The sequence below is a fragment of the Clarias gariepinus genome, chromosome 1 (genome assembly GCF_024256425.1).
Source record: "Clarias gariepinus isolate MV-2021 ecotype Netherlands chromosome 1, CGAR_prim_01v2, whole genome shotgun sequence".
NCBI classification, from domain to species: Eukaryota; Metazoa; Chordata; class Actinopteri; order Siluriformes; family Clariidae; genus Clarias; species Clarias gariepinus.
This window is the reverse complement of record NC_071100.1, coordinates 49,917,658-49,989,746: the sequence shown is the minus strand read 5'-3', so window position 1 is coordinate 49,989,746 and position 72,089 is coordinate 49,917,658. Positions and strand designations below refer to the sequence as shown.

Sequence of the window (72,089 nt, the reverse complement as noted above, 5' to 3'; positions counted from 1 at the left end):
ACAGCTCAGAAAGGGCCAGTCTGGAGCCTACATGAGACCGGATTTACGTTTATTATAAAAGCATTTTGTTTTCTAATGTTAGTTATTCTGTTTTTTTTTGTTTTGTTTTTTAAAAAGCATTCTCAGTTTCTATGGAGTCACTACGTCACTGCTGGTTAAATCAGAAAGGACTTGTCAAATATTGAGCACTAATCCGAATTGGGCGTCGGGCTGACACTCTTTTCCCCAGAATTTTCCCATCTTGATAATCGCCAAACTCTATATTGCGGTTTACAATAATACCATATATCTGTACGCTATCTGTATGAGCACGTAGGAAACTCTCCGCCGTGCAAAGGTAGTAACCATGTTGTGCATGCTGAATGTAACAATGTCTGGGGATTCCCACATGCCTGAATTGTGTCAGTTCGTGGGCGGAGTTTCAGTTCTTACACAATGAAGCTTTAAAATCTGGCTGTAGAGAGTCACAGACATCTTAGAGTTGACGTCACCACAATCCAGAGAAAATCAGATACAGGATTTTTTTACTTTTTTTTTTTTATTTAAGAAAATTTTTGTTAGCTTTTTGCATCGCGGTAACATTTTTTTCCTTATCCTTCAGCGAGAGCCTTCTCAGTGGACGATTTATCGCCCCTTTTCTTCTTTGCGCCCTAGTCGACTTCGCCTTTGGGATTGTGTAACATCAATATTGCACGGCTAGCTCTAACTACATCACGTTGTGGCGATTTGTTTAAACAATAGCTAGCAAGAACGATCCCATGACTATAAAAAAAAAAGTTAAATAAATTACCCTGTTGGTTACAATAACGACTTGTAAGGGGCAATGCAAGCAAAGAAAAAAAACATAACATGGTCGGTTTCCATGGCAATTGGTACCAGCTGTCACTGACGAACGGTTGCTATGGTTTTTGTGAAGATTTCGTTTAGTACTACGTCGACCTTGCTAATTTACTTGCTGTCTTAATCGCTGCCTATCATGCTAGTTAGCTGCTTTGTCCAAGTAGCATGCTAATTTGTGAACGTTTTTGAAAGTTAGCAATTACTGTCAGGACATTGCATCACACCAGCCTGATTTCCAGGTCGTCTTTGTTTGTTTTTTGTTTATTTTTATTCTCATGAAGCATACGTTAACATGATCCCTCAGGACTTCTGAGAAAACAAACACAAGCTGATTAAAAGTAATGACACCCAAGATGTTAACTCAATTGCAGTACACTTTCATCTTTTTTTGTTAATTATGCTAGCTAATTGTTGTGCTATGTGTGCTAGCTGAGTAAAGTTGCAAAGTTGTCTTGTACAGATCAGTTAGAGCTCAGCTACTTAAGGTAGATTTTGCGTAGTCTGAAAAGGAGCACCGGTTACGATGAAACATGACCGGAAACTACAAAGGGGAGTCGACAAGGGAGTGTGGGTGGGCAAAAACCTGGTGAAGGTCACGTGACTGGGAGACATTCTATAAAGGAAAAAAACATGACATTATTATTACACAATTGGGAATCTTTAAGTCGTATATATAGATATAAATATATTGTATCTTTTACTTCTTTTTTTTCTCGAATGGAAAGATGTTATTTTTTTGGCCAACAGTTATAGGATGTGACGTCATCTTGCTGCGATGAACTTGTGCCTTCGATACCTTTTACTCTTTTTCTTTATATTTAAAACAAAACAAAAAAACCCACTTTTTTGTGTGTAAATCATAAATGTTGTTAAACATTTATGCACGGCAAAAAAAAAATTGTATTTGCACATTTTTCACTTTACATCCTTTTTCCCTGTCTGATCGTATACAGCTGCTCCTGCACACTTAAGGTGTTGGGTTCTCTATAGAACAGTCTTTACATTTTATCCTGCATAGTATTTTTTTTTTTCCTTTTTTTTCTTGTTTATGTTTAAACATGACTGTTTAGAACATTTTTGATTTCTGAGCTTCTCATAAGGTTTTGGTGTTTGCTCTTGTACCTCTTTTATCATATACGTGTAAATAAAAGCTGAGATTGAAAAAGAATTTTGGGGAAAACCCTCGTTCATTACGCAATCGGAAGGATTGTCTGGAAAGAGCCGCCACACCGAAAGGAGTCTCCGCTTTGGAGCAAAAGTGGTAATGTGTGAAAGTGAGGAGTTTACGTTTTATTATTTCTTGGTAAAATAAGCTGTCTGGGTTGTTATCATTATTATTATTTTTAACCTTCAAGAGAAAAAAGAAAGGTTGGTGAGGTGAAAGTTTCTTAAGGAGAATCATGACATGGATTCATCACTACAAGCCTGTTGGTAAACAGCAGAGTCTGGAACAGAAACACCCAGACAGAGGAAAAGTTCAAAAGTCAACCATCAGCTAAAAAATTCATCAATGCTTACGGTTTTCTGAGATTCTCAAGAGCCAGAAGTATTGGAACATCATCAGGAAAAAGGTTCAACAATTAACAGTGCAGTGCCCGTTACAGTGAGACGCTTATTAAAGAGCTAAAGACTAAACTTCAGGAATCCGAGGGCCCATGACAGTTCTCCCCACACTCTATACGCATTTTAAGGTGCTAAAGCATCCTCCCTATAATATAATCCATATAATAATCTCTATAAACATTTTAATGGGGGAATAGGAAAGCTTGTCGACAGACAGTGTTTTAAAAAGCAAAAAAAGTGTTTTCATGTCAAAAAATTATGTATTTGTCTAGTCTAAGTTAGTTAAATTCTACAGCCAGAGTGTGGATAATTTTGACTCCCCGTTATTTAATGTTCAGTGGAACCTTGGATTACGAGCATAATTCATTCCGGAAGCGGGCGAGTATTCCAAAACACTCGTAAATCAAAGTGAAATTTCCTACAAAAAATAATGGAAACTTAAATTATTCGATCCACAGCCCAAAAAGGTAAATACATAAAAATAATGAATACAGAGTATAAAGTAAAAATAAATCAAATTAACCTGCACTTTACCTTTAAAAAAAGTAAAAATGAATCCCGACAGATAAGTGTCTCCGTTTATGCGCGCAGGTGCTGTGTATGTGTTTGTGTATGTGTGTGAAGTAAGAGGAAGAGCCAGTCTTCCCCTTCTCATCCTACAGAGTAAACTTTTCTCCTCTCTTATTTGAATTTCACACAAACACACATCAACGGAAAGACTATTTTGTTGGAAAAATTTGCAAGGAACATCACTAATGACACTCGCGAGTGCATACTAACGAAATCACTCCTGTAAAGTCAAACAAACAAATGAACCTGCACTTTACCTTTGAAAAGAATTGCGACAGAGCAGTGTTTCTGTGTAGAGCAGAGTGTGTGTCTGAAGCCGAGAGGCGGTGGTGGGGGGGGGTGCTACAAGTTCTGACGCGTATCTTTCTTATTAAACTCGTTTACTCACGACTCGGACGTCCGTGAATTCCCTTTGTTGCTTCGTTTATTTTTAACATCAAAAGCTTAACACTTCTTACAGTTTTCCTGCATAAATCCAATATGCAAATATTAACAACTTATTTGCTGTATCTTGATGAATTGTACTTCCAATTTGTGTTAGATTACGTGGAACACACGCATACAGACACAAAATATAATGTTTTACACGCACATGTGGTCATAGTGTTATAGTAAACAGTACACGCGTGCACGGATGTTGATTATACCAGTAAGAGACGCACACTAAGACCCAGCAAGGGTGACGATTACCCACAATTCCACAGCGCAAGAGAGAGAAAAACGGTTAGCTTATTTGTGATCACATGACGTGAAACAAGAAGCGCATGCATGATACTCGGTACTCGTAAACCAAGAATTGCTTGTTTTTCAAGTCAAAAGTTGTTAAAAATCTTTGCTTGTCTTGCGGAACACTCGCAAACCACGTTACTCGTGTTTTAAAAATTAATTGCTGTTGTATCAGATAGATGAAACATAGAGGGGTAATCGTGACGTAATGTGCAGAACTAAGTAGTCCTTTAGTCATCATGCACTTCTTTTATGAAACGTCTCGATTTTGGATCGCTAGCTAGGAGCTGCGATACTAATCTAGCTAGCGTCTATCTCACACGCTATTGTATATATTAGCCTTAAAATCAGTTTGAGTTTTTCTGGTTTATGTGATTTAATATACATTTTATTTACTTTTTAGTTTGAAATATTAGATTAAATTATTATTTTTTTTTTTTTTACTGTCAGGCTATTTTTTAACATTCCACATCATGACATATAACATGTTGTGGTTTTATTACATTTTAGTGATTAATTTTTTTGTTTTATTTATTTTTTAAATGTATGTATGTATATATGTATGTATTTATTTATTTAGTTATTTAGCTGTCACAGTTAGCTCAATACCATTAGCGCTACTGAAACCCCTTTCTTTTCCCTCACGAAAAGCCACAGTTGAACAGGTCATGCGCGAGTCACGTAAAAGACTACAAATCCTAGGAGCGATTTGTTCGTTTCTGGGATTTGTAGTCTTTCACGTGACCCGCGCATGTACTCTTCACTTGTTAATGAACTACAAATCCCAGAAATCACCTGACAGCAGGCGTCGGTTCAGCGACGCCGCTTGTGTTTTGATTTGTGTTCGTTAGCTAACTAGCTGGAAACAATCAGTGACCGAAATGCGCGTACCTTTATATCGGTACGCTTTTATAACATTGTAACTTGTGAGTAATTAATACACTTGCTCTCTGACGTTGGAGTGTAATCATATTTTTTCCCCCGACTATGTATTAAAAAGTGTTAGCTTTGTATCAGCTAGCGCGGCCGTGTCCTAAATATCTCCTCTACTTGGTTGAAGTGCACTAGGTGGTCTGTACGCTGCAGTTACTGCGAGTGGACGTGTACCGGGAGCACGCAGTGATTTGGGATTCGGCCCTAAGGCTCACCCATGCCCACCGGAGCAGCGTTCCTGAGCTCAGTGCTACCGGATTGGCTTCTCTCACACTCGGGCTGGTCTGTCCTTCCGTTCATTATGATGATGATATTAGTCTTTGCTGCTTTTATGGTAGCTTTCGTGCTGTTTCTCTACATGATCTCGCCTTTAATCAGCCCCAAACCGCTGAAACTCCACGGAGCCCATGTCGTGGTGAGTGCTCGAGCTTCCAGCGGATTTCTCTGCACTTTCCTACAGTCTTTAAAACCTAACTTACTTAAAGTCAAAACATGCAAAGAGTTGCTTTTAAATAATTTGTCGTTCTTTATGTCTTTTATGTGTCGTTTTATTCGAAGATTTGTTTTAAAATCGCATTTAATCCTGAGAATACGGCCTGACAACAAGCACGCATTTCAAACTTATGAATATTAATCAGCACGCAAATACAGCAACAAAACGGCAACGCCCAGCCCCGCCCCGCCCTCTGGCCTAGCCCCGCCCCACCCTCTGGCCTAGCTAACTCTGTCGCGTGAACTAGCTAGCCGTTTCAGATGACGTATTTTCTCATTTAATTACTTTAAGGTAAATTAATTCTACAGAAACGTAATGTCACCATGACAACCACTGTTTTTCATCCCTAATATATAATCGTAATATTTAATCTAAGTTGTCCTTTTTTGGTGCTCAGACAAATACACTCCCTGTTCGGTAATCGGAGAGTGAATCACAGATGAGAAATGGAAAAAGTAGATCAAAGGATAAAGATGAAGTTTTGTCTTAAAACCACTCCAGCGTGTTAAAATTCACTTATACCACTTCAGCGCTGTTATTTCAGCCAAAGTGAAAATATGAACTAATCCCAGTCAAAATATTCACTTTATCTTTTCTAACTACAGTGAAACCTCAGATTGCGAGTAACGCGGTTTGCGAGCGTTCCGCAAGACGAGCAAAGATTTTTAATAGATTTTGACTTGAAAAACGAACAAGTCTTGGTTTACGAGTACTGAGTATCAAGTATCACGCATGCACTTCCTGTTTTGACGTGCAGCGTCACGTGATCACTACTGAGCCAACGTTTTTTTTTTTCTCTCTCTTGCGCTGCGGAATTGTGGGTAATCGTCTCCCCTGCTGGGTCTTAGTGCTCATCTCTTACTGGTATAATCAACATCTGTGCACGCGTGTACTGTTTACTACAACACTGTGACCACGTGTGTGTGCGTAAAACATTTCATTTTGTGTTTGTATGCGTGTGTGTATAACACGCGTTTAAAGCAAAAGAAAGTTTCATTAGAGAGGTTAAAGATCCATTTTCTTCCTCTTTGTCATTGTGCGCACGCGTAATTTAACCCTGTGCCCCTTCACACACACACACACACACACACACACACTCTCGTCTGATTCATCCTCTAACTACACACACACAGCGCCTGTGCCCATAAACAGAAACACTTATCTGTCAGGACTTATTTTTACTTTTTTTTTTTTTTAAGTAAAGTGAAGGTTAATTCATTTTATGTTTACTTTAGATTTTTTATCCAGATAATTTTATTATTTTTATGTATTTATTTTTTTTTGCCTGTGGAACGAATAATTAGAGTTTCCATAATTTCTTATAAGAAAATTTGCTTTGATTTACGGGTGTTTTGGGATACAAGCCTGCTTCTGGAACGAATTATGCTCGTAATCCAGGGTTCCACTGTAGTATCTATTGGTGCAGGTGTTTGTTTACATTGAGACAGTAGCGCATTAGTAGATTATTTTAAACTAGATTATTAAATCCCATAACTGCTCATGACATCACTTTTACTTAACATTTAGATTTCACTTATGGTGTAGATTAAACTTGAGGCAGAGATCTGAGGACTGCAGAAGGTTCATTAAGTTCTGTACAGACAGTTTTGTGTGATGCTGCTACAAAATCACACCGACAAAGAGAGACAGAAAGGCCTGTTTAAAAGTTTCTGCCCCCTAATTGAGGAGCCGATGCGTGCTCTGTAATGATCTGTGTGTTTATTTGCGATGCTCAGGTGACGGGGGGCAGCAGCGGGATCGGGAAGTGCATCGCCATGGAGTGCTACAGACAAGGAGCATTTATCACTCTGGTGGCGCGAGATGAGGTGAGACGACGCCTAACGGGGGGGGGAAGCATGCGAATCTCACACACTCAGACAGACGTCCCGAACTCACATGAGGTCGAGCTGAGTCACTTTCAACCTCATGACCTCACAGAGAGGAGGGGTGTGGCCTAAACTGAGGTGTGAAGGTGGAGCTCTTTATTAGATTAAAGTTCAGAAAATTAAAATAGGGCAGGAAAGAAAAAGTAAAGATAGAAGGAAATATGCAAAAGGGAAAAACCAGGCAAGCAAGAAAAAACAGACAAAGATAACTATTGATTTAGGAAAAATAAAGCAGCACACATAGAGGAGAGAGACTAAAGTTAAATAAAAAACACAGAAAAAGAAAGGAGAAAATAAGAAGTAAAATCTAAACAAAAGGAATTAAAACTAAGGGGAAAAGTACAGAAATTATAGATGGAATTAGTTGAAGAAAAGTGAAGAAGAACAGACAAAGTAAGAGAGGGAGAAATGTTCGGATTAAAGGAAGAAAGTAGAAGCAGTGTGCAGAGAGAGAGAAATGATGAGATGAGGAAAAAAGAAAGATGACTGGACTGAGGAGGAAGCTGGAGAAAGAAATAAAAGAATAAACTCTTTAACTCTGTCACTGACTGATCATTTGTTCGGGGTTGTGTGTGTGTTTGATGTTTCTCCAGGGAAAACTGGTGCAGGCGAAGAAGGAGGTGGAGAAGTGCGCAGTGAACGACAAACAGGTCAGTAAATCAAGCACGCGCTCCATCAGGGGGTGCTAGCGTGTAGAGAAGAGACGTACTGAGGGGTGCAGTAGTGCAGATGGGCAGCAGGTGGCAGCGTCGGGCTGATGGTTACACCGCAACTCCAGCAATGACAGGATTGAAAGAAGAAGACAGGAAGAGCAGAAGGACTTAAGGCTGAGAGAGAGGAGCGCCCCCTGCTGGACCGATGTTACAGAATGCACTTCTAAACAATAAGGACATGGTGGAGAGAGAGAGAGTGTGATACTTGTCCTTTAGCTCATTAATGTGATTTGTATTCATGTTGTGTGTGTGTGTGTGTGTAAGGTGGTGCTCTGCATCTCAGTGGACGTGTCGAAGGACTACAGCCAGGTGGAGAGCGTGCTGAAACAGGTCAGTCTGGAGGAGAAAGAGAGAGAGTGTGTGTGTGTTTCATGCATGTTTATGTACATATATATTTGTGTGTGTGTGTGTGTGTGTGTGTTAGGCTCAGGAGAAGCTCGGACCGGTGGACATGCTGGTGAACTGCGCAGGGATGTCGATCTCTGGGAAGTTTGAGGAGCTCGGGGTCAAATACTTCCAGGTCAGTTTAGTTTCTTTTTTATTCTCGAAGGAGCGTCTCTGACCCCATAAGCTCCGCCTCTTCCTCTGGTACAGCACTGCCCTCATTTGCATATCTTAATCTGTCTATGCCTCTTTATTATTTAATCCTGCACTCTAAAGGTTGTGTGTGTGTGTGTTTCAGTCTCTGATGGAGGTGAACTACCTGGGCAGTGTTTACGCCACACGCGCTGTCATCGGCACCATGAAGGAGCGGCGGATGGGCCGCGTGGTGTTCGTGTGCTCCCAGGCCGGCCAGCTCGGGCTGTTCGGCTTCACCGCGTACTCCGCCTCCAAGTTCGCCTTGCGCGGCCTCGCCGAAGCACTGCAGATGGAGGTGTGGCGATGTTGTAGTTAAAAAAAAAAATTGCTGGTGTGTTGCCACAGAAACGCTAAGGAAAGCAGAACCTGACCGCGTTTACTCTGTGCAGGTGAAGCCATATAACGTCTATGTGACGGTGTCGTACCCTCCTGACACGGACACGCCGGCGCTCGCGGAGGAGAACAAGACAAAGGTGAGTTGTGGGTAAAACATGAAACGCCGGGTGTTACAGCAGGAAGTGAAGTGAAGAACCTCATCTGTCTTTCACAGCCTTTAGAGACGAAGCTGATCTCCGAGACCTCTGGAGTCTATCAGCCTGAGCAGGTGGCTAAAGTCATCGTTAAAGACGCCGTGGTGAGGCTTAACGCACACACACACACTCTCTTTTCCATCAGATTAGAATCCAGGACTGGTTAAAGCAGGTGTCAGCCGTAATGTCTGTGTGTCTGTCTGTCGTGTTGAGCAGCAGGGAAACTTCAGCAGTTCGGTCGGTCCGGACGGCTACATGCTGTCTGCGCTGACCTGCGGCATGTCTCCCGTCACGTCCATCACTGAGGGGCTGCAGCAGGTACGCTCCATTATACGCACATACATACACACTAGGGCTGTGCGATTAATTGAAATCGCGACGTGAATATGCGCGATTTCTAAATCTTTTTCAGCGCTCCTGACTTTTCCCGCGGTATGCTATTTGTACCAATCACAATGTAGCCTGCCTAAACAGAGCGTGAGAACAGCAGACTGAGCCTAACGACAGATAGGCTGCAGAACCAGGGACACACACAAACACACAAGGACTGAAACGATTCCTCGAGTAACTCGATTACAAAAAAGATGAAGGCAAAGCTGCCTCGAATCTTCCTTTTAATTAATTTTAAAAGCTTGCGTTATGTTTTTGCGCAATTATTTGTTTGGCGTGACACACCACGCTTCCGGATGCAGGCCGCCACTAAACACAGACGAAGAAGAAGCGCTTACGTCACCCACAAAAAAAAAAAAACAGTTAGCTGTGTATTGATTTGATGAAGCGTTCTGTTGCGGGCTGCAAAATGGAAAGGAGCGATAAAAATATCAGTGAACCAAGAGAAGAAATTGTCAGTAAAGGCTTTTGTTATGCTGAGCTGTAAATTTTGAAACTTTTAGTCCTGAAAGTTAAGTTGCACAACGTAGTGTTTTTGTATAATTATTTATTTTAATGTGTGTGTTATGCGATTCACATTCACAAAAATTCACATTATTATTAGCAAATATATTATTAATATTATAATTTGCCCTAGGCACGTGACAAATTAATACAAAATGAATTAATAAAAAATAAAGACACGTAATACAAATTCTCATATCATGTTTATTTTGTGGCACATTTATTTTGCAGGGGTTTGTCATGTAATACAAAAATGTTTACACTAAATGAATATTGTTTATGATGAAAAATTACATGAAACTATTTTTATTATAAAATAAGCAATATAAACATATACATGTTGTATATGAAAAACATTATTTATATTTGTTTTCTATACAACATGTCTTTTTTATATTGCTTATTTGATAATCAAATTTGTTTGGTGCAATTTGTAAATCATAAACCTATGAATTTATGTTTTAATATAATATTTAATAGAGATTATGTGGGGGGCCAATCCAGGCAATTCCTTTGAAAAAAAAAAACGTTTCATATTCATACTGTAAAACATGTCTGTGTGTGTCGAAATCGTGATTAAAATCGAAATCGCAATTTTGTTCAAGAAAATCGTGATGGGTTTCTTTTGTCCATATCGCACAGCCTTAATACACACAAACACACACACGCACCCACACACCTTAGCTCTCACAGATCAGATTAACGTACGCATTGTGTCCCGCTCAGATCGTGACCATGGGTCTGTTCCGCACCATCGCGCTCTTCTACCTGAGCAGCTTCGACAGCATCGTCCGCCGCTGCATGATCCAGAGGGAGCAGAGCAAAGTGTCCGAGAAGACCGAGTGACACCTAGACATCACGCCGCCGGACACACACACACACACAGGACATGCAGACCGAGCTGATTATCCATCAGGTGTCATCATTATGTTGTGCTCGTGAACATGCAAGACATGAGCAGGCGGTATAAAACAAACCCTCTGGTGTGTGTGTGTGTGTGTGTGTGTGTGTGTCTCATAACGCCCACATCTCAGTTTTGTCTTGGTCAAAAAGGGGGCGGAGCTTAAGTTGTGTTCGATCGGCCAGCAAGCATTTACTTCACCCTCGTTAGCCTAGCTGCAATGAGCAGCTAACTTTCCAGCGCTAGCTATGAAACGTTAAATAACTAGTTAAATCTAATTACTTAGTTGGGTATTAAATCTCGGATTGCCACTCGAGTACTCGATGTACAGGATCTCTTAGCACTGTTTAGCACTATTGTGTAGTTAAGCTAGACATCATCTGCTAACATTAGCATGGCTAAGTTTGTGGTATCATGTTAAACAATAACAAAACAATCTAGCCAGACAATAGAGAACGCAAGTTCAGCGAGAGTTAGAGAAGAGAGGAGAGATCAATGACACAGTGTACAAAATTACACGATTTAAATAAGTTTTGCTAACGTAATCAATGAAATCTGCAGATATGGTTAATAGCTAGGGAAGTCTAGCTCGCTAATACCTGGCCACTTCTTGTTTTTAATTACATGATAAATGAATTAGCTGAACTTGTGCTCCGCCCTCAAAGCGCTTAATTTTTATCTTACGATCTTTGTTATCTTTGCAGGCAAAGATAAACGATTGTTGTTGTTTCTCTCTTTAACGACTTTTCAGACAAATGAACTCATGTTTCACATCAGTGTAGTGTCTTCGTTAAAAATATGAACAAACTAACAGCTTCCTGAACTTCGTCCACCGTTTCTGCCTTATCCTCGACTCTCTGTGCAGGTGTCCTGATGGAGATGTTTGACGTTTGTGGAACTCGCGGGTCCGAGTGATTCTAGCCAGCGGGATGAGCTAGCATGATTAGCCCTGACCTTACAGGGTGGAAGGGGGGAGCAAAGTTGTGTTTAGTGTATGTGTTAGCATGCGTGCTAGCTGTTGAATAGCAGGACTGTGAGAATCCCTGTGTTTCTGTCTTTATAGTGTTCCCTTTGTTTGTTAGCGGTTAGCAAGAAAGAGCTCAGCGTTGAAGTGACTCCTTGGAGAATTTTTTTTAAATTACTATCAACTTCTGTTGACTTCCTGTTAGAATGATAAAGCTTCTAGCGATTAGCAGGAACACACTTGGCATTGAAGAGTTCAGGTTTTCAGTCATCCCCAACCCTCTGGCCAACTAGCTTACTAGCTAGAATTACTTTCTTCCTTTCGAACTAGGCTTCTAGGTTTTAGCTTAGCTAGGATGCTATCAGATTACATTGCTAGCATCTCGCTAAGATGTTGATTTTAGCAAACAGGAGTTAAAAGTTTAACTCTTTAAGCTGTGTGAAAGAAACTGTGTGTAAATTTCTAATCGGTTGCTCCTGTTGCTCTTCACACTCGACGCCGTGACCGTATTGGCTTACTAGCCGATGTTGCTAACAACCTACCATGAAAAAAAAGCTGTGTTTCAGCACTTGTACTAACAGAAGAGTTGTTTTGTTAAAGAGAACATACTAATAGTCCGAGTTCATTGGAAACAGTTTAATGTTCAGGATGCGCTAGTTTAATAATGCTGCTGCTTTGTTTAGCGACTCAGCTCTAGCCAATCGAGTGCTCCAGTCGCGTGAAGCACCATTTTAAAAGCCTTAAAACATTAAAGGTTATTTATTCACAGTTTTTTCCGAAGTATGAAAGTGAGGACGCATGAGTCGCAGCGACGATGTTCTCATTTGACGTCGGCTCGACGCTTGGTTAAGGTTAATTAGTGCTTCTCCATTCAACAATAACGCAAAGTAGCTAACACGAGTTTTACATTTTAGATAATAACGATTATTCAGCATCCGCAGTACGACCAGCACACACGTCCGAGTTCCTGACGGGAGGCTGCTGAGGTCGTGTCTCTAATGAAACTCATAACATCGCAGCGTAAAACACAGCAGGCTTTTAAGGATTTACTTCAGAAATTTTTTTAACGGTGCAATATCGCGTCGTTATCGCATCGATTAGCTCACGTACAAGCAATCTTTACACTTTTCTCTTTAAAGCTATGCAAACGAAGTACACACGTTTCAACACAGTTTCCACCTTCATGCTAGACTTTGCTCTTTTCTTCTTGTTTGATGTTAAGGTTTAAATGTTTCAGTAAATATAATTTAACTGTAATTTAATTAACGTAAAACCAGCTCCCACACATTCCATTTGTCTTTTTTTTTTTTCCTCTTTCTTTTCGTTTTGGACAAACTTGTTAAAGAAAAAAAAATACTCACCTTGTGTGCCATAAACAAAAATGAAGATGATGTTGATTTGTGTTTATTTCTTACATAATCAAATAAAACATTTGGAAAAGTTGGTACCCTGGCGTATTATAATTTCTTATCATACTAGTATTAGAAGTATTAGTAATATTAGTCGTAATTGTAGTATTAGTATTATTGTTATTTACCCTTTGTGTAGTGAACATGTCAGAAAACCAACACTTTACTTCTGACGCTGGAGACTCCTACATCGCACAAACGTCAACAATTATACATTTACATAAACACCATAGAAATCAGCACAGCCGTGGTTAAGTAATGAAAAAATACATGACTTTCATCTTTAATAAATGTCAGTGAGCCTTAGTGTCCACTAGGGGTCGCATATCAAACATCAGCATCTACTCATGTATCAAAGAGTTCGCGCTAAAATACTGTAGATTTAATGAATAAATAAGGTCAGAAATGGAACCAAATCTAAACTGTATTTTTGCCACTTGGTTTCTCTCTGGTTTGGAATTATACACGATATATAACATTGTTGGAAAATCAAAAGTAAAAAAAAAACACAATATTGCCAAAAGTATTCACTCCCCCAACTAAATCACTGAATTCAGGGGTTCCAATCACTTCCATGGTTACAGGTATATAAAAACAAGCACCTCAGCATGCAGATCACTTCTACAAACATGTGTGAAAGAATCGGTCGCTCTCAGGATCTCAGTGAATTCCAGCGTAGTACCATGATAGAACGCTCCCTGTGCAATAAGTCTAGTCCTGAAATTTCCTCGCTGCTAAATATCCCACAGTCAACTGTTAGTGGGATTTTAATAAAGTGGTAGCGATTGGGAACGGTAGCAACTCAACCACAGAGTGTTAGGCCACATAAAATCACAGGGCGGTGTCAGTGGATGCTGAGACACAGAGATCAGCAACTTTCTGAAGAGTCAATAGCTGCAGACCTGCAAACTTCAGGTGGCCTTCAGATTAGCTCAAGAACAATGCGTAAAGAGCTTCATGGAATGGGTTTCCATGGCCAAGCAGCTGCATCCAAACCTTATGTCATCAAAAGCAATGCGACGCATTAAATGCAGTGGTGTAAAGCATACCAACACTGGACTCTAGAGCAGTGGAGACATCTTCTCCTGAGTGAGGAATCACGGTTCTCTGTCTGACATTCCGATGGACGAGTCTGGGTTTGCATAAGGTTGTGCCAAGTGTAAAGTTTGGTGTAGGATGAGGGATTATGCTCTTGGGTTGTTGTTAAGAAGTTGAGTTTGGCCTCTTAGTTCCAGTGAAAGAAATTCTTAATGCTTCAGCATACCAAGACATTTTGGACAGTTTCATGCTCCCAACTTTGTGGGAACAGTTTGGGGACGGCCCGTTCCAGTTCCAACATGACTGTGCACCAGTGCACAAAGCGAGGTCCTTAAAGACATGGATGACCGAATTTGGTGTGGAAGAACTTGACCGTCCTGACCTCAACCGGATAGAACACCTTTGGGATGAATTAGAGTGGAGACTGAGAGCCAGGCCTTCTCGTCCAACATAAGTGTCTGACCTCACATATGCGCTTCTAGAAAAACGGTCAAAAATTCTCTTCCAAACCTTGAGGAAAGCCTTCACAGAACAGTTAAAGCTGTTATAGCTGCACGGGGCCGACATCATATTAAACTTAATTTTAAGAATTATTAAAGGATTAAGAATTAGATGTTGCTCAAGATCATGTGCATGTAAAGGCGGAGGAGCCAATACTTTTCCGCACTATAGAGTATATATCCAAACTAGCTCATTAAGACTATCCATACATGTGTCTGTATATATGTTTATAATTTATTTGACGTTGATGTCCAGCGTTACTAGTAAGGTTTATTTATTTTTTTATTATTAAAGACGAGAATAACAATTACAAAATTAAAAGAATAAAAGTATAAAATACAAGATTTAGGTGTAAGCATTTTATTATACAATTAACTAACCACGGTTTATGGAACAATTTAAAAATCTATAGAAGATATACACTCTCACTCATTGTCTTTGCAGCTTTATCCTGTGTACAGAGTCACAGGGGGGCCCGGAGCCTATCCCAGGATTTGGGGTACACCCTGGACGGGGTACTAATCCATTGCAGGGCGCGCGCACACACAGCACGGGCAATTTGGAACCGCCAATTAGCCCAATTTGTGTCAGAACATACGAAGCCACAGAGCTAACCACCATGCCGGCAGAAGATATACAGTATAAACCAAATAAATAACATGAAATTCAGAAAATAAAGTAACCAAATGGAAAAAAAAACATTTAGTTTTACTGATTAAATCTGAATGTTGAGTTGTGGTTTTCTGTGTTTTCTAGAGACACACCAAACAATGCAACAAATGGAGTTGGCTCTACTATCTCTCCAAATATTCCAGAAAAAGTCTCAAAAATATTGGTCCAGAACATGTAGAGTCTTGGACGAGTCCAGAACATATGCAGCAGAGTTGCAGGAGCCTGCCTGCATCCGTCACACGTGGTGTCTATATCAGTCTTAATCTTAGAAAGTCTGACTTTTGACCAATGTAGACGATGCACAATCTTAAATTGTATTACAGCATGTCTAAGGCAAATGGATGATGAGAAGATTCCCTGTATTATTTTGTGCCAGATTTCCTCTGAAATTGGTTCATCTCTATTCATCATTATTTCTAAGTAAGTCTAAGGGTGTTAAATCATACATATTAAGTATTTCATAAATCCTGTGTATAGTTTGTTTTTGGACTGATTTACATTCAAATATTGAATCTAATAAAGAAAGTGGAGGGCATGATGGGAAATTATTAGAATTCAATGCCACAAAGTTCCGAAGCTGCAAGTACCTATAAAAATGTGATTTGGGAATGTCGTATTTCTGCACCAACTGTTCGAAGGATGCAAAATTTCCATCAATATAGAGTTCAGACAATGAGACCAAACCCTTTCTAGCCCAAACTTTAAAGGCATCATCCATCATAGACGGAACAAACATGTAATGTTTAGCATTGGGGCAGCCTGTGGTAACTCCTTAAGGGAAAACGATAGTCTGAATTGATTCCAAATTTTAACTGAATGTATAACAACTGGATTAGAGGTCAAACCAGAGATTGGTTGAATAAATGGTATTTTAGAACATAATAATGCTATTAGAGAAGTGGACCTAACTGAAGCCCCCTCCAGAATTGTCCAAACAGGGGGATTAATGTCATTATTTAACCAGAACAACAGCGCTCTTATATTGGCTGCCCAGTAATAATACATGAAATTTAGAAGTGCCATCCCTCCTTTTGCACGAGGTCTCTGCAGTATAATTCCATATGTTCCAAATAAAGGTTGAAATCTGATTATTTAATTTGGAGAAAAAAGATTTTGTTAAGAATAACGGAAGGCACTGAAAAATATACAAAAACTTGGGCAATACGTTCATTTTTATTATTTTAATTCTTCCACCCAATGAAAGATGAAGGTGGTCCCAACGTTTAAGATCTTGTTTCAGATTGGATAAGAGAGGTGGATTATTGGCTCCGAACAAGTCTTTATGATCATGCGTAACCCAAATCCCAAGGTATTTAAATTTTTTAGGGCTAATTTTAAAGGGAATTGAGCTTAAAGATGACAGACTGACCCCATCACCAACAGGCATTAGTTCACTTTTCTGGATATTAACTTTATAGCCAGATATTTTGCCAAACTCTGTAAGTAGAGTCACTAACTTAGGTAAGTTTGTCAGGGGTTGTGACAGGTATAATAACATGTCGTCTGCATAAAGCGAAACCTTATGTTCTAATCCTGCCCGTTGAATACCCTGGATATCGGCTCTTTGTCTCAAAGTTAAAGCAGAGGGCATCCCTGCCTCGTGCCACGTTGAAGCTCAAAATAAGCAGATATGCTGTTATTAGTACGCACAGCAGCTAATGGAGATGTGTATAAAAGTTTTATCCATGATATAAGCTTACGACCAAATCCAAACCTCTTCAGTGTATTAAAAAGATAACCCCATTCCACACGGTCAAATGCCTTTTCTGCATCCAATGAGAGAACTACCTCCGGTGTGCCAGGTGGGGAGGGGCCATAAAGAATATTCAAAAGTCGTCTGATGTTAAAAAAAGAATAACGGTTCTTAATAAACCCCGTTTGGTCAGGTGATATGATGGAGGGCAACACCCCCTCTAAACGTTGCGCAAGGACTTTAGCAAGCACTTTGGCATCGGTATTAAGAAGGGAGATTGGACGGAATGAGCTACACTTGAGGGGGTTCTTGTCTTTTTTAAGGATTAATGAGATAACTGCCTGACGCATGGTTGGTGGTAGGGATTTTACTGAAAGTGACTCTTCAAAAACTGATAACAGTAAAGGAGAAAACTTTTCTTTCAATTCAGCAACATTCACTGGATCTATAGAAAGGATTTGTATATTATTGAAAAATTCCTCCAGGGAAAGAGGATCGACACATGAATCGGAAGTATATAGTGACTGATAATAATTTCGGAAACATGCATTAATTTTAAGGCTATCAGTATTTTTTAAGCCTTGCTCATTGTTAATTACAGGGATAGACTGATTGGCAGTCCTTTGTCTTAGCTGATGAGCAAGTGTTCGCCCAGCCTTGTCCCCATGATCATAGGACATATGTCTTAATTTAGAAATAAGATATTCAGCCTGCCTTCTTGACAGGAGATCAAACTCAGTCTGCAAAAGTATACGCTTTTTCATTATATCTGCAGAGGGTACATAACTATATAGTCTATCTAGCTCCAGTATCTCATCAGCCAGTTCTTTAAAGCGTGCAGAGTCATTTTTATTTTTCCTTGCGCAATATGAAATTATCTGGCCTCGTAAATATGACTTAAGTGACTCCCATATAGTTGAAGAGGACATCCCTGGTGTTTGATTGATCTCAAGAAATAATGTCATCTCAGAGGAAATGAATTTAGTAAAAGCTTCCTCTGATAGAAGCAAGGAGTTTAACCTCCAGGGACGGTAGCTAGATTGTGTATTGGGGAAACGCATTTTCATAATTAGGGGACCATGATCAGATATAACTATAGCTCCATAATGACATTTGGTAATAAAAGGAAGAAGTCTCTTGTCTAGAAAAAAAGTATCTATACAGGAAAAGGTCTTATGAACAGAAGAAAAGACGGAATATTCTCTGGAAGTAGGGTTACGAAACCGCCAAACGTCAGCTATACCATATGATTTAAGAAAAAGTTTAATTGAACGTGCTGATTTAGAAAGGGGAGCTTTTTTGGATGAGCTACGGTCTAAAACGGGGGAGAGTACACAATTTGTGTCGCCACCAAGAATAAGGTGGTGTGATGATATATCTGGTAACCAAAAGAAAATATTTGAGAAGAATGCAGGGTTATCCCAGTTTGGTGCATAAAGCTGGCCCACCACAATAACATATCGCCCCAAGGACTCAGCCTCTACACTAGTCATAGTGAATGGTGTATTTTTCTTGATGAGTATGGCCACACCTCTAGCTTTTGAATGGAAATTGGAGTGATATATCTGTTCCGCCCAAATCCCTCTGAGCCGGAAATGATCTGTTGTACGTAAATGAGTCTCCTAAAGAAATGCGATGTCCGCATCAAGTTGTTTTAAATGTGCAAATACCTTTTTACGTTTCACTGGATGGTTAAGTGACAGCTCACGAAATTAACTGAACAGCCATCCAGCCCTTTGGAAGTTTGGATAGCTGTCATCTTAAGGGGAAGTATTTATATATATGAAATCCATAAAAGCAACTTGAAAGTGAGTGAAAATTAACATGGACATCTGACAGAATAAGTCTGGTAGAAAAAAAACCCCGGATAACCCCTAGGTAGGGAAGGAAACCTTAACGATATATCAATAGTAAAATTAATGATGTTTCCATCAGCAGCGAGACTATTAAGTAAATATTGTCATGTCAGAATTATCCGTGGAAAGTCTCCTTCTCATGACTGAACAGTACCCTGTACGCCCTCTGGGAGGAGCTAAAAACAACACGAACAAAAGGTCACTGCTCCACTGAAACGCGGTCCAGGCTGGAAAACGGTTTAGACGGATAGAAGTAAAGTGTTTTCATAGTTTTCAAGCCTCTGTGGAAATAATGTTCTTCTTGATATACCTCATGGCTTTCTCTGCATCTGTGAACACCTTTTCTCTCCCGTCGTGTGAAACACGTAAACGGGCTGGGTATAGGATGCCGTACCGGACGCCCTGACGATTACGCAGTAGTTTCCGAGCCTCGGTAAACGCAGCCCTGGCCTTGGAAACACTCGCAGTATAATCCGGAAAGATGGCGACTGATTCTCCGTTAAATCTCAGCGGAGCCCGAGCGCGTGCACGGCTCAACACCTCGACACAGTTTTGGTGATAATGAAGTTTAGCCATGATGACACGTGGTTTTCCATCCGATCTTCTCGGGGCCTAAATTCTATGCAAGTGGTCGAAGAATCTCGGATTTCAAGGCCTCAGGATCCATTTTCTCCGGACTGCCCGGAGTGGGTGGTGTTGCTCGGGACCGGGTGACGGTGAAGCACGAAGAAGAGGCGACGTTGGGCCTAGTATTGGATGATGCGTCGTATTTATATTTGCGCAGTTTTTCCGCCATTGACCCGCCTGTTAATTTTCCCCTTATTTTAAAGGGAAAATCGTATAAAATAAAAAATTTTATATAGTGTTTCCGTAAAATAAAGCGCTTATTTATATGACAAAAAACAAGAGTCCGGCGAGAGCACAAGCCAAACACGTCCTACCCCATTACCACGCAAGAGCGCCCGGTTTTCTGTAAACGAGTGCAAGAGGTTTTGGATTTCACTGAGAAGAGGTGATGGTTAGAAAGTGATTACAACTTATTTGCAACTATAATTTACAATAATTTACAACTTAAGTGAAAATTTACACTGATGAATGTGAAATTTGGACATTATTTAAAAAATTGACAATGTATTCTAATGATTTGTTACTGTGGCAAAAAATATACATCGTTATATCCTTTAAACTGAAAATATAGGATACATGAATAAAATTTAAAATAGTTTTCAGCTAATAGTAAGGCTTGTTATCTGAAGGAAAAACCTAATTAAGCAACATTTTTATAGTAATATTAGTGTTGAGTAAGTAAACGCTGGCAAAACACATCACCGCTGAGATGATAATGTGACCCGCGGAAATGGGAAATGAAATATAATGGTCAGAAGCATTAACATTTACCTCTGATGTGTTGGAAAAGAATGAAATGTAAAAGCCTCTTTTACACTCTTATGACACTAAGCTAGACAAACCTCCATCATAGCTTCTGCTATAATGGTCGCACTTGTTCATAATAATGTCATATAATAATTAGTTAGTAACATAAGTTGTGATATAATAATGTCAGTGTCTCGATACGCCGAAATCAAAGGACTAGATGGAATTAGGATAATTTCAGCCATAGAATCTGACAGAGTGATCAAAAGTTGACATTTACTTCAGATGTGTTTAAATACTAAAACAAAGGCTTAGCTTAAGTAGTTAGTTCAACTTAGCATAGTTAGTTTTAATTGTGTCAGAGCGAAAGCACATTTAGATTATTGGTCGACGCTATGCTAAGTTAACTAAATCAGCATTTTAGTAATGATAAGGACAACTTTTGGAATTGCAATTTGCAAATTTTGGAATTTTATTTGTATCAATAAAGTATCTATCTATCTAAACTAGCTAAATCAGTCATAAACTAATTGGTGTTAACTGAAAGCATAAACCCTGAGCGTTTTTGCCTTTGATCTGATGTACGGCGTTGACTTCTGTGACACGACGAAATACACGTAACTAGTTATGTCATATGTCTTAATTTAGAAATAAGATATTCAGCCTGCCTTCTTGACAGGAGATCAAACTCAGTCTGCAAAAGTATACGCTTTTTCATTATATCTGCAGAGGGTACATAACTATATAGTCTATCTAGCTCCAGTATCTCATCAGCCAGTTCTTTAAAGCGTGCAGAGTCATTTTTATTTTTCCTTGCGCAATATGAAATTATCTGGCCTCGTAAATATGACTTAAGTGACTCCCATATAGTTGAAGAGGACATCCCTGGTGTTTGATTGATCTCAAGAAATAATGTCATCTCAGAGGAAATGAATTTAGTAAAAGCTTCCTCTGATAGAAGCAAGGAGTTTAACCTCCAGGGACGGTAGCTAGATTGTGTATTGGGGAAACGCATTTTCATAATTAGGGGACCATGATCAGATATAACTATAGCTCCATAATGACATTTGGTAATAAAAGGAAGAAGTCTCTTGTCTAGAAAAAAAGTATCTATACAGGAAAAGGTCTTATGAACAGAAGAAAAGACGGAATATTCTCTGGAAGTAGGGTTACGAAACCGCCAAACGTCAGCTATACCATATGATTTAAGAAAAAGTTTAATTGAACGTGCTGATTTAGAAAGGGGAGCTTTTTTGGATGAGCTACGGTCTAAAACGGGGGAGAGTACACAATTTGTGTCGCCACCAAGAATAAGGTGGTGTGATGATATATCTGGTAACCAAAAGAAAATATTTGAGAAGAATGCAGGGTTATCCCAGTTTGGTGCATAAAGCTGGCCCACCACAATAACATATCGCCCCAAGGACTCAGCCTCTACACTAGTCATAGTGAATGGTGTATTTTTCTTGATGAGTATGGCCACACCTCTAGCTTTTGAATGGAAATTGGAGTGATATATCTGTTCCGCCCAAATCCCTCTGAGCCGGAAATGATCTGTTGTACGTAAATGAGTCTCCTAAAGAAATGCGATGTCCGCATCAAGTTGTTTTAAATGTGCAAATACCTTTTTACGTTTCACTGGATGGTTAAGTGACAGCTCACGAAATTAACTGAACAGCCATCCAGCCCTTTGGAAGTTTGGATAGCTGTCATCTTAAGGGGAAGTATTTATATATATGAAATCCATAAAAGCAACTTGAAAGTGAGTGAAAATTAACATGGACATCTGACAGAATAAGTCTGGTAGAAAAAAAACCCCGGATAACCCCTAGGTAGGGAAGGAAACCTTAACGATATATCAATAGTAAAATTAATGATGTTTCCATCAGCAGCGAGACTATTAAGTAAATATTGTCATGTCAGAATTATCCGTGGAAAGTCTCCTTCTCATGACTGAACAGTACCCTGTACGCCCTCTGGGAGGAGCTAAAAACAACACGAACAAAAGGTCACTGCTCCACTGAAACGCGGTCCAGGCTGGAAAACGGTTTAGACGGATAGAAGTAAAGTGTTTTCATAGTTTTCAAGCCTCTGTGGAAATAATGTTCTTCTTGATATACCTCATGGCTTTCTCTGCATCTGTGAACACCTTTTCTCTCCCGTCGTGTGAGACACATAAACGGGCTGGGTATAGGATGCCATACCGGACGCCCTGACGATTACGCAGTAGTTTCCGAGCCTCGGTAAACGCAGCCCTGGCCTTGGAAACACTCGCAGTATAATCCGGAAAGATGGCGACTGATTCTCCGTTAAATCTCAGCGGAGCCCGAGCGCGCGCACGGCTCAACACCTCGACACAGTTTTGGTGATAGTGAAGTTTAGCCATGATGACACGCGGTTTTCCATCCAATCTTCTCGGGGCCTAAATTTTATGCAAGTGGTCGAAGAATCTCGGATTTCAAGGCCTCAGGATCCATTTTCTCCGGACTGCCCGGAGTGGGTGGTGTTGCTCGGGACCGGGTGACGGTGAAGCACGAAGAAGAGGCGACGTTGGGCCTAGTATTGGATGATGCGTCGTATTTATATTTGCGCAGTTTTTCCGCCATTGACCCGCCTGTTAATTTTCCCCTTATTTTAAAGGGAAAATCGTATAAAATAAAAAATTTTATATAGTGTTTCCGTAAAATAAAGCGCTTATTTATATGACAAAAAACAAGAGTCCGGCGAGAGCACGAGCCAAACACGTCCTACCCCATTACCACGCAAGAGCGCCCGGTTTTCTGTAAACGAGTGCAAGAGGTTTTGGATTTCACTGAGAAGAGGTGATGGTTAGAAAGTGATTACAACTTATTTGCAACTATAATTTACAATAATTTACAACTTAAGTGAAAATTTACACTGATGAATGTGAAATTTGGACATTATTTAAAAAATTGACAATGTATTCTAATGATTTGTTACTGTGGCAAAAAATATACATCGTTATATCCTTTAAACTGAAAATATAGGATACATGAATAAAATTTAAAATAGTTTTCAGCTAATAGTAAGGCTTGTTATCTGAAGGAAAAACCTAATTAAGCAACATTTTTATAGTAATATTAGTGTTGAGTAAGTAAACGCTGGCAAAACACATCACCGCTGAGATGATAATGTGACCCGCGGAAATGGGAAATGAAATATAATGGTCAGAAGCATTAACATTTACCTCTGATGTGTTGGAAAAGAATGAAATGTAAAAGCCTCTTTTACACTCTTATGACACTAAGCTAGACAAACCTCCATCATAGCTTCTGCTATAATGGTTGCACTTGTTCATAATAATGTCATATAATAATTAGTTAGTAACATAAGTTGTGATATAATAATGTCAGTGTCTCGATACGCCGGAATCAAAGGACTAGATGGAATTAGGATAATTTCAGCCATGGAATCTGACAGAGTGATCAAAAGTTGACATTTACTTTAGATGTGTTTAAATACTAAAACAAAGACTCAGCTTAAGTAGTTAGTTCAACTTAGCATAGTTAGTTTAAATTGTGTCAGAGCGAAAGCACATTTAGATTATTGGTCGACGCTATGCTAAGTTAACTAAATCAGCATTTTAGTAATGATAACGACAACTTTTGGAATTGCAATTTGCAAATTTTGGAATTTTATTTGTATCAATAAAGTATCTATCTATCTAAACTAGCTAAATTAGTCATAAACTAATTAGTGTTAACTGAAAGCATAAACCCTGAGCGTTTTTGCCTTTGATCTGATGTACGGCGTTGACTTCTGTGACACGACGAAATACACGTAACTAGTTATGTTAATATTATTACTATTGAATTAGTTCAGAGGGTCAAAGCACAGAGTTACTGATCGGAAGGTTGACAGTTCGAGGCCCCGCTCCCCCAGATTGCAATTGTTGGGCCCTTGAGCAAGACCCTTAACCCTATCTGTTCCAGAGGGCGCTGGCTGTATCATGGCTGACCCTGCGCTCTGACCCCAACTGTGCTGCAATATGTGAAGAACGAATTTCACTTTGCAGTAATGTAAATGTGACCAATAAAGGCTTAACTTAACAAAAAAACTGGCACCCACAACCAAGTCATACATGTGCCTTTATTAATATATGAATAGAAGTGAAGTGAATATAAGAACTATACAGTGTACTGGGTTTTCTTTTTTTTTTTTTTGATATCCATAGTTTCCATAATGGGGAAATTACATCACTGTTGCAGGCGCGTGCATGGTGTATGATCTGCAACACACTCCAACGCACACGCACATATACACACATGCACACAGTTGGTGTGTGTGTTCGAGTGTTGGTGTGTGTGATTTGGTGCGTGTGTTGTGGTTTATGTGTTTTGGTGTGTGTGTGTGTGTGAGTGTGTTTTGGTGTGTGTGTGTATGTGTGTGAGTCTATAGCGGATTCCCTCCTCCGTTAACCCCCCCCCCCTCCAGTGGGAGAGAAGTGGGCGTTTCCTTTCCTTTCCGTTTCCTCCTGAAGCACCGAGAGCTCTCAGCAGAGCAGCAGTTCCTCCAGCGCGAGACTGCACGGCACGGTGACGGCTGCACGCGCTGTACGGTTTTCTCCCCCCGATATGCAGGTGACCGTGTCCCGGCCCGCGTTCCGCCTGGTGACAGGGCAGTGTGCCCCGGACCGTGAGAGCAGCCTGCACTGAGAGCGGACATGGCGAACGGAAACCTCTACGACAACCGGCGCATCGTGGAAAAGTACCTGAACCACAAGCTGTCGAAAAACGGACACGCGTGCGAGTTCCGACACCGGTGTCGCGCGAGCGGCTCGGGGGAGGAGGAGGAGGAGGAGGAGGTGCGCGAGAGGGAGAGCGCGCGCCGCGCCACTCTGCACCGGGCTCTGCGCGAGGCCGGAGACGAGCTGGAGAACATGTACCGCCCGGAGCTGGCGGAGATGACCAAGAGCCTGCGCGCGACCCCGGTGTCCGCCGAGCAGAGGCGCTTCGCGGCCGTGGCGGACGAGCTGTTCCGAGACGGAGTCAACTGGGGCCGCGTGGTGGCGTTCTTCGAGTTCGGAGCCACGGTGTGCGTGCAGTGCGCGCCCGACGCCGAGCGGAGCGTGTGCGCGGAGAACGTCGCGCGCTGGATGGCCGAGTACCTGAACGGCCCGCTGAGCGGCTGGATCCAGGACAACGGGGGCTGGGTACGTCCCTCTGTCACCGTGTCCCTCTGTCCATCACTATCACTCTGTCACTCTGTCACTCTGTCACCATGTCCTTCTGTCACTGTCCCTGTCCCGCTGTCATTCTCTCCCTCTGTCACCATGTCATTCTGTCCCTCTGTCACTGATTCATTCTGTCCCTCTGTTACTGTCCCTGTCCCTCTGTCATTCTCTCCCTCTGTCACTCTGTCACCATGTCCTTCTGTCACTGTCCCTGTGCCTCTGTCATTCTCTCCCTCTGTCACCATGTCATTCTGTCCCTCTGTCACTGTCCCTGTCCCTCTGTCATTCTCTCCCTCTGTCACTCTGTCACCATGTCATTCTGTCCCTCTGTCACTGAGTCATTCTGTCTTTATGTCACTGTCCGTGTCCGTCTATCATTCTCTCCCTCTGTCACCATGTTCTTCTGTCACGGTGTCATTCTGTCCCTCTGTCACTGTCCCTGTCCCTCTATCATTCTCTCCCTCTTTCATTCTGTCACCATGTCCTTCTGTCACTCTGTCACTGTTCCTGTCCCTATGTGACTGTCCCTCTGTCATTCTCTCCCTCTGTCACCATGTCATTCTGTCCCTCTGTCACTGATTCATTCTGTCCCTCTGTTACTGTCCCTGTCCCTCTGTCATTCTCTCCCTCTGTCACTCTGTCACCATGTCCTTCTGTCACTGTCCCTGTGCCTCTGTCATTCTCTCCCTCTGTCACCATGTCATTCTGTCCCTATGTCACTGTCCCTGTCCCTCTGTCATTCTCTCCCTCTGTCACTCTGTCACCATGTCATTCTGTCCCTCTGTCACTGAGTCATTCTGTCCCTATGTCACTGTCCGTGTCCCTCTATCATTCTCTCCCTCTGTCACCATGTCATTCTGTCCCTATGTCACTGTCCCTGTCCCTCTGTCATTCTCTCCCTCTGTCACTCTGTCACCATGTCATTCTGTCCCTCTGTCACTGAGTCATTCTGTCCCTATGTCACTGTCCGTGTCCCTCTATCATTCTCTCCCTCTGTCACCATGTTCTTCTGTCACGGTGTCATTCTGTACCTCTGTCACTGTCCGTGTCCCTCTATCATTCTGTCCCTCTGTCATTCTGTCACCATGTCCTTCTGTCACTCTGTCACTGTTCCTGTCCCTCTGTCATTCTCCCACTCTGTCACTCTGTCACCATGTCCTTCTGTCCCTCTGTCATTCTCTCCCTCTGTCACTCTGTTCACAATGTCCTTTTATCACTCTGTCACTGAGTCATTCTGTCTCTCTGTCACTGTCCCTCTGTCATTCTCTCACTCTGTCACCATGTCCTTCTGTCCCTCCGTCACCCTGTCCCTCTGTCCATCAGTCTGTCGCTCTTTCATTGTGTTGCTCTGTTACTGTGTCAATCTGATACCATGTCCTTCTGTCCCTCTGCCACCATGTCTTTCTGTCCCTCTGTCACGGTGTCATTCTGTCTCTCTGTCACTGTCCCTGTCCCTCTGTCATTCTCTTACTCTGTCACTCTGTCACCATGTGCTTCTGTCCATCACTATCAATCTGTCATTGTGCCACCCTGTTACCGTGTCAATCTGTTACCATGTCCTTCTATCACTCTGTCACCATGTCCTTCTGTCCCTCAGTCACAGTGTCATTCTGTGTCTCTGTCACTGTCCCTGTCCCTCTGTCATTCTCTCCCTGTTATTGTGTCCCCCTGTCACCGTCGCCTTGCGTCACTGTGTTCGTCTGTCCCTGTGTCCTTTTGTCACCGTGTCCGTCTGTCCATCACTATCACTCTGTCATTGTGCCACTCTGTCACCGTGTCAATCTGTTACCATGTCCTTCTGTCACTCTGTCGTCATATCATTCTGTCCCTGTCATTCTCTCCCTCTGTCACTGTGTCCCCATCACCATGTCCTTCTGTCACTGTGTCCCTTTGTCAGTCTGTCACCATGTCCCTCTGTCCATCACTATCACTCTGTCGCTCTGTCATTTTGCCGCTCTGTCACTGTGTCAATCTGTCCCTCTTCACTGTGTGCCTTTTCAACGTGTCCTTCGTCACACTGTCACCATATTATCCTGTACCTCTGTCACTGTCCCTCTGTCACTTTGTCATCTTTTCCCTTTGTCACAGTGCCCCTCTGTCAGTCTGTCACCGTGTCACTCTGTCACCATGTCCCTCTGTTACTTTGTCATTGTGTCCCTCTGTCAATGTCCCTCTGTCATTTTCACCATGTCCCTCTGTCACTGTCAGTCTGTCGCTTTGTTGCTCTGTTGCTGTGTCACTGTGTTGCTCTGTCACAATGTGTCACTCTGTTACTGTGTCCCTCTGTCCCTCTCTCACTGGGTTTCTCTGTCACTCTGTAGAGCTGTCACCGCTCTGTCAATCTGTTACCATGCCGCTTTGTCGCACTATTACTGTCACTCTGTTGCTTTGTTACTCTGTGACCGTGTCATTGTCACTCTGTCACCATGTCAGTCTGTCACTGTGTCACTCTGTCACCTCGAGTCATTCTTACTGAAGCGATTCCCTTGAACAACACACACACTTTGAGTTAATTCTGTTCTAAAGGTCATGTTCTGTACTTAAGTCAAATATCCTCTATAATCCATATTTATTTTCACAAGAAACTACACACACTTTAGAGCCAAAATTCCATTGTGTGTATTGGTGTGTGTGTGAGGGTTAAAATGTTCAGTTTCTGAATTCTTGTGATTATTATTTATTTTTATTTTTTTGAAACCATTTTCGACTCGTTTCTACTCTGTTCAATGAATCGACTCCCTTACAGGTTGATTCGTGAATGTAAATCACTTACCCCCTCATCGTCTAACCGCTTTATTCTGTATACAGGGTCGCGGGGGCTGGAGCCCTTCCCAGGATATTAGGGTATGATGGTGGGGTACATCCCAGATGGGGTGTCAATCCATCCCAGGGCACTCGCACATACACACCCACACACACTTTGTGCAATTTGGAAATGGCAGTTGGCCTCATCTGCAGGTTTTTAGACTGTGGGAGGAAACCGGAGTACCCGGATGAAAAATCACCAAGCACAGAGAGAACATGCACACAGACCACGAGAAGGGAATCGAACTTGGACCCTGGAGGTGCAAGGTGACAGTGCTAATGTAGATCGTTTTTTTCGCAAAATTATGTGCCTAAAAATAGAGTCGTGTCTCTCCTTTATGTACTTTTTAAAATGAGATACACATTTTACACAAAACAGCAAAAAACAAAAAAACAAGCATTATTATATCAAACATGTGCAGTGTGATTTTGCTTTCATTTTCATTTTTCTCATGTAGTTAATTATCTCTGATGAATCCATTCCCCGTGTTTGTTTGGTTTCCTCCCACAGTCCAAAGACGAGGCTAATTGCCGTTCCCCAGTTTTCCATAGTGTGTAAATGAGCATGGGAGTGTGTGTGTGTGTGTGTGTGTGTGTGTGTGTGTGTGTGTGTGTTCTGCGATGGATTGGCATTCAATCACGGGATAAAGCAGTGTAGACAGTGATTGAAGTATCCCCACTCATTTGGTTCGTGCTTGTGATTCGATTCTGGAAGGTGATTCAATAAAAGAACAGAATCAGTCACATCACTACTTGTGAAGTCAAATGTTAAATTTCCGGCTACAGGTTAAAGATGATTCCCTGTCAGTGTTTCAGCTTGTGTTTAAAACACTGATTGTTCTGGAGAATTTTATTCAATTTGTTTTGGAGTCGTTTAAAGGCATGTGAGTTTGTGCAGCTGATGTACAGTAAGATGTTATCAGTAAGTGACGAGGTGATCATGCAGAGTCCATACTTATAAACCATTCTTTTGAATATTTTCAATCACACCCTTTGTTTGAAGTGATTCTTTTAAAGAATATAATTGTTCACAAACCTTGTGTTGCTGTAGTTTAAAAAAATAAAAGCAGTAGGACATAAAATTCGATGTTCAACCAGGATTTAATTAAAGTTAGGTTGATTGAAGTTGTCATCCACCAGTATATAGATTCTGAGTATTTTTAGTAGTTTTTTTTTTTATTGTCCAAAAATTCGTTCCTGTTATCACTAACACTATTGCAGCTATAAACGGTCTGTCCTTTATTTAATCGTGAAGTTAATCAACGGAACACCGTCATGAGTTTTTTGACTTTCAGAAAACGTACCGACTGTTACAAAGCTCTGACACTGGAGACTCCTTCCATAAACGTCAAGTGAACAGGGAATACATTTCAGTACAATCAGTTTAATATTAGTCTTAGATTTGTGAGGCGTTACTGTAAAAATGATAATTGCACGCAGTAAAACTAGAACCTGTACTTTCTGTAATGCATGAGTTATTGAGATATTATATTATTAATATATTATAATATTTTTTTTTTATTAACTAACTGTTCAGGAGACGCTCTTAGAGAAGCAATTAAAGGGATTTGGTCAAGAATTATTAGCTCTATGTGTGTGTTTGTGTGTGTGTGTAAACGCAGCTGGAGTGAGCAGCAGACGAGCTTGTTTTTATTATCCTTGATTTTTGGCTCGGAGAGCGATATCTAGCGTGGACCGGAAACAGAGTGGACGTGACACGTGTCAGGGAACACGTCGCTGTAATTTACAAAGCCCCTCAGGGTGCTGCCACACATTCTGAGCGAGCGCTGCGGTGAGTCACGGGCCATGCTGGAAATGTTAATGACGAGCGGATCTGCTTGCAGTAAAACTTTCTCCCCCTGGATTGTCTTTGTCTCCTTTTTTCTTGGGCTCTGTGTATATAGGACAATACAACACGTGAACCACATTGCCGTGCATTCTGATTGGCTGGAAGGTGCAGTAGCATAATCTTCTTGTGATCTATGATGATAAACGTAAGAATGCGTTATTTATTAGGAAGAAACATATAATCTTTGATACGGTAAGGGTTTCCTTAAGGAGGTTTTTGGTTATGGAAGGAGTCTCCAGGGTCAGCACTCGCTCAACTAACAAGCACAAAGTCGCAAACGAAAGCATTAAATGCAATTATAAATGGTAAAAAAAAATGCTTATTAATTACAGCTTCAGGACATGTCGTTATGTCGTTATGTGGCGGTAACAGTAGATCTGCTTCATCACCCCGCCGACGTCCTGTCATGTTTTATGTCTTATGAGCTAATTAGTGAAGGTAAACCAGAATCTGAGTATGAGCGCGGTATCATGTTCACGGTGAGCGTGAGTCGGAGTCGCCTCACAAAGGCAGAGCTTTGTGTCTCATACCAAAGGCTCGCAGCCTGAAGGTGACGGAACGAGATAGTTACAGATTATTATCGTCTTTCTTTTCACGGCTTTGAACCCGAGCTATTTTTTTCCGTGCCTGACCGCGGGATTTCCAGCAGGGTTACGTCATCGCGCGGCTCTTTGAAGTCGGAAGTTACAGTACACCGAGAACAAAAATTACAAACAATTCTTGCGTAAAAAAAATAAATCGGATATTTCTTCTCGACGATACTTCGACATCATTGGCATCGTTTGTGAATAAAATTAAGATCGAAATGCATCGTGTCTGAGATTTTAAACCCCTACGAAGGTCGTATTCCACCATCACCAGAAATATGAAACAGGAGATGCTCAAGGAATGACTTAAATGGTTCCCCAGCTGGTTATGACCCTGAAATTCCTCGCGCTCAAGCTGCTCTGATTCAGTTCCAGGTGCACCGCAGCTCCCTGCTTTTCCTTTAGTGAAGTAGAACCTCTGAGTTCACGTGTCTCTGGTAAAAGACAAAATCATACTAATTCTACAATCGGAAGCAAAATACGTAGTTTCGATGTCAGTAGCCTCTTGTGCAAACAGTATAATGTCTCTTTCATGCATCAACTCCATCATGGACTCCGCGCTATGCTAAGCATGCTAGCACGTACAGTAGATAAGCTGTTACAGCTGTACAGGTCACGTGATTTCAGAAATATCTATGAACCGTAAAGGGAAGTTGATTTAGGAAGCGTTAAACACAGGACTCAAAAAATGTGCTGAAGTCTGCAATTTCCTGTTCTGCTTCTTTTAAACCAAACTTTCTGAATGAGCTCAACTTAAAGGGAAAAAACTAAAATAAAGCAAAATAAAAAACAAAGATTCAAAATAAAGGCTCATCTCTAAGCACTTCAATCTGTTTAAAGGAAGTGAATGACATGATTCAGAGCCGACCGGATCTGAACCCTGGCAGGATGTTATTGGAGAAGGTCTGGAATATGTAAAAAGTGAAGGATAGCAGATATGATTCATTTACAGTAGACACTTCTCAACTAGTCAGTTTAAACCTTGATCTGTCACGGATCTGCAGATACCCAAGTCGGCTCAATCAGTCGATTCATGTGCGATGTGGCTCGTTTAATTTGTGTTTGTGCTCCAGTTGTATATACACTGTTACACCGGTGAGGTACGAGTGCCTCAGTGCTGGATTTTCCATGATACAGGCGGGTTGGTTTCATTTTTTTAATAACACTAATGTATTATTATTTGTAGAGACGTAAGTCACCACCAGATACCATACTGTCACGATACCGCGGTGCCCATTTGATTAATATTTCTATCCTGTAAGTATTACAATTTAATAAATGTCCCGATTTGATATTAAAATTTTTTCAGATTTTGTTATAATTTTGAAGTCATAAAAGTTGAGCCATAACTCAAAAGTTTTATACCTTATCTTCATTCAACAGCCGTACAGTGGAATTGAACTTAAGTAATTAAATGTTCCTTATAACATTAGTTTTCTCATTAAAAAATAATACAGAGTTTAACATCAAATTTATTTCAAATTTGTTACTGAGCAGCACGTATCTCTGTCAACCGTCATAATTATTATTTCTAAACAATCTTAGCAAATAATTCACTCCTACCACACGGGATGCCAGTGTGTGAATAGTTCAGAGTGCACCACTTGTAGGATTATAAAGAAACATACTTTCATTTTTTTTTGTCTCAAATGCTTTTTAAAATGCAACTTGACAGACTTTTTAAGACTAATTAGCACTCGCGGTGGTTTGTGAGTGTCGCAAGTGTAATAAGTAAGGTTTATCATAAATGTCATTCTACACTGTAGTCCTCTCTCTCCTCCTCTCCCCTCTTGTCTTACTTCAGCTTCACAAACACACACACATGCACACACACTAATAGAAACACTGCACTGTCAGGATTTCTAAAGGTAAAGTGCAGGTTAATTTGTTTAATTTTACTTTATATTTTGTATTAATCATGTTTATATTAATATTTTTGGGTTGTAAAATGAATCCTCTGAGTAATTTGCTTTGATATACAAGTGCTTGGATATACAATCACGCTTCCAGAGTGAATTATACTCGCAATCCAAGGTTTCACTGTATTTATTAAACACTGTTGTTATGCTCCCTTCTTGAATCTACTAGTCGGTGGTATATACAAAAGAAGAAGAAGAACTGTTAATCGGTCAATTGTATGCTACAGTCCACTAGGTGGCAGTAGTGCAGCAACCACACATAAATTCAAAAAAAGATGGAGAGAAAGAAAAAGCGATATTCTTAAAAAACGAGTATTTTTCATGAACCTTGTGGAAGCTGCTGAAACTCAAAATTAGAACAAACAAAAGATGGATTGAACTAAAGAATCAATAAAATCGCAGTGCTCTAGTAGAGAGGGGCGTATACTTATTTTCGGATGAAAACGTTTAAGTCCTATAACTAGCACAAAATTCCATACAGGCTAAACTGACCTGATTAGCTAGAACATTGCTCCAAGGTACAGTATCGTAATGTTCTGAGAACGTCATCAAGCCGACGTTACACTGGACCTTCTGTAAGGACCGGCACAATGTAACACAAAGGCTGTTGACAAGAAAATAAAAGGCGTCTTTCCCAAACAATCCCAAACGATGAGCTCTCGGGACAGCCACAAATACGGTACCAGCACACCTTGAAACAGACCCAGAAATATCTTTCCTCCATCAAGCTCAAGCTGAAGTTAGTTCATGCGTTTATGTAAGCCGTTTTTCTGCACCATCATGCTGGATGATTTAGGGGGCATGAGCAGAGCGTGATAATGATCGCTTGCTAATCGTAGGTCTGTCGTTAGAGACCACGGCGCTAAGTCGTGATCTGAAAAGACTGCTTGCTAAAAACCGGCTTAAGAGGAAAGCCTTATAGGGCAAGAAAGTGCTTTTGGGCGTCTCCGTTTGTCCTCCGTCCTGTAAAAACAGACAGAGGGTGAGAGCACATTAACCCTAAGATATGACCTTGTCCCCGTTAACCTTCTTACTGGTTTTGCTTAAAAATAGGTGTTCTTTTTTTTCTCCTCTTTTTTCTTTCTGTGCCCTATCTTTTGTGGCTTCCTTTTGACACTCCTGGAATGCTGAAACTTCAACCCAAGTGGATTATTTGTGCCGCAAGAACAACATGAACTATTTGTTTGTTCTTGGTCTGGTTTTACACAGAGACATTGTTAGCATTTGATGTCGGAACAGAGTTAAGACACCTTCTTTTTTTCTTCTCGGCATCAGATGTTAGATGGAAATCTGACTCGCGTTGTTTCTACGAGTCTCGCGCGCCAGAACAGACGCTGTGACGTCTCTGTTATACCTCATCATGGACGTGTGGTTACATTTACGTTTTAAAATATAACAACGAAATTGAGAGAAACGCCAAAGCAGTTGTCAGAATTCTGTGGTGACGTTGGTTTGGCAACATAACAGTTGAAAACATGGTAGGCATTACTTTAAAACAATATTAATACCAAACCAATGGCCTGAGCACGACTTACTGCTCCAAAACTGTTGTGTTTGCCCCAATTTCTAATTGGAAATCTAATCCCTTTAGATTAGCTATGATTACCTCCATAATACTTTCGTTTCAGGTAACTTAACTTCACGCTTGGTATACAGAGCAGAAGGATTTATAATAAGATCTAAGATCTCTGGTAATGTACTCATATGGACCGCAATTTTAATTTGCTTTGAATTGACAGACTTGGAAAAAATCCGACCTATCACAGAAGTTTTGTACTGGTTCCTTAAACCGACGAGCGAATGGTTCCCGACTTCCATCACTAACTACAACAACCATCCGACGTTGTGGTTCCTGTTGGGACGAAGGTTCTAACCAACCTAGTAGTGTAATTATAACCACTGAGGTAGTAAAGATGATGCAAATGCAACGTCTTGTCATACAGGATCCCAGTTCCAGCACACACGTTCTCGCACACACACCCCTGTCACTCTGTGGAAAAATAAAACAGTACTCCTTTTTTTTGTATCTGTTCAGACCAGATTATCACTTTGTTCTGGATAATGTGTACGTATCCTGTTTCGCCTCGGCTACACACCAATCCTGAAACAGCTGTGCACCTTCTCTTTCATTTTACCTGGAAAGCCCCTATCTTGTGCCCTAGAGGCGTGACAGGGTGGGAAGGAGGGACGAGGGAAGAGCAGAAGGAAAGGTGAGCCGCACCTGTGTTTATTTGTGCAGCGTTACAGGCCATGCTGGATGATTGGCTGTGTGCAGAGCCTCTTAAATTACACACACTTAACCCTGATGATTTGAGGCCAGGCGTGGGACGTCAGCGGGAGCTCACACGCCACGGCTCTTGTGCATCATGATAACACGACCCTCTGTGTATCGTCAGCACCTGAACAGACCCGGCTTTAATGTAATGACCTGTGAGCGCCCTTTGTTTCTCCTGCACACACCTGCGGGGCTGATATGAGGAGAAAGAGAAAGGGAGAGCTAGAGAAGTGACAGAGTGAGATGGTTAGATATTACACATGCACACACACACACACACACACACACAGTCAGTCCCTTGTAGCCCTTCTGTGGAAACTATGATAATGAACACACCAACTTGGACACGACTCACCTGCAAAGGTCTTTACTGAATAAATACGCTAAGTCACGAGCTAGCGAAACAGCACGCCTGTTAACCCTAAAGTAATGCGTACTGAACAGGCTAAATGTAGACCTAACCATGAGCTACAATTAAATTAAACAGGCTAAATACCAGGTACCTGAGCTACTGCAAAACTTGATTATTAATCCTAGCTAATAATAACTAGTTTTAATATTAACAAGGTAAAGCTAGCTTTAAGCAGTCTAAACCGTGAACTAGTCGTTTAGTAAAAAGGCTTTAAAACATGTTGCTGTCACTTTTAATAGGATAAAATGTGACTCTAGATTTATAGCAAAACAAACTAACATGGTAGTTTAATGGGAGTATAAGTGAGTCTAAAACGTTAACTAGCGTGATAAACTGGAATTTCCTTTAGCATCAATACAGTATCCATCCATAGTAAACAGGCTAAACCACAAACTAACGTTAAAGTAATCGGGTTAACTTACAAACTAGCAGTATAGTAATCAGGCTAACCTACAAACTAGCGTTATAGTAATCAGGCTAACCTACAAATTAGCGTTATAGTAATCAGGCTAACCTACAAACTAGCGTTATAGTAATCAGGCTAACCTACAAATTTGCGTTATAGTAATCAGGCTAACCTACAAATTAGCATTATGGTAATCAGGCTAACCTACAAATTAGCATTATAGTAATCAGGCTAACCTACAAATTAGCGTTATAGTAATCAGGCTAACCTACAAACTAGCATTATAGTAATCAGGCTAACCTACAAATTAGCATTATAGTAATCAGGCTAACCTACAAATTAGCGTTATAGTAATCAGGCTAACCTACAAATAAGTGTTATAGTCATCAGGCTAACCTACAAATTAGCATTATAGTAATCAGGCTAACCTACAAATAAGCGTTATAGTCATCAGGCTAACCTACAAACTAGCGTTATAGTAATCAGGTTAACCTACAAATTAGCATTATAGTAATCAGGCTAACCTACAAATAAGCGTTATAGTAATCAGGCTAACCTACAAATTAGCATTATAGTAATCAGGCTAACCTACAAATAAGCGTTATAGTAATCAGGCTAACCTACAAATAAGCATTATAGTCATCAGGCTAACCTACAAACTAGCGTTATAGTAATCAGCTAGCATTGTATTAAACAGAAATGTAATAAAGTAGCATTTATAGAACTGTACAGTTTAAAGTTGGGAATATCACTGTAAACCGGTTATTTAAAAAAAACTTACTACTGTATAATGTAAATAAATAAACACGTATAGTTTATAGTCCACAGGTTTAAACAATCAGCTCTTGCTATGTTAGTGTAAATATGACGCTAATTATAATTATAGAACACAATCTAAATATAGCGCCATCATTACAGTAGACCTGTTCATCCATGAAGTGGCGTTACAGAAAACTGTCCCTACAGTAAACAGTAGACGACAGGCTGATAAAAAATAAATTTAAGCTAATGTTATGATCCAAAAGTGGAACTATAATTCTAGTTAAAAATTTAGACAGTAAACAGGCGTGTCCACAAACTAGCGCTGTAATAAAGCAGCTACAAACAAACTAGCATTACAGTCAGGCTAAATATGGAGCGAGTGATGAAATAAACTAAATAAATTAACGGGTTAGTCATGAAGCAGCAGGAAGTCGGAAACGAAACACATCGAGTGTAAGGGCTCGGTTTAACTTTTGAAAATGTCAACACTGTTTATGTACTAAGATTAGTCGGTTAACCTGTAAAACAATATAATTTGTGTACATTCTCATTCTCATGTGACACACACACACACACACACACACACACTGACATTTAAAGGCTGTGACTGAGTATGAATGTGTGTTTTGAAATGTGTGTGTATGTGTGTGTCCATGCCAGGTTCCCCCCATGCCAAGGTCCTCTGACTGGAGCTTTTCTCCACCGCTTTCCATCTGTGTGTGTGTGTGTGTGTTTCCAGTCAAGTCATCAGTAGAGCGCCTGTAGTCTCGGAAATCTTTCCTACAGAAACGGTTTAGCCGGAATAAAGCGGGCCTTGAGGCTCGCGTGCGTCTCACACTCGCGCTCTGTTCCTCGCTCCCTCTGGACATCCACGTGTAAAGAGCTTCAGCAGCTCATATTGATTTTACGCTTTTACGCAGAAAAGAAACAGTCCAAAGTGTGAAACAAGGCCAAAGTTGCTCGATGTGTGTGAAATTTCTGAGATGTTTTTCATCAGTAACACACAACACACACTATTCTGAAATGCTAGTTAGGAGGTTGTGTTGTTATTTCATGTTTGTAACTACTGCATTATTATTACTACTATTATTCTATTTCATTAGCAAGACGAGAAACAAATTTAATTGAATCAATTAAATGTATTTAATTTTGTAAAGCTGTTATATGAAAACGTTATAAATAGCAGAAGGAACTTATCTGTCCTCGCGCTTATGTACTTTTTTAATGCTAATCTACGTTTATAATACTTAGCTGCCATTCGTATTTTTGCTTAGTAACAAATAGGAACTGATCTGTTATCTAGTGTTATGCTTGACGTCCATCAACATCCCTGATATTAGTCCTCTGTGTTTAATCTGAGGTTTAGTCTTCAGCTCTTCAATAAGCGTCTCACTGTAACAACTGTTGATTGTTGAACCTTTTTCCTGATAATGTTCCAATACTTCTGGCCCTTGAAATGAGAATGCCAGAAAACTGTAAGAATTTTCCAGCTGATGGTTGACTTTTGAGCTTTTTCTCGGTCAGTGATTGAGGGATGTTCCCGTTCCACACTCTGCCATTTACTCTCAGGCTCGTAGTAATGAATCCGTGTCTCATCACCGGTAATGATTTGCTTTAAGAAACTTTGAATTTTGTTTGCAGAAGTCCAAACGCTTCTGATGCTCTTCCCTGAGTTGCTTCGGCACCAGGTACACCCTTAAACCACAAAACAAAAATAACTCGCTGCTCTTCTTTCTTTCGTGCAAATCACAAGCAGAGTGTAATTTTGTGTTCGCACCGCAGTTGCAAATGTTGAAAATTGACGTAACACGTTCACACCTGCACAGTAGTGACTAGGAAGACAGGAGCCCTGAACGGAAAGCACAAAAGTTTTAATATCATCGGAGTGCGGATCATTTTTGACACTCGCATCACAGCGTTATTAGCTCGCATAGCTAACATTCCATTTTTAGCTAACAATCAATTACCTAGCTACACTTTGTAGTAGTGTATTCTTACATGTTTATTCTTAGCTAAAAAAGTTTTATAGTGGTTATGCTGGCCTGTTAAATCAATTTACATAAGAAGTTATTTGCCATTTAGAATATTGTATTTATTTACTTATTTATGTAATCAAATTAGTCTTGTCTTATCTTTTTTTTCGAACATCCTGAAGCAGCCACCCGTCCTGTTAGTTAACTGGGTGTTTATCTGGGTGGGTCGAGGTATCTTTGGGTTAGAGCAGCTCCATCTTTGTCAATAAGCGCCTCTCCGCGAGCTTTACACTAACTAAAGGTCAAGTAATTGTTCTGAGGGCTAGAAACAGACGCGTTGTGCATTAGCAGCGTGCGGGATGCAGCGATCCGAGGCTGCACGGAGCTATTGTTCTGGCGACGCTGCTGCGTAATTGTTCAGACGAAACACAGCGCTAATCCCACACACGATTTTCCCACAAGCCCTCCACACCCTTCCACTGCTTATTTCTGTGACCTGCCTTCAGAGGCCACACCTTTAGAAATGAATAAATAAATAATTAAATAAATAAATACAGTAGGCGGCCAGGGTGTTGCTGCTTTCCTGAGAGGCCCATCACGGGTGTGGGCGATGTTTTTACATTTTTATTTTATTTTTGCAAGTGATCAGAGCCAGGATAACTCCCAGAGTCAGAACACAAGGGTGGTTTTACTCTTGAAGCTAAATGGACACACACACACACAAACACAGGTTTCAGTTTGGCCCTTGAGTCCTTGAGACGGTAGAACCGTTTCAGGAACACTTTGTTGAAAGCCATTAAGGATTCCCAGTTTATCAGTTTATCAGTTATCGCATCTCATAGCTGTCTGTTTCTCAACCATGAAAAGAATGTCGTTTTCGATTTGACTGAAGCTCACATAATTTCCCCTCACCCTCGACGAGCCTGGATCTTTAAGGGATAATTCATGGGAAAATGTTCCAGAGGTTCTAACGTTACCAAAACTACATAAATTCTAATTCAACTTAATTACAACATTCAATCATTCATTGATTTGATCCTGTATACAGGGTCGCAGGGGCCAGGAGCTTATTCCAGGAGACTTTAGGTATAAGGCAGGATACACCCTGAATGGAATGCCAATCACAGTGACAGTGCACACACACACACACACATTCACACACTACAGGGCAATTTGGGAACACCAGTTAGCCTAATCTGCATGTCTTTGAACTGTGGAAGGAAACTGAAGTACTTGAAGGAAACCTACCAAGCACTGGGAGAACATGCACAGAAGCCTGAGGCGGGTATTGAACCCCGACCATGACAGTGCTAACCACTACACCATTGTGCCGCCCACCCTCCTAATAGAGGGGAGGCCTGTTGAGATCGTAAGCAAGGGTTATTCCTGCTGTTAATCCTTAACTGCTTAGATGTATAATGAGGTACAAGTCCCTTTAGATAAGGGCATATGCTAAATGCCGTAATGTAACAGAGATGACTTTTTTAACCCAATTCTGTGTTTTTCTGTACATTTTGCCTAGCCCTTATAGGTTTCTAGCATAAAGCCTAGTTGATTTATGTCCTGTTCCTGTGATGAGCTCCCCTATCCGTGCACGCACGTCTCATTATCCCACATGAGATCACCTTCCCTGTAGAAACTCCCTGACATCAATTATGTCCTCTTGCTGTGGCTACAACCAGAGCAGGACACATGTAGGTGAAAGATGCATGAGCAGAGTAACATCTGACACTAAGTGGCCATCACTCAAACCCTGGCCGCCTGTCCGACGCTCTGCATGCGTAGCTCAGTGTCAGGTGACCACGCGGGCATTGAAATATTCAAGGCTATGTGAGACCGCCTGGAAATAGAACTGCCACGAATGTTCACCCCCAAACATCTAGTCCGCTCGGCTCCTCAAGCGGCAAGGACATTTCCCGTTCGTGGCCGCCCCTCCTACACCGGACGTTCACACCTGTGGGGCCGAGCTCCTGCTGAAAGATGAGAAAGGCTGACATAATGGCTCAGATTGGTGCATGGAGCCCACCCGGATTAGCTCGAGTGAGGGGAAGGTCACGCTCGAAGCTGATACTATATTTGGAGCCACGGTGCTCCGTCCTGTGCTGCTGTATTGTTAGCGAGCCGTGGGAATTCCTGGTTGAGACAGATTGCTCCTAGGGTTTGACTTTGTATGGGTCATTGTACTCCTGATATACATTTCAGGTGGACTTAAAATAGTTTTTTAGAAACAAATGTCTTTCCTTCAGCATTGTGCAGTTCGGTATCTTTTTTTTCCAGTGAAGTAAACGGGCGCGGCTTTAGATTTAGATATTCTCTCATGATGTGTCTGGAAAAGAGACAGATTTTGAGATCATTCCAGCAGATGAGAAATCATTTTGGGCCAGGGCCAGTGGTTAAGGCATTGGACTACGGTTCGGAAGATCCCAGGTTCAAACCCCACAACCACCAAGTTGCCACTGTTGGGCCCTTGAGCAAGGCCCGTAACCCTTAACTGCTCAGATGTGTAATAAAATAAAAAAATGTAAGTCGCTCTGGATAAGAGCGTCTGCCAAATGCCTAAATGTAAATGTAAATTATGGTGTGACACCAGCACCCTAAAGGGCATTAAGCTTCCTGTCTGATGTAGAGGTCATCACATCCAGGAACCATTGAGGGATCTCTCCCTTGCCCGATGAGATGGAACAAATATGACTATATTATTCAGAATGAACAGATAATGTGTTCACTATAGCTAGGATTAAATTATAAAAAAATATTCAGGATTAAGCCACACCCACTTCTATTCCCAGTGCGTTTTTTCAATACCTCGTGTTTTCCTCATCTTGTTAAATAAAGAAGAAGCGGATCAAGCAATAAACTTCAAGATCACTCAGATTGCGATGTTTGTTCCCGACTTTTAATTGGCGTAACTCATCAGGCGGGCGTCGCCAGGTTTCTGATCCACCTCGTCCAATTAAAGCCATGTCTAGACATGTTTACAAGCCAATGATATAAATGTCATTTCTTTTAAAACGACAATAAAAACAGTCCATTCTGCTGGAAAAATTTTTGTTTAAAGTGTTTTTAAAGAAGGATCTGTGTGTCTTTTCTTCATTTAGTAACTGCAGTGGAAAGTTATTATACTGTACTTAATATTATTAAGGTCTTGTTCAAGCCAAGCCCAAGTAGCTCAATAACACAAGTATAAATCAACTTGGATCTAAGGTGTTGTGCGAGTGGAAAATTCAGCAAGAGAAAGCTGTGTGGGTCTAATAAGTATACAAAATATTATTCTTATAATAACTGTATAATGACGCTATCCACGGGATTTATTTTACCGTTAAACACGCCCATGTTTTAAGGACTTTGCTATGATTAACCATCGAGAACCTTTGCAGTGTTGGTAGATCCAGTCTATTATGTATGGTTCACATGTTCTATTACAAAAGGGCTTTATTCAGCACAAACGATGGGGAACTTTCGTGAAAACTACAGACGCCCTGTTTAATGAGCATCAGACAGAGAGACTGTGAACACAACAACAGCCAGACCACATCAGAAGAAAAGGGGCCCGGGGAGGGGTTTACCCTACGCTGTCAGCTACATCATCAGTTTTAGCTAATATAAAAGTCAACATCTTAATAGCTTAGCTCCATGTGGTAGACCTGCAGTGTTGCAGGAGCAGATACGTTGCCTGTCAGGTTGTCAAGGCTTCAGGAATCTCACAAGACATCAGGTTTTTAACTTTACTCTATATTACATACTGTATACACATGTTGTCCTTTCACTTGTTCTACACCTGTACATGGTAACAACTCAAATTTCCCTCATGCCTGGTGTTACCACAAACTTCTTTTTCTTTTTCTTCTTCTTCATGTCAACTCTTTAATGCACCACTGTGGCCTCTGGCTTGAAATCTAAAGTTGCTTTCCTCTAGAAGTTCAGTCCATTTGTTGAAGCAGAAAAAAACTTTTCAAAACCAGGATTGATTCCGGAAAGCTAATCTCTGGTCCTCTTGAAAACAGTGTTTTCCAAACAAACCATGATGTGGCCTACAGCAGGCATGGAGTTGTCATGGAATTGCACAATCTTCCATGATTGACATGGAATTTTTTAAATGTGAAAACAAACATGCAATCAGGAGACCGAAGTTGTGAAAAACCCTAACAGTAACCATTGTTGAAACTCTATACACCAATAAATTCTAACCAAATTGTTTCTTAGTGCGCACACGCGATGACCACAGCTGACCACAGAGAGTAAATTTGCTCTGACTTTTTTGCTCTTGTTTTCTGTCATTCCTGAGGCCAGGAATTTGGTATCCACTGATTTTTTTTCCCTCTCTTTTTCTTTCTCTCCATGACCCTAACTGACCAGGCCTGTCTCGTCCGGTCTGCGGGTCGAAGCCGGATGTTACAATAAACTTTAGCCAAAAATAATATTTATTTTTCTTGCAAACATCTCAATGAAAGCTTTCTTTGTGACTGAGAGTGTCCCATTGTAAAAAAGCAGCCAATGCATAGTTTGAACACAGTGTAGGCATCAGGTGTCAAAATCTATAGCAAAACCAAGGTGCGGAAAAGTGAAACAGAGAAGTAAGGTTCCGAACTTATCGAAGAGGATGGAAAGCCTTCACATCAAACTACTAAAGCACATGTGCTTTCATAAGTAAAATTATACTTATGAAAGTATGCAACTGGACAAACCCCCAAATACACCCTCACTTTTCCCTGATTTTCTCCCTAATTTAGTCGTGTCCAATTCCTCCCCGTCACTAGGGGGCTCCCACATTACGGCTACTACTACCACTGATTCGGGAGGGCCGAAGACTATAACGTGTTTCCGCCGAACTACGTGACGCCAGCCGACCGCATCTTTTCGGACTGCTCGCTCACACACTGTTGGGGGCGTAGTAACACACTCGGAGGACAGCGCTATCCTCTCCTTCCACGTGCGCGTGCTCACAGGCGCACCTGATTGGCTGTAAAGCCGTGATTAATGTGGGAGCACTAAATACCTCTCATCCCTCCCCTCTGAGAGAGCTCGGCCAATCACCTCTCTAGACCTCCGGCTGCGAGAGGTTACAGCATCACCTAGGAATTGAACTCGGTGGTGGTGCATATAATCTCCGGATATGTAAATATGGTTCATTGCAGAAGCCTTCACATCTTTTATTTTATAATGACTAAACAAATCAATCAGGGTGCCTCATGTGTTCCTCATAGGTTAAAAACAAGGATCCTTCAAAGGTTTCTTCATCCCTCTTTTCCACCAAGGTGGTTCAGGAGCTAGTTCAGAGCTTGTGCCCAATTTTGAACTAGTTCTTTGTTTTCAGACAGCCAAAAAACTTTCAGAACAAAGAACTACTTATGTCAGAAGCTGAGGAATTGGATTATTACAACTAACTAAAAGTTTATAATCGCCCTCTTTAAAAAATGGACTCAATATGCAATGAGCAACTCTGAAAAAACTGGGAGGACTGCTTTCAAAGCCACATTGAACTTCGCCATCGTTGATGTTGTGTTTGCCGCTAGTAAGAAAGTAGAGACGCACAACAACGTATATGGTGACATGATGATGTGACTCTCTGTCCCATGGAAATACAAAGCCCATTCTTAGGAGGTTTGCTATTTAACCAGCTCTGCCCCGGCACTACCACCTCACTCACTCACTCATCTTCTATACTGCTTTATCCTGTATTCAGGGTCACAGGGACTTGGAGCCTATTCCAGGAGACTTAGGGCACAAGAAAGGGTAACACCCTGGACAGGGTGCCAATCCATCGCAGGACACACATAATTTGGGAACACCAATTAGCCTTACCTGCGTATCTTTGGACTGTGGGAGTAAACTGGAATACCCAGAGGCATCCCACCAAGCACGAGGAGAACATGCAAACTCCATGCACACAGAGATGGGAATCGAGCTTGGCTGGGAATCGAACCCGGACCCTGGAAGTGCAAGGCGACAGTGCTAACCACTTCACCACTGTGCCACCCACCTCGTTCATGTTGGTGGAAATAATTATTGAAAAATAATTTCTCTTGCTTTAAATTACAACACAAGGCCTAACTTCTCATCTTCTGATCCGCTTTCTTTTCTTTTCTTTGCTCAATTTTCTGTTTTGTTTTGTTTTCTCATGTGGTCCACCCAAAGTAGAAAAGATTGATGTTGCAATCTCCATCCTCCTATTTAAACAAAAAAAGCCTAATAATTTTTTTGTGGTTTGGCCTTCACTCTTGAATAACTCTGAATGATTTAATGAAAAAAAGAGAGAAAAAGAGAGAGAGTAAGAGGGAGTGCTGTAAAATCTGCATATTTGCACGGTGCAACATTCAACAGGGATTTAACTGCCTGTTGTCTCGTACATCCTTGACATAGATGGTTGTGACCTTCAGCGCTGTCAGTGGCTTGCAAACTAATATTATCTTCGCTAAGTATTTATGTCGGATGGGAGGAGAGGACTTACGTTCGCGTCCCCTGTGGTCCGGACAGTGATATCCAAATTTTGCATTTAATCAAAGCCTTTAGTCGCATCCTGTGTTTATTTCAGCGAAGCAGGAACGTTGTTCGATTTTAATTATTTCATAGACTTTGTTGCCAGATGTTGGCTTTGTAAATAAACTAACCAGCTAATTATCTTTGTGATATAAATGAAACGAGTCAATGTAAACGAAATACACCAGATTCGGTGTGGTGTGCTCACCTTCTAGTTATACTTTATACTATATACTGTACACCGTAATATCCTCTGTTAATGATTGGAGTTCTCACAGATGGCCAATGTCAAGGGTGGCAATACTTTTGAGCCCACATCTTAAAATGACTTTCCCATTCAAAGGCAGCCACTGGCTCTGCATAAGTCTGCTTTAGACCTTGTAGCTTAGAAAATTTCTCCAGATGAGTTGCAGCAGAATCTTTGTAAATATTTTACAAGAATCAGAAACATCAGATTTGATCTGTAACGCTTAAGCAAGCTCATGTGGCAGCCAGAAAGTAACATGAGAACAGAGTGTTTTAACTGCGTAACGGCAGTAAATGTTAGTCTTTGTGGAGCCGTGTCTTTTTGAGAATGCTTGCATTCCTCCTGTATCAGAGCGAGCAGGAAACAAAGTGAAGTTGTTTGTCTCAAAGCACCAGCGCATTCCTCTAATTCCTCCTCCCAGCTTTTTGGACAGGAATCAGTTGGTTGCTGGGGTGGACTTGAACTTTTCCCTGCTTTCCTGCTCAGACCAGAGACGAAGACGGGAATGAGAAACGAAAGAAAACAAAAAAAAATTATAATAAAGATGTTAACAAAGAAGGTGTGGAGGAGTGTGGAGGTCTTTATTAGACAGTGTTTTTTTTGGATTGTGTCCTAGTCATGTGAGGAATGCATTCAGCAGAGACAGGTATCTTTATTTTCTGGGAAATGTTTGAATGAAACATCATGAAAAAGGTTACAGTTATTACCTCAGGACAGAACTCGACATGAGATCAAGGGTTTGTCTGGTTTTACCTCATGTTCAGCTACAGGATACTGGATTTGATCCTAGGCTCAGTGGAATTTCATATGTTCTCTCCAGAGTGGTCCAGGTGGGTTTCCTTCAGGTTCTCCAGATTCCCCCAATCCCTCCAGGTGTGACGGGCATCACAATATTAAATCCATGTATTTTTCAAGATAGACTCAGGATCCAACGTGATTCTAATCAAGAAAAGACTGTATTCTTATGACGAATGAATGGAGGTTTGGTCCAGTTGGTCCAAAAGTGTAAGCCTTCTCAGAACATTACAACAATTCCCTGGTTGTCACTCTTCTAAAGCATCACCCTTTTAACCATTCTTAATACACTTTCTAGTTGTCACCAATTTTCTCCAAACCACATGTTTACCCTAGTTCAACATTTTCATGTTTTCCACATTCCCACACACCTGATTTAACCACTTGGTGCTTCATGAAGTATAAGTCAAAGGGAGGGAGGGAACCCTAAAATGCAGGACAGGAGACTCCATGACCAGGATAAAAAAAAAACCTGCGTTCCAAAGGGAGAAGAAAGCCTGCATGATAGGTTCTATCATAACACGCCACTCCCAGGTACACCCAGCTTTGAGGGATGCTGTAGAGAAGTTCTCAAGTCCGTCATGCGAGAAGCTAAGGTTCTGTTACTTGATTCATTTGTCTAGTTGATAGCTTCTTTTCAAAATAATACCACAGCATGACAGCTTATACCTTCATTTACCCAACAAGAACAATGCCAAGTACCCTCCCCTCGATTTCTTGGATGGTTATCCAAGACCCCAGGTCTCATTAACCATTCTTAATTCACTTGTCTGACCAATGGCTCCTTTCCAAAGTCATGCCAAAAGCATCCCGTTTTCACTCTAATAAAAAAAGGGGGGGAGGGCGGTGTTCACTCAGGCTCAAAGGAGTTTTATTATTTCAACTTCATCTACCAGTTGGAAACCCTGAGACGGATGGCAAGAAGCTGTAGCGTGACTGAGACGCTTCTAAACCCTGTAAATCAAAGCTCAAACTGTCACAGCGTAACCTGAGCTCCATGTCAGCCCTCTGTTCTCTCTCAATTAGGATATTATATGACATCCCTTTTTTTCCCGAAGCCAATAGTACTTTTTTTTTATATAAGATGCTTGACAACTGCCCAAAAAAATATTTTAAAAGTCCTTGAAGCATTTGGTATTTGCATTTAGGCAAAATTATTTAAAGTTGATAGTTTGGTCTTAAGTTTTCCCACCAAATAAGTAGCTTCACAAAATGAAATGTGGATCTATAAATAGTTTACAATTCAGAGCTACATTTCAGTGTAAAGCTGAATATATTTGTGATTTGTTTTTGCTGCTAGGGGCAGGCGATATGACAAACAAAATCATTCTGTAAAATATCACGGTACTTAGGTTTAGCTCAAGTGCAACAACATAACATTACATCATCTGCTTCAGCAACACATCAGAAAAAGCATATTAGGTCATGATTCATGAAATCCATATCTTAAAGAAAACCAATTTGTTTCTGATGATCGTCTGGACCCTTCCGTGCCTTAAGGGGTTTCACACTTTATACATATTGTAGTTTATGCAATATTGGACCTATTACATAAGGTTGTTGTCTTTTCCTTTCCTCCGCTATACCGTAGGTGTGGCTTGTTTGGTCTAATTTCGGTTTTCACTTATCACCCTGGCTAGACGTTTGGCCCTAAATGACGTGCCTCTGTAATGAAAGCCCACGTGTCTGGCATTCTCTGGCTTCACCATGGAAAAGTTAGCTCATCTCCAGAGACCAAGACGCCTCTCACACACTCTCTCCTCTCTTTTTGCTCCCTCTCTCTCCCTTTTTCTCTGTCTCTTGGTAAGCCAACCAGCTGTCAGCATGACAGATTACAGGATCACGCTAGATGGGAAAAGTACTTCAGTGCTGGTCGTACTGGTGTGGATCCTTTCATCAAACCACGGTCCTCAAGACTTACAATTATTGATGCCATTTGAAAAAAGAAGCAAATAAGGGCATGTTTTACATGTGGTCGTCATCAATACTGATTATGAAGTGCACCGTCAAGTCGACGTTCTCCCGGGCTTCTACCAGGCTGCACTTTCATAATAACCAAGCTAATGAAGCTCATTTATTATTACTGTCCTTAAAATTAAAAACTTAGGAATATGGTTGTTCTTCTCAACAGACGACTTCAGGTCGACCATGTTCATGTTCTTCCTTATAATTCTGTTTAATGTGTAGATTTCTAGCTATTTGTGTATGAGACAATCCACTCACAGTCTGAGCAACAATCTGGCCTCAAAAAATCAGAAAATCTTTCGGAAATGACACTATGCGTGCTTAAATATATGCATGATGTGATCTACTGTATCTGAAACATGTAATAGTCGTAGTCTATTAGAAAAGTGCCCAGTGCTTCCTGTCGCAGATAAAGTGCACGAAGGTCATATCTGTAACACAGATTTTTAGATCGACATTGTCCTTGCTTACAGAACAGGGAGGACACGTTACTCTTTCCGAAGACACAACAAGCCACAGGGGAATGCTTGGCTTTCGCAGACCGGCTGGCTGGATCCTACCATGTCTCCAAGCCTCATGCTGTCAGGATGTAGGGTGTTTCCTCAAGCTCTCTGAAAGAACACGTCATAGACATATTTTAAAAAGGAAAAAAAACTACTGACGAGAAATTAAAATGTAACACTGACCAACAACATAGCATTCAATAAACCTCTTACAATTCAAAACATTTGGGATCTGTTCAGCTTTAATTCTCACAATTCTGACTTAATATTCTACTTGAAATCTCACTTTTCTACTGGAAATTTTGACTTTATTAATTCCAACTGACTATTTTGTGACTTTTTACTTGAAATAATAAGTTTCTCACAATTTAGATTTTTTTTTTGCTTTAAATTCTGACTTTATTTCTCACAATTCTCACTTTTCTAGTTGAATGTCTAATTTGATTCCTTAAAATTTTACCTTTCTATTTAAAATTTTGACTTAGTTTCTTACAATTCTGACTTTTTACTTAAAATTCTGACTAATTTTCCCTTTTCAAATAGAATTTTTTCCTTATTTCTAACAATTCTAACTTTTCAGTTGAAAAACTAAGTTTTTCACAATTCTGACTTTTCTACTTAAAACTCTGACTTCTTCCTTTATTTCTTGCTTTTCTGACTTAATTTCTCACATTTTCCCATGCATGTAAATCCACTCTTGGAAATACAATCCTTGGACAGTTTCTCGGTTAGTAATTATCTCAGCCATCCAATGTTTCTGGTGCACCCTACAATCCCTCTGTTGTCAGCTTGAAAGATGGAAGCTATTGCTGTATGAGCGAGGCCACCTCTGCACCATCGGCCTTGTTTCTTCTCCTCTCCAGGGATCGGAGACTTTTAATTTAGTTGCATATGATTCTTTCAGCAAGGACAAGATCTCACAGTTTGCCAAACCACAGCTAAAATAGGCCTCTAGACTGGAATTCTTTTTTCCTGGCTCAAATACTTCAGATGAGGGGAAGCCTAAAAAGGCCAGATTGCCTAAAAAATGTAAATTGCCAAAAGAATATATATATAAAGTCAGATTTAAAAGGAATAAAGTTGCAATTAAGTAAATGCTTTGTTTTAAAGGGGAGAAAAATTAGATTTACTAGGTGTACTACTAGTATTTAAACCTGGAAAAAAAATCTGGGAAAGAAAATACTGTATGAATTTGTAAGGTGTAATACAAGGGAAGATAAAAGCAATATTAAATGATTTAAACAGCATTTGCCCAGCGTATCATGTGATGTTGTTTAACTAAATGAAGCCGCAAAACACTTAATTAAGGTAAAGACGTGCACAAGATACACTCTATTCACAGCTATAGTTTCAGCGTGACATTATGACTTACATTGAACTGATGCTGGACGCCAAACTGCTTCTGTTTCGTTATTTCTCACCAATCTCATGAAAAACAGAAGTAAGGTCTGAACTTTCAGTGTTAAACCAAGATCAGAATTACAGCCCATAGTGAAACAGTAGAATGTTGTTATAACAAAGGCCATATGTTTGAAGGTTGCAGAGTAACCTTGGAGGAACCTTGTTATAATAGCAACTTCCCGTTAGCTGGACTAGCGCTTTAAGTATTATGGACTGAAGGTTAATTGGTATTTACGTGATAGATTGTTGTTCACACTAAAATCAAAATCATAACCACCTGCTACTGGTTTTACATGATGTCACATGACTCAGCCAATTATTTATCCAAGAATTACCCCAGAATGCTGTATCTTTCAGTCTCATCTTTTGTCCTCACTCGGACACAAGCGTAAACAATCTCGCGGCCGCTCACGCCTGGTCTTGTGGCTGTCGACTGTATTGTCTAGGTCCTGTGTCGCATACGTGATAATCAGACGTGCGGCGTGTAATTAAGTACCCGTTTTAAGGTGGTTGTTGTCTGATGCAACCACTTGTGTATAAAACGTTGTCGGTGTTTACGCCAGAGCCGTTCCCACCTTTTCAGTGTGATAGTTAAACCACAGGGTTGTGTTGCTTATTCACACTGTGCAGTTTGGCTCCAGAGCCCTGAGTGTGTCGTTCCCATGGGCTCGGGCTCGGCGCTCAGGCGCAGCACGATGTTATGCGGTGTTGTATATTTTTACATGGTTCTGTATGATCAGAATGTAGAAACTGATCAGCATTATGGGAAAACAGCTAATTAAAAACAATTACTCTCTAGCTGATGCTTTTGCTGAAAGCTATATTATCTTTTGCAGCTTCAGGACCAGACCAAAGAAAGGAACTTTCAAACACTGATTGATTCCATGTAGGTGATGTTTGTAAAGTTGTGTAAATGTGATTGATTGCATTTATAAAACAATATATTTTGTTGAATTATGGCAACATTCATGAATAATAAAAAAAAAAAAGCTGGACCAGTAGGGGCAGTGAAGTGCAGCTTGCTAAAAAAAAGCTAGCTAACCATACATACCTTCGAGGATTATAAAATCACATGATCACATCCAAAGAAGAAAATTGTGTAGAAATTGTAAAAAAGAAAAAAAATTGTAACCATATAGTACAGCTTCTCATTACTTTAGAAAACTAATCACAGGAGGTACTACTAGAGGTATTGAATATGCATGATTTTCACAAGCAGGAAAAACACGCGGCCATCCTGTACAGGATCAGGACCTTACCTAAAACCAGCGACTGGTGAGAAAAGCACGGCAATATCGCCGCAGTAACCATGGCACGACCCGACACCCAGTGAAAGAATCCCGCTTTTGTTTTCATTAGACGTCTGAGGGAGCCTTGTGAAGGATAGGGTTTGCGCTGAGGTAACACAAGTTCTGCGTAGGAGATGAGACAAAGACCCGCGCTGACCTTATTAAACTCTTCTGCTGATAAAGCTGTTCAGTTAAACACCCTCCATCAGCAGGAAGAGGTTTTTTCCCCCACAAGTTCGGGTTATACACAATGTATAGGCAGCTAAGTCAGCTTGCTAATTACCTGAAGAAAAAGCTAACTTATGTTTACATGTAAACAAATGGAATGTAATATTGCATACGCTACGCCATTACAAGTTCAGGTAGATGAAGATACAAGGTTATCTCAGCAGCTGTTAAACTTTTTCAATCGTGTTAAACTGAGCAAGTTTATTTTGTTACTGTGGTTATAAAGAATAGTTGATTAGATGTGCATTTTACTTGATTATTATAACAATTAAATGCTTTTTATTATTTACAGTTGTTGTTGTTTTACCTTAAAAACTTGCCCATCTCAGACACCAGATATTTGTTTGCGATCTTGTTTATTCAGGACAGTGTGGCTTTAAAATGTTGTTTATTTCAAATTATAATGTTGAGTTAAGTTTAAGTTTAATAAATTAGCTAATTAAGTTTTTTTTAATTAGCCTTGACAATAAGTTTTTTGAAATTAACTAATTTAGTAAGATTGTTATTTCTTTTTTTTTCCTACAAAGTAGTTTGCAGAATAAGCTAGCTACTTATGTTTATTAAATTAGCTAACTGGTTAGGTTAAGTTAGCTAACTAGTTGGGTTTCGCAAATTAGTTTTTGAAATGAGTTAACTGATTATATTTTGTAAATAAGTTTGTGAATTTATCAAACGATTTGATTTTTGTATATCAGTTTACGAAATTAGACAGCTAGCTTTGTTTTTTATTTGTTTTAATTTGCTGACTAGTTTGTTTAAGTTAACTAACTAGTTAAGTTTTGTAAATTAGCTTGTGAATGTATTTAAATAGTTAGGTTTTGTACATCAGTGTGCAAAATTAGCTTATTATTAGCATTCAATAAACCTCTTACATTTCAAAACATTTGGGATCTGTTCAGCTTTAATTCTCACAATTCTGACTTAATATTCTACTTAAAATCTCACTTTTCTACTGGAAATTTTGACTTTATTAATTCCAACTGACTATTTTGTGACTTTTTACTTGAAATAATAAGTTTCTCACAATTTTTTTTTTTTTTTGCTTTAAATTCTGACTTTATTTCTCACAATTCTCACTTTTCTAGTTGAAAGTCTAATTTGATTCCTTAAAATTTTACCTTTCTATTTAAAATTTTGACTTAGTTTCTTACAATTCTGAGTTTTTACTTAAAATTCTGACTAATTTTCCCTTTTCAAATAGAATTTTTTCCTTATTTCTAACAATTCTAACTTTTCAGTTGAAAAACTGAGTTTTTCAAAATGACTTTTCTACTTAAAACTCTGACTTCTTCCTTTATTTCTTGCTTTTCTGACTTAATTTTCTCACATTTTCCCATGCATGTAAATCCACTCTTGGAAATACAATCCTTGGACAGTTTCTCGGTCAGTAATTATCTTAGCTAGCTTTGTTTTTTATTTGTTTTAATTTGCTGACTAGTTTGTTTAAGTTAACTAACTAGTTAAGTTTTGTAAATTAGCTTGTGAATGTATTTAAATAGTTAGGTTTTGTACATCAGTGTGCAAAATTAGCTTATTATATTAACTACCTAGTTTTGTTTGTCTTGCTTTTCTAAAGGGTTGTTAAACATTAGCTAACCAGCAAGATACAGTCTAGGTTTGCATGAGTTAGCAGAAAGTTTTCCTCTTGACTGATCAGGCAGGATTGTCATTTCATCGTTATGTTTTTACACTTGAATACCTGTGTATGTTTAAACGTGAATACTTCTTGACTCCATACCTTTACATTTAACTGAGTAAAATGTTAACACGTTTATAAAGAAGTCAACATCAGACATAAACATTTCTGCTATTTAAACTTTACCTCTAGAAAAATCTGCATTTTAAAGCCCTTTAAAACACAGTCTTGCTTTTGGTTGTTGTGTTTCCTATCTCAGAGTGGATCGTACAGTTGAGTGTCCACTCATGGCTAGTCATGATGCTGGAATTGTTGTTGTAGGATAAAATCTCCAGGATAAACTTTCAAAGAGCAATCTCAGCCTCCTTCATCTTTGCTGGCTGCTTTCATCCCACCCGTTCACGCGTCCTTAAATCAGAGCTGATCTGCACAAACATGGCCACCACCGTTGTCCTGCTTGACTGAACTGATACACGATCAAATGAGACAGTCTAAAACAAAGTGCTGTGTACGTGGGGTAGGGTAAAAATATTTTTACATTAGTACAAGGTTGTAGCCATGGTAACGGTCCTGTGAACAGATTACAGTGAAGGTTCACACCATTTTCAGAAACTTTCTGTTGGAAAACCTTTTAACCTTTTGATAGCCTATGAGTTTGATGCTAGTTCGTGTCGGCTTGTTAACTATAATGCTAGCATGTTTTTTTTTTAGACTAGTCTGTGAGCTTTTAAAAAAAAAGCTCTTTCTTCATGCAGACTAGAGCCAAAAAGGGAGCATGTTTGAGATCACCGCTAGGAATCATGACACCTCAAGGTGTTGCAGAATTAGCGTCGTCTTGTGACCATCCATGCTGCGAAATCGTATTTATCCAACAACACTAGGGATATGTAATGGAAAACAGGCATGCTCCATTTCATCTCACTAGTGGAGAGAGAGGTCACATGTGTGTCTGTGTGTGTGTGTGTGTGTGTTTATACGTGAGAGAATTAGTGAAATGATGAAACAGAGCATGATGTTCTTCTTCCACTGTCCCATGACACTCAGCCGATTCCCTTTTCCACTAGTTCGGTCTCTTATGACTTGTCTCTTTGCCTACATGTGCTAACTGCTGGAAAAACATGGAGAAGAAAAAGAAATGAGGTGCGCTGTAGACTGCTGTTAAAAAAGTGGGGGGAAAGAATTTACATAGCTCCACCCCTTTAACCCCAAATAGAGTCATGGTAGTGTGGTATTAGCTTCTTCTCTGAGGCTAATCTGGCTCCAATATCTACCTTAAATTCCATTTGTTGTTATCTATGAAGGGTTGAGAGCTAGTGGAGGCCAAGTGTTCGAGGTACATGGCACACGTTACTCAGGAACAAAAAAACAAACAACAAACTGTGCACACTGAGCTTACATCAGCTAATGGGACAGATTTGGGGAAAAGTACTGTCATGCCTGAGTGAGTGTTCATCACATCACATGGCTTCTGATTCATTCAGATAAAAGTCAGCTGTTGTGTTCTCAGGAGCAGCTCGTGACCACGGATCTCAGTCAGGCAGGGTGCCATTAATTACGGCATCGCACAGAACACACGTACTGTAGAAACAGCTACATCATGGACACAGTGTCTGTACTCACACCTGAGTCTGGAGTTACACCGGGTTATGGTGTAACAGAACAGGAGACTCTTGTTCTTTGACTTCTTATTTACCTCTTTAATAAACATTCTAGAATTTTCCCTTTTCTCTTCTTTGCTGGTTTTAAAATTTAACTTTGTTCCTTTTTGTTTAAACTTTTTTGGTTACATGTTTAAAATTCTTTGCCTCTTTGCTATAATGTTACTTCATAAGTTCGCTGGTTGGCCATAGCGCTAGTTTATGAGTTAGCCTACTAGTTTATGAGAGCTAGTTTATGAGTTAGCCTACCAGTTTATGAGAGCTAGTTTATGAGTTAGCCTACTCGTTTATGAGAGCTAGTTTATGAGTTAGCCTACTAGTTTATGAGAGCTAGTTTATGAGTTAGCCTACTAGTTTATGAGAGCTAGTTTATGAGTTAGCCTACTCGTTTATGAGAGCTAGTTTATGAGCTCCTACCAGTTTATGAGAGCTAGTTTATGAGTTAGCCTACTAGTTTATGAGAGCTAGTTTATGAGTTAGCCTACTCGTTTATGAGAGCTAGTTTGAGTTAGCCTACCAGTTTATGAAAGCTAGTTTATGAGTTAGCCTACCAGTTTATGAGAGCTAGTTTATGAGTTAGCCTACTAGTTTATGAGAGCTAGTTTATGAGTTAGCCTACTCGTTTATGAAAGCTAGTTTATGAGTTAGCCTACTCGTTTATGAAAGCTAGTTTATGAGTTAGCCTACTCGTTTATGAAAGCTAGTTTATGAGTTAGCCTACTAGTTTATAAGAGGTAGTTTATGAGTTAGCCTACTCATTAATGAAAGCTGGTTTACGAGTTAGCCTACTAGTTTATGAGAGCTAGTTTATGAGTTAGCCTACCAGTTTATAAAAGCTAGTTTATGAGTTAGCCTACTCATTAATGAAAGCTAGTTTACGAGTTAGCCTACTAGTTTATGAGAGCTAGTTTATGTTAGCCTACTAGTTTATGAGAGCTCGTTTACGAGTTAGCCTACTAGTTTATGAGAGCTAATTTATGGTTTACCTAGTACACCATAGTGCCTTTCTTTTTAGCTACAGCTGAATGTTTGCGTGTTGCTACTTTGCAAGTTAGCCCTTTCACCTGTTTAATGCTAGTTTTCTTTACTGTGATGATATGGCCATACACTTTTTGCATTCTTTTGTCCCGTTCTGTCATTTGACAGCTATATCATAGTAGCATCGCACAAGTCGAGCAGGTGATCCAGTCCAGTGTTTTATACCCTGGGGGAATTTAAAACAGGAAAAATATTCACCCGTGTCGTGTCTTAATCACTCACGACACTTCCTCCTATTCTTACTGTGGGACTTTCCTCGCTATCACAGACTTATCTTACAATAGAAGGGCATGGGCAGCAGTTTTTTTTTTTTTTGGTTGCTTTGAGTAAAATAGAAATTAGGAACATTGCCATCATGAGAGTCAGACCTGGCAAAACTTTCACACCATTCATTGAGAAATGTCTGGGATAGGAATGAATTTTGTGATGAAGAAGTACAATAGAATTACAGTGACTTCAGTGTTCAATCTTATGACTTTGGTGCTAGATTTGGTAAGTTTGAAGACCGCACTAGTGGTGTTAGTTAGTTAAACAAGTCTAGTGATCACTGATCTCCATTATTCCCAATGACCAATCATCATTATTATTCCCAATGACCAATCATCATTATTATTCCCAATGACCAATCATCATTATTATTCCCAATGACCAATCACTTAGTCGCAATGACTAATCACCATTACACCCGATGACCATTTTCCTTTTTTCCCAATGAATAATCACTGACCACCACTGACAGACAGAAGGAGTTTCAGTGTCGTAGTACGGATCAGTTTAAACTGGTTCTGTGTTTATGGGAAAAACCTGAGACCTTAAACATGTTTTGGCTGATTGACTTTGTTTTTTTTTTTTGGTCATATTGTTACTTTATATGGTTTGAATGTGTACACTTCATACAAATGGGAAAAAAAATCTGAACTTGGCCGAGTTTTACTGTACACGGTTTTGTAAATAGAGGCCATTGTGCACTGCTCGAGCTCTGACGTGCGCTGATCCGACCCGTGCCAGTGAAGTGGAGAGATTATGTAAGGAGTGAGGTAATCGTGTCGTAATCTTATTCCCAAACAAACCGCAAAGAGGAACTGTCCCACACACCCCCTCCTCCCCCCGCTCCCCCCTTTTATGCGCATGACTTTAGCTGTAGCTATTAGACATCCTGTTAAGAACAAAACCATCCGATTTGAGATGAGAGCAGCTGTGTGTTACCGGACATCCTGGCTCCCTCTGTGCACTTTAAAGAACTTTCCATTTCCCAGTTAGAGCCAGAAAGGTGGAGTTAGTTACACGACTCTGTGGTTATACCTGGCCGAGGAGTGTTTATGGAATGTGTGTGTGTGTGTTTGAAGATAAAGTGTCTGTTCCTAATCAGGCACGTTTGGTCTTCTGCATGTGTTGGCATGCAGATGGCTCTTTAGACTCTCGACCCCCCAGATCGCTCGGCACACACCAGAACACTGTGTGTGTGTGTGTGTGTTCTTAACACTCAAACCATGGTCTGACTCACATTCCTACCACCAGGAGGGGCAAAGAGCGACAAAGTATAGTGCAGACTATTGGGCAGCTCCCTGTTTCACTGTATTGTGTATTTATTCAAAAGTATAGTAAAGATATTATAGTAAAAATATTTATTTGACTGGTCAGGATGGAATACTGACATCACGTCTGTCTCCAGTGCGAATCACAAATATCATCTGTCTCCGGTATCTACTTTGTAAAATGACATTGCGAATATTGAGATCATGTTGAGACACAGTCAGTGCATGCAACAAATGTGTGTGTGTGTGTGTGTGTGTGTGTCAATTTTTCTTAACAGAAACATTATTAAAGTTAAATGAACTTTAATGCCATTTTTATTAAGACTGGTTCTCTGTAGGTGAATTATCATTTAAAGAAATAACTGTCATGTCATATGTCATAATATACACTCACTTAGTTGTTAAAAAAATATATTTTTAAAGTATACAGTTAAAACTCTGTAAAAAAATAAATAAAATTTAACTCCTAAGTTACTTGGACAACTAACCTTTCAGCAATATACACAATATCAGACCCGTTTTGGGAATATAAGTCTGATGGTCTCATTGGTATTGTACTGGTTAATGGAAACCATTAGGCCACTTCCTGCCAGGAAATGTTTTTGTTTTAGTAAGGCAGGACTCATTTCTTACTCCACTGCTTTCTTGTAGTTTTTTAGTGACCCACGCTAATATTAACTTGCAAATGTCAAGTATGCTAAAGGCAGAAACTCAAACCTCCAAACAACAGAAAGGAGACGTTTTCTTCCACACCTGCAGCCTGAAGAAAATGACTGAATGTGGTGGTGTTAGGGATAAGCTGTCTCACGTCCTGATCGATGAAGACAGACCTAGGTGTTAGGGGAAAAAAATCGATGGATTGATTTGCCCGAGTCAGCGTGATTCATGTGTCGTGTTTGTTTTAAAAGTGAGGTGTATTTGCAAATGAAGTAACACAAACTTATTGAGCTTAAAGAGTTCTCACTCCTAGGCCTGTCCAGAGTGCTAAAATATTTGCTATGTGCGATGGCCTGTTTTCTGTTTGAACGATTATACTGTAGATCATCAGACTCGGGTCGCTCTCTCTTGCAGCGACACCTTGTGGGCTTAGAAGCACTTGTCCAGAAAAAGTGCATTAATTATGAGTAAAAAGAACTTAAAATTATTATAACTCTCAACTGGGATGTCAAGGTAAAAAGGTTGCATGTGAATAATGCAGAAGAACATCTACAAGAAGGTCAGAGAGTGGCGATTTTGTAAAGGATGCTAAAATGTCTTCGATTTGATCAAATATAAACAAGTCATGGTGTTGCATTATAACATATAGCCGATTAGGAGTCAGTATGCAAATACAGCACAGGCACATTTGTATATTTATGGAATTTAAATCTCTTGATAAACGTGTAGCTGTAGATGCTTTTCCTTTGCATAATCATAGAATTCTTCATAAATAATAGCTCAAAAATGTCTCTCTTAATAATATTATTTCAAACATTTGAGACCTGTCCTGTGGGATGGTACTGATTTCCCTTTCTTCTAATTATTTATTTTTTTGCTTCTCCTTTTTTATTTTTTTCCCAGGATGCCTTTGTGGAGCTGTACACGAGGAAGAAGGACTCTGTGTTCAGCAGCTCTTGGCCATCCTTAACAACTTCTGTCTTCAGTTTGGCGGCACTAGGGGCTGTCGGCCTCACCATCGGGGCGTATCTCACCCAGAAATGAAGAACTCCAACCGTCCTCTCCTACTGTACGTCCCTCCCGTATTCCGTCAGCGCCCTGGAGATGCTCACATTCCAGATGTTTCTTCAACGCCGCTCATGTTCCTTGATTGCCCTTTCTTTAGTGATGCTCAAAATAACAGGAGACAAAGTTAATCCGTAATAAAGATGACTTCAATAATGTATTTTACAGACAATACAATTGTTTGACATCTTACAATTAATTTTAGAAGCAGCTTTTTGTCTGCTCGATCACTACTGCTGCTGCTGCTGCTGCTCTGATAATGCTCGTCGATATCACGTTAGCACCAAGCTAACACTTAGGAACCATTAACTTCCTTTAAATTGCTGGAGTTAAAAAAAAAAAAAACACTAATAAATACGCAATGTGAAAAGAACACTGTTGCTAAGCAACCAGGGAATACAGTCTCCAAAGGCTTGTCTGTTTTTCTATATTATTTGACAGTAAATCATGATAAAATTAGCGAGTTGGCTATAATGTGAAGGCACAGCGACAGAGGAAATGGCACCGAAAGATCTGAAATGTCTGCATTTCTCTCAGATATGTGGGAAAAGTCCGAAAGAAAAAGTTCTATGTGGCTAAAATGACCAGAATTAGCGTATTAGCATTGTAGTTAGTGAACAGAAGCTGATCGCAATGTTGTTTCCACAAGTGTGTGTGTGAGTGTGACATAATGTGTAGGTAGTACAGAAAAACATGGTACTCCTGTAGGGAAAACCGAAAGACAAACGCAAACAGAGACAGTCTCTCGGTCTCACTACTGTGGTGAGGACATAAACATGGTGAGGACGGAACGCTGTGACATCATAAACTTAACGCCAATGGGACAGGATGGATTTTTTTTCAAGTACCTACCAAAAAAATAAAGAAAAAAAATTTGTTTGGGTTTTTTTTTTTTAGGGTTTAACTGTTAATGAAAGGTTTTTTTTTTTTTTTTATAAAAACATGTGCTTCTCTTTAAATCCAACTTGAGAGTAAAAAAAGAAATTCTGATGCTCACGTCTAACACAGATCTTTTCCCCCTCACCTCTTCATCCTTGTCAAACCCGGGATTTGAAAAACTAATAAAGCGCAAAAAAAGAAAAAAAAAAACAGTTTAGCAAGATCAAAGGTTGATCAACTCCTGCTGATGTACAGGACGTTAAGGGAAAAAAAACAGGTTATACATTAGATTTCTGACTTTTTTAGGACATGAATGAAACAACACATTTCAGCTGCGTTTAGGTAACCTACAGTAACTTTGACACACTTAAGCTGCAACTTACATCCAATGTGGCTGCCGCTTTCATTTTCATCTTTCTATTTTTTTGAGGAAGTTCCGAGAATTATTTTTCTCACTGTTGTGTCTGTTTGTCTAAATGTACCGGTCGGTGTGTACAGGTCTGACTGTTTGACTGGTTTAGTCAATTCCGTAAACCAAGACTTTGTTAGAGTTTGACATTTACTTCTTTAGTTTTGGACAATATGCAAAATCATACAGTAATGATGTGTAAAATCTCTCTCGTCCAAAATATTTTCTATTAATAAAATAATCTTTATTTTCTCGCCACAAGACCCACAATTAAACTTCTTCCTGTAAATAACTTCACTTTAACATTAATGATTGAGTGGTATTCAGTTGACTAATTAAAGCTGATTATATATTTTTATAGTAATAAATGCAGGTAGTAATAAAGGCATGGTGGTGAAGTGGTTAGCACTGTCGCCTTGCACCTCCAGGGTCCGGGTTCGATTCCTGTCTCTGTGTGCAAGGAGTATGTGTGTATGTGCCCTGTGATGGATTGGCACCCTGTCCAGGGTTAACCCTGCCTCGTGCCATAAGCCTCCTGGGATAGGCTCCAGGACCCCGCTATATAGACGGTGATTGAGTATTAATTAAACCATTATAAACATTTACACACATATACAAATAACTTATTTTAATTGTATTCTAATGTGTATGCAGTTATTATGTATAACATTAAGCTTTAATTAGTTCATTAAATATCACTTGCCTGTAGTTGATTTATAACTGAATCTCACAATAAAATGTTTTAATTAAATATTTAGAAAATCATGTTTAAGTACAATTCATATCATCTTGTTTTTTTCCAAAAAATCCCACTTTCGAAACTTTATATCCTCGACCACCTGAGACTCTTTTACTTATTTTACAGAAAAGATTTTAGACGAAGTAGATCTTGCATGTTAGCGCATTTTGCCTCGCTAATAAAGTAAATGTTGAAGACAGATATTTGGGATGCAATTCATTTTGTGTTAAATTGTTTCTTTAGAGCATAAATGAATAAGGTGGAGGGTGAAAGTGTGTACAAGGGATGAAGATGAGGAGAAATTACAGACGCAGGAAAGAAAAGAGATTAAACGAATCTGAGAACATGGCATGTAAATCTGAAAGTTCAGGAAGACAAAGTGAGATGTGAGACAGCAGAAGGTTAGAGGTCATGGGAAGCTCAGAATGACTTTTAAGATGGTCGACACAAGGCAGGAATGAATCGAGGGGACTGTAAGTGAAAATGCGTTATTTCATCATTAACTATATTGCTAGCTAGATAATTAACAATCCAGCTAATTAGCATAAACGTTTAAAGATTTTAGCTACAGTTTTTGCTGTAAATGAAAATTTTAATAGAATCAGGTAAAAACAAGCAAAGCGAAATAAAGTAATTGAATATGAATTTTATTTGTATTGAATTAAATCCACATCAAATTTAATTCATAATTGATTTGGGTATTTTGTTTAATATATTATTGTACATGTTTGCTTACGTCTTTTGTACTTGCTACGGTTTGGCTTTATTTTTTTACAGAAACATGCCGTTGAAAAATTTCTGGTTTTGGGATTTTCAGTAAACACAAAATGTGTACTTTAGAAATGATGCAAATAAGGTTCAAAAGTAAAGCATTTAGAATTCGCAGGGAAAAACAGATGCTTTCTGAGAAGTTTGTTGTAATAGTAAAGTCTTTTAATGTGCTGTAAAGGTTTTTATGTTCAAATAGTGATACTTTCAAATGTTCCAACTAGTTAATGTATACAGCTCTTTAATACAGATTTAGCTATCCCGGTAGAATTTGAGCGTTTATTATTTTCCTGGGAAAATTTTGAAGGCTTTAAGCCTAAAACATATTTTTTTACTTTAAAATGTTCACTTTATTGTTTTTGTTTGTTTTTACTCAGGCTTTTAACCTTTATTTTTTGTTTGTTTGTTTTTATGTGAAGCAAAGCAAGTTTAACAACAAAAGGAAGAAAACTTTATTAACTACACAAAAAATGGAAAAAAAAGGTCATTTGGATTAAATTGAATTGAATTGTATTGAATATGATGTATATATAATTCTAAAGTATAAAATGCTAATTTAAACACTTTTAGTTAGATCACCGGTTTCTTAGCACAAGGAATACTCAGAAAGTGAAAACCTCGAACCTGTGGTGATATAAATCACAGAATTTTTCTCTTTCTTTCAAAACAACAAACAACCGAAATGTTTTAAAGTGCAAGTTTCAAAAATGTACTTAAAAAATGTAACTGGTAAATGTGTGTGCCCGCGTGTATGGCGTGTGTGTTTGCCCTGACACCAACAGATTTCCACTAAAACCCTTTCATCTTCATTATTTATTTATTAGGTACCTTAACAATGAAACGATTTTAAATCATTTCCCCTGCATCTTATTTTATTTTATATTTTATGTATAGATTTTTTTTTATCTACAGTTACATCTAATATATAAAGACATTATTAGTATTAGGATCTTAATTTGCTTCCTAAATGCTGCTTATTAGTTAATGATTAATATGATTAATAAACAATGAGTGATTATTGTATAGTTTAAAAAAAAAGAAGAACAAAGTGTATATTTATTGAACATTATCATGTCCGTCCACCTGTTACTGTAGCAATAACCTGAAACGCTCTCACAGATTCTCACAGAAACACATGTAGTGCTGAAACATTTGTATTTTTTAGAATAGTTTTATTAAAAATTTCTCAGTTGTTAGCATGTGGAGCAAATCTGTTTCTGAAAGCTGATGGAAATAAAGACACTTTCTAAACCTTCATCTCTGTGAAGAAAAATCACTATTAGTTTTTTGGACAAAGTTTTTGACAAAACATTCTAAGACAAAATAAAAAATTAAAACAATAATTTATTTTAATTTTTTATTTTGTCTTAAAATAAATGAACTTTTTTTCCCCAAAAATTCTTGTTCTGTACGTTTTGTATTTAACTTTTGTGATTCTAAACCTTTTTCATGATTTTCTTAAAGTTATTTGTCTAATTTTTATAGTAAAAAAAAAAACGATAACAAACTCATCCATAATCTACCCTTTAAGACTTATGCACTATTAAATAAATTTTAAATGTTTTTATTTAATATAAAATAAAATGTGTGCTAATATAAAATTATAGCTTTGTGCATTATTTCACTAGTACAGTACATGTTTCATACATTTATTATTTATTACCTAATATTAATTAAAAAAATAATAAGTAAAAAAAAAATATATATATATATATATATATATTTTTTTTTTTCATTGGATACATGTTATTACATTAATATATTGCCTAAACAAAAACAAAAAAAAAGTCACCTACTTTAATATTTCACTGGGCCGCCTTCTGCTTCCATTACGGCCATGGCATCATCGAGAAGCTTATGCAAAGTTACAACATTCATGTCCATCCAGAGTCACATTAATTTCGCTCCAAGATCTTGATAATGAGAGAGTCGAACCGCTGTGCAAAGCCTTCTCCAACACATCCCAAAGATTCTCACTGGGGTTAAAGTCTGGACTGGCAGCCGATCCAGGAGTGAAAGTGATGTCTCAGCCTCCTTGAACCGCTCTTTCACACTCTTTTTGAGCCTAATGGATCCTGGCATCATCACCCTCCATAGATGTGATCCTCTGGTGATTCAGTACATTCAGGTGGTCAGCTGACCTCATTTTATTGCCCCATAACGTTACTGAGTCTCGACCTGAGTAACTGATCAACCCCAGATCATAACACTGTCTCCAGAGGCTTGTACAGTGGACACTATGCATGATGGGAGCATCACTTCATCAGCCTCTCCTCTTACTCTGACACGCTCAGTCTGGGCTCATCAGGTCACGTGACCTCTGTCCATCGCTCCAAAGTCCAATCTCTATGCTCCCTAGCAAACTGAAGCCTGATTAGTCTCACCCATAAGGCTACTTACTGTAGCTGTTCAGTCCCTTGAGTTCTCTTCGCATTGAGCATGTGGAAATGCTCTTACATTCACTGTTAAACATATCTGTGAGTGAATGTTTTTTTTTATGATTTGATTTCACTAAGTGTTTAAGTGACCTCCTATCACGCTCATTCAGGATATATTTACAACCACACTTCTTCTTTGAAGATGATGGTTCAGCACTCTTCTTAGTTGTTTTCTTTGCTTGATGCAGGACAATAATTTGACCCTTCTGAAGCCGAGCAAGTCCTTGGCCTGAGCACAGGATGAGCTTCGGCTGATGCAGACAGCTGTTCTCTGAGGACTCGTGACTGCAGTCGCTCGATAGTTCAGAACTGGAGTTTCCTACAGTCTACCTGAGCCTCCAATAACCAACTGGACTCCATATGAACTTCTCCACATCTCCTGTTATACTGAACTTCCAGTCTCACACAGTATGAGTGCAGATCAATCCCTGCTATCTGTTATCACCCAGATGAGGATGGGTTCCCTGTTGAGTCTGGTTCCTCTCAAGGTTTCTTCCTATTACCATCTCAGGGAGTTTTTCCCTCAGCACCGTCACCCTCGGCTCGCTCATCAGGGACGATCTGATCATTCTGATTCACACACACTCACATCTCATACACACTTACATAATTTTGATTGTGTAAAGCTGCTTTGCGACAATAACAATTGTTACAAGCGCTATACAAATAGAAAAAAATTTTCTCTCATTTTTCCTCCTTTTTTATTATAAATTCTTAATTTTTTCACTTTTCCCTAAAAATCACTAATACTGTTTTCCCCCTTAATTTGTCCTCATTACTCTTTTTACCTTAATCTGTCTCTCTCTCTCTTCTCTGTATTCACCTTACGTATTTTTTATTCTCTTTCTTTTTCTCTCTTACCTTTTTATCTACCTCAACATGTTCTTTAATCCTTCTTCTTTAATATGAGGAACGTGTGAAAAACCAAAATTTCCAGAAGAGTCTTGTGACTTTTTCATGAGCTCTACCTCTCTCCCCCTCCCTCTCGGTATCTCTCCCTGAATTCCTGCCACTTTTCTACGAGTCCTTTAATCAAGTCATATTACTGCTATGATTCTTTCAAATTTTCACACAGTGTCAATCCATGTTCAGTTGAATACTGCAACTGTTGAAGTTTACACTCCCCCTCTCTGATAGGCGCTAGTAACAGAAGGTGCACTTAGTTCACTTTATCTAAAGCAGAAACTCAAGATTTCCATCAGTGCGACTCAGAAACATGAGCAGCAGGCCAGGTTAAAGGAGTTAAACAGGAGTGTGTTCGAATTTACACACGTTTATAAAATTTAAATTGATTGTTGCAATATTAATCCATTTATTCATTGCAGCCTGAGGTCAAGGAATGTTATATAACTATAATGCCACCTAGTGGACATATTTGCTAGTGCAAGAGCTTTAGTGTTTAATCAATACATCAGTAATAACAAATAATTAATATAACAATCCCTACATATTTTCTTTTTATTATCTACAATCTGTACTTTTATTCACTTTTTTTAAAGAGAGCAAAAAACTCAAACACAAACACCAACATGAAGGCATTGTGCGTGTATTTAAAGTTGTGCGTCATCGTATAAAAAATTACATCATTACAACTTTAGTGTAGTTTTTCATGCGAATGAAAACGAAATAAACATTCTCAGGTTTTCATTCTCACCGTTTCACCAGAAATCTTGTTTTAATAAAACTTAACATTTGCATATATTCGTATTTCGCATGCGCAAAACAGCAGAATCTAACAAAGCTCCCATTTTTTCCTAAAGAAACAAATAACAACAATAAACAAAATAATAATAATAAAATCTCCAGCATTTCCTCTTTAATGCAAAGGTGTTTAAGAGGAAGTGAAGCCTTTTCTGTTAATAACATAAATCATTTGAAAATGCTTTTTGAACTTTTCCCTGTGGTTTCATTCAGAAAGCATTTTACTAACATTTCGGTGTCTGTCTGAGGGGGAAAAAAGTTTGGGGTGATTTTTTTTTCTTTTTGATTTTTATTTGACAAAGTGAACACTGTGTACTTTTTACTTTTTTCTCCAGTTTTCAGATTCATTAATAAAAACTAAGTGTAAGAGGAAAAGAGGACAACTTAAGGAAAAACTAAAAATACAATCAAAGTATAAAAAATTAAGTTTTTATATCAAAAGATGGATTCAAAGAAATAAAATAAATGTGGACACAAAACAATTTTTAATTTTAAATTTTAACACAATACTGTATTTTAAAATCTCAAAATTATCCGATCTGAACCTCTTCAAATCAGAGCAAAAGTGTAAAAAAGAACATTACCTTCGGCTCCTAAAGAGCTTTAATGTTGTTCTGATGGACTGTAATGGATGCTTAATGGAATGTCTGGTTCCTATTGGATTCTGACTGCAACACTGGAACACTTTGAAGCACCTGGGTTCTGGTGATGTTTAACACCAACCAGAAAATCCTTCATGGACATTCTTGAGGAGTGTGATGGAAACCATTAAGCTCATTCCTACAGTGTACTGGAAACCATTAGAGATTTTTTGATTTGAGGATATTTGATCTTATTCATCTGAAATTACACGATTATGTTTTATAATGTCCACTAGAGCAGTGTTGTGCATCGTAAAATTGATCAGACCGTCAGATTATCGGACGACGGCTGATACAAAACAGATCCAGGATTCCGTACATTCATCTGTCGACTTTTTTACGTTAAAAGACACAGCAAATTTTTTTTGCAAAACTTGCTAAAAGACATTCTTTGACCGTCTTTGTTAATCCCACTTCCAAGTCCATCACCTCCCTTCTAACTCGGCTTTCACACCTGATTCCGAATCACGACGTCGCAACATTGACAGTGAAATATCTTATGTTTAAAGCATTGTTCATTTCCTCATTTATTTGCTAGTTAAACCACCACCATTACTTGTCGCCCATGTTTGCTTTTCCTCTTCATGCTTGGACCCACTGCTTTTTAAAAGCGACCGCGTTCTGTCTCCTGCCCAATCATACTGCAGGTCATGACCCGAGCAACATGGACAACGTTGTGCTGGAGGAAAAAACACACGGTGTGTAAATCGGTCTAGATCACAGATACATACCCCTCAAAAACACGTAGTCCCAGTTTGACTTGAACGTCAAGTCAAACCGGTACTAGGTAACCCCCCTTAACTTTGTTTTCTTTTTTTTAGCAGTATATATTTAAACCCAAGTTGATTGGACCATCTGTGATCTTTATTGTTACACATCTGTCCAATCAGAGAGCAGATACGGAGACGGCGTTTTCATGGTTACAAAGCATGGGGATGAAAAAAGGAGCAGCTTAAAATGTCAGCAAGACATCTTTAAAGTTTTCTCGATTCAATTTCAGCAGGTTTTTGCGTTTTAGGCCACGAAGCCAATGAGATGATCTCCCTGTAGTGCGCGAATCATTTCTGTGGAAACGGAGAAACGAAGCAGCATCGGAGCCCGTAGAGACACAGAGCAGGGTACAGTACGGTACAGCAGGACAAAGAGGACAAATATTACACGGTCTATCACAACGAGGTCCGCGACTCGAAGCCCCGCCCCTCTCAGACTCTCACGCAAGTTGGTGGAACACTCGCTACGTCTTCGCTGTGGCTTGTGCTTCTGTTTTATCCTCCTTCCTGCTTAAACCTGTGGACGGAAACGCAAACATTAGTTACTAATCATCGTAAGGTTTACATAAATAAATGCCCCCAGCTGACAGAAAGCATTACAATGAGGATTATATTGTTTATGTTGTTATCTTTCACATCATTTTATTACAGAAAATCAATGTGTGCGTTGTTGTTGTTTTTTTTCACTTGTAAACCTTTTAAATTATTATGAGTGTGTAAGTGATGGGACTGAAGGAGGTTTGGTTTCTACGGTACCTGCAGGAGAGAGAACCAGCGCCCTGAGGATGTCGGACAGAGAGATGACGCCCTCGATGTTGGAGGATTCGTCCACCACCACTAACCTGTGCACCTGCACACGAGTGAGACGCGCCATTTTATTATTAATATTATTCAAGCATAGCTTTATTCAAACCGAGACAAATCCAGGGTTTTGTCACATCAAGATTTCTAAACTGAGCTTAAATCCTTGTTTAATTTTTTTGTTGTTATTATGAATCTCTTGATCTTATGATTCCCATGATGTCACGCGGTTTTAAGGCGCTGCCTTGGTGCGGTTTGTACCTCAGCCTTAACGATCCGGTCCACGATGGTCTCCAGGGTCTCGTGTTGTCCGCACTTCATCACTCCCTCAAAGTACTGCGAGCGGTGTTTCAGCGCCTCCGTCACGCTCATGTCCAAGTTGTTGTACGTCTTCTCCGCCGCCAGGTTCTGCACACGAGAGCGACGCTAAGAAACGCATACCACACTATCTACAGTTTATGAGAGGGTTACAGCTAGTATTGAGAGTATGCTAGTTAACGCTACAGCTCGCCCGAGATCGTTCCCATGATTAGGTTCAGCTAGAAACATAAACACGTAATGGAAAGAAGTAACTTACGATGACGTCAAATTTGGAATAAATATCCACGACTTTTCCTACATGAAAAGAAAAAACAACATGAGTGACAGATAGCAAACACACAATTTGCTTCCCTTTGTAAAATATAGCACAAAATGCTAATTATGGTTTAACGTACACCTTTAGCTAGCTAACACAACGCTGGATGGTTCATTACAAGATATCTCAATGGTTGCGTTTAAGATGACTAGCATAAAATGACCTGATGGGTACGTAGCTTATATTTAGCACAATTTCTCTTTCTGTTACATGTTATGGGTTATACATAAACACACACACACACACACACACACTGTTGTCAGGAATGTTAGCAAAGATCGAGTCGTACCAGTATTGTCCACGACAGGCAGCGCTGACACTCTTCTGTCCACAAACACACTTAGTGCTTTGATAATGGGCGTGTCCGGCCGGATGAAGGCAATGTTGTGGTACGTCCCGATGCCGAGCTCGCTCAGCGTTTGCTTCATGAAGGCCGGCTTGGGCATCTCACACACCTGAAAGAGCACGAGCAGCTTCCTGTAACTGTTCTTTACCGTGACTAATGCATTTGTTATAACGACGTAAAATCAATATCAATAACCCCAACCATAAAAACTTATTAACGGTAATAAACAACTCTGGCTTACAAACAGCTGCAGGAACTTGAGGATCCTCTTGTGTGTGAGGATGTAGAGGACGTTCCCTGACACCGGGTCGATCACCGGCAAACGGTGGATCTTATTTTTGATGAGGGAGTAAACCGCATCGAATATACTGCAAAAGAAAGATAGAAAGAAACAAATAGAATAAAAGAGAATGAAATACACACTTAAGAAGCCCAGATGGAGCTGACATTTTTGAGTCATTTGAGTTACTTGGGTCACTTAAGTCCAATGATTCGTTTAGAATTGTTCACTGATTCATTCTATTTTGTTAATTTATTCATATAGATTTGTTCACTCACTCACCGAATCAGAGTTATTTACTGATTTGATCAAATTTGCTCACCTGATTCGTTTAGAAATTTTCTCTGATTCATTTAATTCTGTTCATTTATTCATTCTGATTTCTTCAACGGTTTACACTAATTAACTAATTAAGTGATTTGTTCATATTTTATTACTGATCCATTTAGATTAATAATTAATTGAGACTGACTGACTGGTTGGTTGAGATTTGTTCACAGTTTTGTTCAGATTGATTTATTGAAATCTGTTGACTGGTTTAGTTTAATTTCGGTTATGTTATGACCGTGATGCTAGTTTGTGTGTTAGCCTACAGGTTCCGCGCGCTCACCTCGCTCCAGGTGAAATGTTCACCAAGGGCTTGAAGGTCTCCTGCAAGTAGAGCTCTGTCGACGGAAGACAGCACACGTAAATTACTGCTGTTACTGAGCTAACGAGACACACGCTAACGCTAGCTTTGAACGTAAACACTGACCTCGCCACGTCTCGATCTTGTGCTCCTCCAGCTCGTATATTTGCACCTGTGAGGACAAAATCACATCCGTTCACGTAAAAGTCGGCTTCACAAAGCGGAGAAACGTGTTTCAGGAGATTAGAGCACTCACGAGAGGAGACTTGTAGTATCTGTGCAGAATCCTGATGAAGTCCGTGACCGTCAGCATTCCTGGAATTCCAAGTAAAAAAAAAGTAATAATCTTTCCATTAACATTAATTCCATTAGCATTACCCACGATTACCACTTGTTTATTAGCAGCTAATTAATCACGCCATAGCTCACGTGTTAAACTACGAAAGCGTGTGTAAATTACGAAAGCGATAACTGTTATTAGTTTACGATGCTAATGCTGCGTTAGCATCTGTAGTACAAGGTTCTATACGGTGATGTGTGTTAGCTTGGTTACTGTACTGTGCTTGTTTACAAATTACTCTAATGCTTATTTGTTTGTGAGTTCCCCTACAGTGCTAGCCTTCCTGTGGATCCATGCTATGTTGCGAGTTTCTACTATAATGCTAGTTGATATGTTAGTGTTGGGAATTAGCATGTTTACTATTATGCTAGCTTGTGATTTAGCATGTTTAATGCTAGCTTGTGTTTTAGCATGTTTAATGCTAGCTTGTGATTTAGCATTTTTAATGCTAGCTTGTGATTTAGCATTTTTAATGCTAGCTTGTGATTTAGCATGTTTAATGCTAGCTTGTGATTTAGCATAGATGCGTTCCATTCGGAAGTGTACTTCACAGGGTGCTCCCTACTCCCTGATCCGTTTGCAGGGAATGTCTGTAAAGGGAACTTTCCTCGACCAAACTCCACCATTCGGAACACCCTGCGAAGTCACCAGCGCAGACGCCACTTCCTCTGTGCGTTACCATGGTAACATAAGCACCTTGGATACCTGTTGCTGCTTTCACACTACGGACATTAAATATTGAACGTTTAAACAAAAACTGATATCATTATAAAACATATGCTATTAACACGTGTATAACTTGTAAATAAATAATTTATTAATTAATAATAATAACAATAGATTAAAGATGCACAGAGATTTATTTATATTTTGTATAGATTACTAGCCTATACAGTACTACAGATTTCTTTTAAATCATTGTGTTTACTGCTATGCTATTTTGTGATTTAGAATGTTTAATGCTTGTTTGTGATTCAGCGTGTTTGATGCTAGAGTTTGTTAACATTTTATGCTACTTTGTGATTTGGCCTGTTTATTATAATGCTAATTTGTGATTTAGCATATTTAATGATAGTTTGTGATTAAGCGTGTTTAACGCTAGTTTCTGATTTAGACTGTGTGCTACAATGCTACTTTGTGAATTAACATTTTATGCTTGTTTGTGATTTAGCATGTTTAATGCTACTTTTTGATTTAGCATGTTTCTTATAATGCTAGTTTGTGATTTAGCATCTGGGAATTAGCATGCATTATAAATCTAATTTGTGAAAAGCTAACTAATTCCATATTTCTATACATTAAAATCACTTTTTACAGTTTACATGTGTATAAATACATGTGTCAGTGTCTGTGTGTGTGTGTGTGTGTGTGTGTGTTTGTGTAAGAGTGTGTTCTCACCCACAAAGCTCTGCCGTTTGCTGTCCCACAGTGGAGCGGCTCTCACTCCATTAGCGACCAAAGCGAAGAAGGCTTTCTTGACCTAAACCACAGAGCAGGAGTGTTACACCGTCACTGTTGTCATGGTGATAACGATTGATCCACAGGCTAGGTTGAGGTCTCCACCAGTTTTTTCCCCTCCTTCCTACCTGTAGTGTCGTATCGAAGACCACAAGTTTCGAGCTGGTCGGGATGAGGTCGTAGCATCTGTGGCACTTCATAAAGCGGGTGTAAATATCGCAGCTTGGCTCTGGAAGATAACAAAAAGAAAACCATTGTTCATCCCATATTCTATCTTTATTAGTGTGATTGTTTGAGTAGCACGATAGTTCTTCCTAAGTTTTATCTTTAAAACGATCTTTATCGTGATTATTCCACCCGGATTGCTTCTGTGCAATGCTTAGCGATCTATCCACTGGGTTTTCTGCTACTGTTGTTTTTACATCCCCCTTTCTGGCCTATTT

General features: G+C 39.6%; 4 protein-coding genes across 5 annotated transcripts in view; 3 read left to right on the top strand and 1 right to left on the bottom strand.

Moving 5' to 3' along the window:
• vps4b (vacuolar protein sorting 4 homolog B) overlaps window positions 1-2,008 on the top strand; it is a 13,864-nt gene extending 11,856 nt beyond the window's left edge. For both annotated transcript variants that reach the window (XM_053500101.1, XM_053500108.1), the window contains one exon: window positions 1-2,008. This exon is cut by the window's left edge and continues 220 nt beyond it. The gene's annotated coding sequence lies outside the window, so the exon portion shown is untranslated.
• Window positions 2,009-4,506: 2,498 nt separating this feature from the next.
• On the top strand, window positions 4,507-13,039 carry kdsr (3-ketodihydrosphingosine reductase). Its single transcript, XM_053504494.1, has 11 exons — window positions 4,507-4,625; window positions 4,760-5,047; window positions 6,862-6,951; window positions 7,605-7,661; window positions 7,989-8,054; window positions 8,149-8,244; window positions 8,407-8,598; window positions 8,693-8,776; window positions 8,854-8,937; window positions 9,050-9,151; window positions 10,454-13,039. The coding sequence occupies exons 2-11, from the start codon at window positions 4,850-4,852 to the stop codon at window positions 10,571-10,573; spliced, it is 1,089 nt and encodes a 362-aa protein (XP_053360469.1). The 5' UTR covers window positions 4,507-4,625; window positions 4,760-4,849; the 3' UTR covers window positions 10,574-13,039.
• An 11,429-nt stretch (window positions 13,040-24,468) lies between these two features.
• Window positions 24,469-62,863, top strand: bcl2b (BCL2 apoptosis regulator b). The gene is made up of 2 exons (XM_053498011.1): window positions 24,469-25,308; window positions 58,650-62,863. Exons 1-2 carry the CDS (start codon window positions 24,820-24,822, stop codon window positions 58,788-58,790), a joined length of 630 nt encoding a protein of 209 aa, XP_053353986.1. The 5' UTR covers window positions 24,469-24,819; the 3' UTR covers window positions 58,791-62,863.
• Window positions 62,864-65,574: 2,711 nt separating this feature from the next.
• prkag2b (protein kinase, AMP-activated, gamma 2 non-catalytic subunit b) overlaps window positions 65,575-72,089 on the bottom strand; it is a 19,998-nt gene continuing 13,483 nt past the window's right edge. The window contains exons 6-16 of the mRNA XM_053495625.1: window positions 71,775-71,875; window positions 71,587-71,668; window positions 70,105-70,163; window positions 69,975-70,020; window positions 69,831-69,885; window positions 69,182-69,308; window positions 68,884-69,049; window positions 68,535-68,572; window positions 68,219-68,365; window positions 67,913-68,006; window positions 65,575-67,673 (exon numbers count right to left, since the gene is read on the bottom strand). Of these exons, the coding sequence (XP_053351600.1) occupies window positions 67,621-67,673; window positions 67,913-68,006; window positions 68,219-68,365; window positions 68,535-68,572; window positions 68,884-69,049; window positions 69,182-69,308; window positions 69,831-69,885; window positions 69,975-70,020; window positions 70,105-70,163; window positions 71,587-71,668; window positions 71,775-71,875 (968 nt within the window). The 3' untranslated portion in view covers window positions 65,575-67,620. The remainder of the gene's footprint in view (window positions 67,674-67,912; window positions 68,007-68,218; window positions 68,366-68,534; window positions 68,573-68,883; window positions 69,050-69,181; window positions 69,309-69,830; window positions 69,886-69,974; window positions 70,021-70,104; window positions 70,164-71,586; window positions 71,669-71,774; window positions 71,876-72,089) is intronic.

What these genes read in the sequence shown, in the direction of transcription:
- kdsr (XM_053504494.1), top strand. Translation starts at nt 4,850, where the DNA reads ATGCCCACCGGAGCAGCGTTCCTGAGCTCAGTGCTACCGGATTGGCTT. An exon ending in TCATCGTTAAAGACGCCGTG is followed by an intron (nt 8,938 to 9,049) that starts GTGAGGCTTAAC and finishes CGTGTTGAGCAG; the next exon opens with CAGGGAAACTTCAGCAGTTC. An exon ending in TCACTGAGGGGCTGCAGCAG is followed by an intron (nt 9,152 to 10,453) that starts GTACGCTCCATT and finishes TGTCCCGCTCAG; the next exon opens with ATCGTGACCATGGGTCTGTT.
- bcl2b (XM_053498011.1), top strand. Translation starts at nt 24,820, where the DNA reads ATGGCGAACGGAAACCTCTACGACAACCGGCGCATCGTGGAAAAGTAC. An exon ending in TCCAGGACAACGGGGGCTGG is followed by an intron (nt 25,309 to 58,649) that starts GTACGTCCCTCT and finishes TTTTTTTCCCAG; the next exon opens with GATGCCTTTGTGGAGCTGTA.